Genomic DNA, 72089 nt, shown 5'->3' on the forward strand with positions numbered 1-72089 from the left:
CCTTCAGAAGATCGATGGGAAGGAGAACCTGGCTGACCCATTCACTAAAGCCATTGCGGTGAAGGAGTTCAACGACTACAAGTCGAAGATGGGTATTAGATACTGCACCGATAGGCTTTAGGCCAAGTGGAAGATTGTTGAGAATAGTGTCCCAAAGCCAATCGTCAGTCTGTTGACGGTTGTGCTCCTTTTGTATTAGTACATGAATTATAAATAAATAAAAGTTATTTTGATATTTTTTTATCATAAATATTTCATCTTCTAATGAACTCCTGTGTTGTGGTGAAGTCCTTAGGACTATTTAGACTCGACAAAGGAGGATTTGTCGCTTAGTCCTTAAACATGTTCGCGACCAAATGATACGTTGTTACCAAGGATGACAATGTTTATCGAGCATAGGTTGTTGTGTGCCATATGGGTTGGTTGTCCTCATAACCAAAGAGTGTGGAGATACTGGTATGGCATACAGGTGAGATATAATGGTACATCTGCACTGAACGTGACCAACTCCGGAGCTATTTCTGCTGTCAAGATTTGCTCCGATGGGATATGGGTATAAATGTCCCTCCGACCTGAGACCGCTACGGTGACTTGCAAGCAACTCACTGCACTTAGGCATTGGACTACCTGAATTTCTAATTCAATGACGGAAGGCTGCTGGGTGTAGTCAAGTACTTGACTTGTCGGTGCATGTGTCAAGATGGGATTGACCACTCCAGTTTAGGAGCTGTGTACAGTCGTGTTTCAATTTAGCAAAACCTTAGCCAGGGTAGTCCTAGTGAGGAGTCACAGGACTAATTGAGTTGAGCACGATTCGGATGATATCATCAGGGTTGATAGTTTAACCCTGAGTCGTCCTAAACACAGGGGTCAAAAGGGATGAATTATACGGTAACCATATTTATGTAGGTTCTGAATGTTGCGATTGCGATTATTCGACCTATCCGATCGTCGGATACCATTGCTAGATGGTCACTTCGATTAGTACAGGAATTGGTTCCTATGCTACCGGCTTAGGTTCGAACATGCGGGGTCACACACATTAGTGGTTCCTTTCTGATCAGATGGTTGATTATGAGTCTTATGTGTCTGGAACTCTATGATTGAGAGTTAGGATTCTCTGATCATGAGTTCCACATATTTTGGGTACCGGGATCAAAATTTTGAATTTTAAATTTTGAATTTGAAATTTGAACTCTTTGATCAGGGTTTCATATCGATGGTCTCTGATGCCTGATTGTCCATCGAATTTGGACTCAATATTTATGAGAGGTTTAATTAGTGATTTGATCGCTAATTAACTCAATTTGATTGAGTAATTATTTTTGGATCAAGTCCAATTGAATTGGATTCAGTTTGGATTGACCCGATTAGGTTAAATGTTGACCTAATCGCTAAGGTGGTTTAGTCCCTGATTTGATCAGGGGTTAGGTTTAGTTAATTCCTGATTTGATTAAGATTTTATTGAGCCTAATTAAGTCTAATTAAGTTGGATTTAATTTATTCTAATTGTGCTTAACTTATTTAGATTAGATTGGCTCAATTAGGTTCAAACCACCTTGACTTTTCTCCCTGCGCCACCTCACTTCTTCTGTGCATATTTAAATTCATGAGAAGCAACTTCTCGTGAATTTTCTCCACGCAGAAGCCATCCCATGCCCACCCTTTGCACCAAATATCTGGATAAAAATAAGTTGGTTGGCCATTCAAATTCAAAAAAAAGTTTGAATTTGAATGAGAAAAGTTTGTGCGTAAGGTGAAGGTCCAAAACCTTCCGAGAGAAAAAGAAAGAAAATTGAGCGCAGGGTTTCTAGTGTGTACCCTAGGGTTTCTACCTAGGGTTTGGGAAGTGAGATTGGTGTGCCACGAGTGTCGTGAGTCCACCAAATTTTAGGGAGAGATCCATCAGCCTCTCAAGCAACCGTGCAAATGATCCAAAGCATCCGAGGAGTCGGCACACATTGATCGAAGGAGTTCGATCAACATCTACCATCAAAAGGGTGAAATCATGAACTAGCATTCGTGAGGAGCTGATCAGATGGGAGCTTCGTGTGAATGATCCGCAGAGGTCAGACATTTCTGTGGCTATGACGTAACGATCAGAGCTCCCCGACGGTGATCAGATTGCGGTGATCAACTACCCACAAAAGGTGATGTGTTCTGAATACAGTACTGTAAAAGGTTTACTGATTCAAATTTGAATTTCAAATTTAAATGCATGCTGTTGTATCATATTTAGATCCTAGTGTAGGGTTAATTAGTATTAATTAATGAGATTAATTAATAATTCTGCTGTAAAATAATAATTTTAAAAAAGTTTTAAAATTATCATTTTGCCCCTGCACTAAATTTTCGCTACACATAAGGGATCCAAGTAGCTCCTCCAGAGGTAGAGTGTTTAAATCTTTGGCTTCTTGAATTGCAATGACCTTTGCCTCTCATAATCTTGGTAAAGACCTAAGCACTTTTCTCACAAGATCACTGTTAGAATAATATTTATCAAGATTTTTCAAACAGTTTATGATATCAATGAAATGGGTGAACATTTGAGTTATTGACTCTTCAGATTCTATTTTAAATAGTTCATAGTTGTGCACAAGCATATTGATTTTAGACTCTTTTACTTGGTTTATGCCTTCATATGTAACTTTTAACCTATCTCAATTTTTTTTAGCTAAATTGTAAGTAGAAATATGATTGAATTCATTTGCATCTAAAGTATAATATAAGATATTCATGACTTTAGCATTGAGCTGAGTTATTTTCTTATCAAATTCATCCCATTCACCTTCCGACTTAGGGAGAGACACACCATCAATCAATTTAGTGGGTGTGTGATATCTATTTACTATGATACTCTACATATCATAGTCAAGTGCTTAAATAAAAATTTTTATCCGAGCTTTCTAATAAGTGTAGTTTGATCCATTGAAAAGTAGAGGTCGGTTTGTGGATCGTCCCTCAACTAGAGATGTGCCAAATTGGGCTGCCATTGATCTTTGACTCTTAATGGTTAAATTAAGTAAGGGCTAGAGCACCGAGCTCTGATACCACTTATTATCCAGATATGGAGCCCAAGATGGGGGGTAAATTAGATTTTTTTAAAATTTTTATGATTAGTGCACTCAAGTAATATGCTATACTTGTTAAGTGGAGTGAATTGATTAGCTATGAAAATGAAATCAATCATAAATGATAGGTAAGCAAGTATAAAGTATAAAGAATAAGTAATGAGATGCAAGCACAACAAACACAAGAGATTTATAATAGTTCGGTGCCAACCTTGCACCTACATCAACTCTCCAAGTCTCTACTTAGAAATTCAATCCACTAAAAAGATTTCAAGAATATAACATGTCGGACAACTCCGACTCTTGCTATTCAAGCAAGAACATTTATTTTTCAGATACAAGCCAATCCTCAATACTTCGATTTCAGATTCAGATCAATCTATCCGAGTTTTGAAACCCATCAAAACTCAAAATCTAAAATATAATAGTAAGAAAAATAGTGTACACAAATTTCAGCACAACGGCCCCTTAAATGAGCACAATAAATACAATAGAAATATAATACTTAAGGAGAAGAAGCCTTTGCTAAACACCCTCAATAGATTGGCACACTTGAATATAGTTGGAGAGTGGTTGGTGAGCTGATTGAATACTTCTTCCCTCTCTTTTAAGAATTTTTTGAATTTTCATGGATGTGAGCTTTGAATGCTTGAAAACTTATTAATTTTTTACCTTAAGAGAGTATATATAACCTCTATTTAGACTTGAGAGTGTCTTAGTATCAGTTAAGAGCTGTTGGATAGTATTTAATGCACATTAAATACATCAAAAATAGATTGAAAACTAGCCGTTACGCATGCTCGCCAGAATGGGACATCTCATGGGATGCCTCACTGGCAATGGGATGTCTCATGGGATGCCTCATTTGGTCAGACAAAAAACTAGCTCTCTATTTTAGTCTCAAGGTCTCAGGGGTCATCCCACATGGGTCGTTCCACTCGTGCCACATGCCAAAACAATATGTGCCGGCTACCCAATGAAAGAGGATGACCCAGATGGATCATCCCATTTTATTTCAACCTAATTTTTTATATATTTAATATTCAAAACTTACCAGAACACTATCAAATACTCTTAAGTGAATTTAAATTAATTCGATACTTCTAAAAGACTTTAAAAATTTCTCCAACTTACGAAAACTTCAACTTTGACACACTTGATGGAGCTTTTCAAATTCAATATTTTGAACTATCTGAAATATCATAAAAATATTTTTCAAAGATAAGAAACTCATTAGTAGTCTCCTCAAATAGTTTGTGATCATCAAAATCAATTCTTAGAGCAATAAAATTCAAGCTAATTGATCTTCCTCATCCCTCGTTTGCTCGGCCACTTCACCTTTAGGTCAGCCTCTCTCTCTTTGATAATGAGTGAGTCTAGCTTTTTTTGCTGACACTTGGAGTTCGGGTGACAGCCCTTGGAGTTTGGGTCTTGAGGTATTAAGTTTGGGAGACAATACTGAGAGTAGTCCTCCTATGATGTGGAGCTCGGGCGATAACGTCAGGGGCGTAGATCTCAAACTCGATGCCGCATGCTCTTCAGGTAGATTCGAGGTTTCAGACTTCGGTCCATATAGGGTTGACTCTGTCCTCACCTCTAAGGACTTAGAAATCTTTAGATTGAAATATCAGATTCCTACCGAGTTTAGGTTAGAGATGGCCCTCTCGGGTGAAAGAATAGCTCTTTCTCCTTCGGGCCAAGTTGGCATGTACGAGGAAGTTTTAAATGCTGGAGTTTGACTACCTCTCCACTACCTCATAGTGGAAGTTCTTAATTATATAAGACAAGTTTCTGTAATATTGCATCGAACTCATGGCATCAAATCATAGGTTTCATTTCCTATTGCATCTTTCTCGGAGTCGAGCCGACCACCCGTCTCTTTTAGGCTGATTTCATTTTCAAGGAGCATCCCATAGAGAATGGATGGTGGTATATTTCTCTTCGGTAGGGACGTCGTCTCTTCCAAGCTCCCACCTCAGTACATAACTGGAAGGAGCATTTTTTCTTTATCTCGATCGAGCATCCCTGGGACTTCAATATGTCATGGGGTAGACTACATAGGTCGGCAGTCAGAGCTCCAGTCTTAATTGAAGCCGAGGAGAAGGCCTTAAAGCAGATCTTCAGTCAGACCCCCCCTCTGTTAGCCAAATTTCTCACCAAGGATAATTTGTTCAGGGCCAGATTAACTCTAGCCGATCCAAAAAGTGAGTTGCTTTTGGTACACTTTATTTATTTTGATGATGTCTTTATTTCAACTAACCTTGTATCCCGTGCAAAAATAGATCTCGGAGATTTTGAGGCTCTGAATCGAGTCTTGAAGAGGAAGAAGGCAAGCACAGGCCTAGCTCCAAAGCGTGGCCGCACTGAGGCCGTTCTTGCCCAGCCTGCTACTGTCGGAGGTTCTTCAAAGCCAAGCGAAACCCCGAGGAGGGCATTGGCAGCCTTCGCGAGAGAGGTCATGCCTCTCCAATCTGCTGCTCCAGGGGAAACCTACCCCCCGGGCCTCTGCATCCTTATCGCAAAGGAATTCAGGCAAGGCCAAAAATTTTTATTAAAATATCTTCACATCCAATCAGATCCTCTGGGTGGGTCCTCTGCTCCAGTCGGAGCTTCCTCAGGGGCTGGAATTCAGGATACTAGGTCGATGATCAACAACTTTCGAGTTGCCCGGTCTATGATCCAATCAATCCTCCTTCTGGCCGATGTCGAATCCTTCAATACTGAAAGAGGTGCCTTTCGTATGCATGACACATATAACTCTCTAATTTGGGTAAGCGACGATCTTCTTCAAGTTGCTCGATGATAACGGATTCTAGTATTTAATATTAATTTTTTTTCTTAGCTCGCACATCACATGGATTAGTACATCGAAGCGATGCACGAAGCTCAATGAATTTCAAAGGAAGTCAAGGAGAAGGCCGGCTAGGCTAGCAAGAGGGCGGACGATGCCCATCTTGCTAAGCTTAAGGCCAAGGAAATGGTCAAGTCACTGGAGGAGGAGGTTAGGCGATAGGAGTTTGAGCTTTCGAAAACTTGGGCAGACTTTGATGCTTGGCTTGCAGCCAAGAAAAAGAAGCATGAGGATGAGCTGAAGGCTGCCAAGGCCATCGCGGTCGAAGCCTTCAAATCCTCAGAGGAGTTCCATGACATCAAGGTGGACTTCGGTGCAGCCACGTTCGAGAAGGAGATAGCCGTAATCAAGGAGAAGATCAAAAAGATGGCCTTGGATTTCAATCTTAGCCTGCTGGAGTCAGACAATGAGGAAGAGGTCGGTGAGGGCGAAGATGAAGAGCTATGGGTTGAAAATCTTTTTAGCCCAGAGCGGGAAGATAGGACAGTCGAGAAAATGGTCTCAGCCTCACCTGCTGTTATTGTTCTCCCTAATCGAGCCGATGTTGAGGATCTGTCTGCCTGTCAGACTTGAAATTCTTTTGCTTTCATAGTTTTTTATCTTATCTTAGTCATGTCCGAGCACATTCGATTGGTTTTCTTTTGTAACCTCGATTGTGATCGAGGTATTTTGTAACAAACCAATCTTTACCTGTGAAAACTTTTCTTAATGAGAATGTCTTCTTTACTTGATCAGTTGCCAAGCTCGTTCTTCATCAAATTTCTTGAGATTATGCTTGTTAATCGTAGGCCATTCTTTTAATAATGAACGATAAAACTCAATAAGTAACAATTAATGTAGTTCGTCATGATAAGAATATGAAGTGTCATAAGGATTCATTCTGTTCCTTAGCCATAGATGAGGATCATTTGTGCGATCTGATGAAGTTCCTTGGCCGTAGCTGAGGATCAAGCATTTGGAGAGTCGGTTGGAGAGTTCATTCTGTTCCTCCACCATAGTCGAGGATCACATGTTTGGAGATCGTCATAGGGACACATTTCGTTCTTTGATCATAGTTGAGGACCGTATGTTTGACAATTTGATGGAGAACATATTTCACTCCTCGGCCATAGTCGAAGATCGCATGTTTTGAAGATTGTCATGGAGACATGTTCCATTCTTCGGTCATAGTCGAGGATCATCTGTTTGGCAATTTAATGGAGAACATATTTCGCTCTTCGATCGTAGTCGAGAATAGCATATTTTGAAGATCATCATGGAGACACGTTCTGTTCCTCAATCGTAGCCAAAGACTACGTGTTTGGCAATTTGATGAAGAACATGTTCTGCTCCTCGATCGTAGTCAAGGATCGCATATTTTAGAGATCGTCATAGAGATACATTCCATTCCTCGGTCGTAGCCGAGGACCGCATATTTGGTAATTTGATGGAAAACATGTTTCGCTCCTCGACCGTAGCTGAAGATCGCATGTTTTGGAGATCATCATGGAGACACATTCCATTCTTCGATCATAATCGAGGACCGCATATTTGGTAATTTGATGGAGAACACATTTCGCTTCTCGACCGTAGCCAAGGATCACATATTTTGGAGATCATTATGGAGACACATTTCATTCCTCGATCGTAGTCGAGGATAGTATGTTTGGTCATCGATATCTACATGAGATGTAAAAACACAGCCCATATCCCATCTGTGGATGAGGTACATATTTCTTGATAAAGTATGTAGTTTAATACCATGAAAAGAAATAATTTATTGTTCAATTCAATAATAATGAAAATTACAGTTTAGGAGTGATAAATACATAAGTTGTCAACATTCCAGATCCTGGAGATCGGTGTTCCATCCAGCCAACTAAGTTGATAAACTCCTGGTCAGACTATCTCGGTGATACGATAATGGCCTTCCTAATGCGACGTAAGCTTTGATCGTTCTGTTGGATGAGAGACCATAGCTTCACGAAGAACTAGTTGTTCTACTAAGAAAGACTTTTCTTTAACGCAAGAGTTATAATACCGAGCTACTCTTTGTTAATAATTAGCCACCCACATCCATGCTCATTCTTGGGTCTCCTCTAGCAAGTCCAAATTCGCTCTCATACCAAAGGAGTTGCTGTCTGCCTCAAATTCTTCCACACGCAATGTTGGCAGGCCGATCTCTAATGGTATAATAGCTTCAGTGCTGAAGGCTAACATGAAGAATGTTTCTCCCGTTGAAAGTTGCGGAGTTGTTCGATATGCCTAGAGCACATGGTATAGCTCTTCGATCTACAATTCTTTTGCTTGACCAAGCCGATCTTTCAACCCTTGTAGTAAGATTCTGTTTGTCACTTCGGCTTCACCATTGCTCTGAGGATGAGCTACAGAGATCAGTCGGTGGTTGATGCCCAATCCATTGCAGAATCTTTTGAACTTCGGATTGTCAAACTGTCATTCGTTGTCAGTGATAATTGCTCTTAGCAATCCGAAACGATAGATGATTGACTTTCACACAAAATCACAAACCTTTGCTGAGGTGATAGTTACCAATGGTTTTACCTCTATCCACTGGGTAAAATAGTCGATCGTGCTAAGCAAAAAATTTTTTGCACCTCCACCATCAGGAATGGCCCAAGGATATCCATTCCCTACCGTGCGAAGGGCCATGGGGTTGTGATTGACGCCAAAGGTGTTGAAGGTCTGTGCTGAATGTTTGAAGTCCTTTGGCACTGGTCACACTTGTTTACTAGGTCGACGGCATCCTTCTACATGATTGGCCAAAAATACCCTTATCATAGCACCTTATGAGCAAGAGCCTTGCCCCCCAGGTGATTGCCGTAAATTTTCTCGTGAACTTCCCATAGAGCATACTCTACTTTCAAAGGGCAGAGACAATGGAGCAAGGGCGGAGACAATGGAGCAAGGGCAGTAAGAGACCTTTTATATAACCTTCCATCATAGACAAAGTACTGAGTGGCAAGATATTTCAACTTCTTTGCTTCATCCCGATCCGTAGGCAATGTTTGATGCTGCAAATAGAGTAATGGGATCAATCTAGCTCAGCTTAGGGTCCGTTTGCATTACTTCAGGCTCTTCAATACTCGACTTCTCCAAAGTTTTCAGGTATGAGGTTCTTTTTAGGTCGATTGCATCCACTGTTGCTAATTTTGAAAGTAGGTCGGCTCTCATGTTTTTCACCCTCGATATCTGTAGGATGTTCATTGTAGTAAAGTTGGAGGTAAGATCTTTGACTTTCTGTATATACTTTATTATATTCAGTTTCGAGCTTCATATTCTTCTTGCACTTGGCTAACAATAAGTTGGGAATTACTATGAATCCTGAGGTGCTTCACTCCTAGATCTTTTATCATTTTCAATCCGATTACCAGCGCTTCATATTCAGCTTCATTGTTAGAGATGAAAAATTCAAAATGCAAGGCATATTCTATGACCACCCCATCTGGGCTGGTTAGGATCAGCCCAGCTCCCAAACCCATGGTTTTCGAGGAACCATCTACATGGAGAATCCAACACTCATTGATTGTTGATCTAGCTTCCTTAGTATTCTTTTCCTCATCCGAGATAGTACATTCTAAGATAAAATCAGTCAATGCCTGAGCTTTAATGGATGGTCGAGGTAGATACTTGATATCGAATTCATCCAACTCAATGGCCCATTTGGCTAATCGCCCTAAGGTTTTCGATCGATAAAACATTGATCTGATGGGCTGATCAGTGAGGACGGCTATAATGTGAGCTTGGAAGTATGATCGTAATTTCTTAGATGAGATCACGAAAGCATAGACCACTTTTTCAAGCTTCGTGTATCTAGTCTCGACATTATGAAACACTCAGCTGATATAGTAGATCGACTTTTGCACCTTCACTTCTTGACGAACGAGGATGGAACTGATTGTGGAAGGGGAAATGAAAAGATACAAGTATAATACTTCTCTAGGTTCAAGCTTACTAAGGAAAGGAGGTGAGCCAAGGTACTTTTTTAGATCATCAAATGCAGTCTAATATTCTCTATCCATTGGAAGTTCTTTACTTGCTTAAGGACTTTAAAGAAAGGAAGGCTTCTCTCGATCGATCTTGATAGGAACCTATTCAGGGCTGTGATCTTCTCCGTCAGACACTGCATCTCTTTAATTATCCTTAGTGGCTTCATTTTTTGAAGAGCTTGAATCTTTTTTGGATTCACCTCGATTCTCTGTTGTGACACTATAAAGCTGAGGAATTTACCGGACGATGACCCTAAATGTGCATTTGGCTGAGCTTCATTCGAAATCATCATAAGGCTACGAAGGATTCTTCAAGGTCGGTAATATGATGCTCGATGGCTCAACTTTTGACCAGCATATCATCGACATATACTTCTATATTTCGATCGATTTGCTTCTTAAAGATCTTATTGATGAGCTGCTGGTAAGTTGTCCGAACATTCTTAAGGCCAAATGGCATGACCCTGTAGCAAACAAGGCCTTGGTCAGTGATAAAAGGAGTTTTTTCCTCATCCTCAGGAGCCATCCGAATTTGGTTATATCCGATAAAGACATCCATAAATGATAGAAGTTGATGTCCCAAGTTGCATCCACCAGCTGGTGAATATGAGGTAGAGGATAACAATCCTTCGGATACGCTTTATTGTGACTGGTATAGTCAATGCAAGCACGTCATTTTCCATTGGACTTTGGGATGACGATGACGTTGGCCAGCCATTCTGGATAATATACTTCTCATATGAATCTAGCTTTCAAAAGTTTATCCATCTCTTCTCGAATAGCTTTCTGTCTGTCAGGAGCAAAATGATGCTTTTTCTATCTAATCAGACAATGCTTTGAGTCCATGTTAAGTGAATGTACCATAACCTTTGGGTCTACACCAAGCAAATCTGAAGTCGACCAAGCAAATATGTCAACATTAGCTTGCAGGAAAGAAATAAGGTGCTAACGATCTTCTTCACATAAATTTAGCTGACCTACCCACTTTATCTAGATCTTCACCAATAGGTACTGCTATCAAGTCTTCCACAGGTTGTCTCCTTTGCTCAGATTTTTCGTCTCGTACATCTAGCTCATTCACTGACGATCTACAGGTGTGGCTCTTCGTAGGGTCATCATATAATATTCCTTTGTAAGTCATTGGTTTTCTCGGAGCTCGTCAACTCCTTTTGGGGTAGAAATTTTATCACCAAATGATAGATCGACACTATAGCTCTAAGTGCATTGAGCCTAGGATGATCTAGTATAGCATTGTACATGGATAGGCTTTTTACAACAAAATAGGTTATTTGTACAACTGCTTATTTTGGAGCTCGCTCGATAATGGTGGCCAGAGAGATTGTTCCTTCTACTAGGATCGTATTATCCGAGAACCCAATTTGAGGAATAATCTTCTTCATCAACAACTCAGAATCTAGATTCATACGAACAAAAGCATCGTAAAACAAGATATCAACTGAACTTCCATTATCGACTAAGATTCGATGTACATCAAAATTGATAATATTTAAAGAAACAACAATAGGATCATCATGGGGACATTTTATTCCATTAAGATCGTCATTCAAGAAAGTGACTTCATTGCCAACCTTTTATTTTTTTGCCTTATTATTTTTAGCTCAACTTGGACTTGAAGCACATTGGTTGAGATGCCTCCCAGAGATCATATGGATATCCCCTGCAACTGGTTGGTCTCTGCGGGGATTCTCCTGTCGGGGAGGTTCTTCACGAGAATTTCTTGGGATCTGACGTTCATCAACATACGGACGCAAACGGGGGACCTAGGTCAGTTATTCCGAGGGGGTTCGAAACGACGAAGCTTAAGTTCTGGCGTTGGTGCTGTATTCGTCGGGAATCTTTCTTCTTCTCAAAGTCAGAATTCTGGTGTGAAGTTCGACCAAGATTCTTCCCTTACTGATCTCAAGCTTCATCAACTTGAGCATAATTCTCGGCTCACTCCAATATTTCAGAAAAATTTTTGGATAGTTCAGATTGAGGAATAAAGAAGATCATTCTGCTGGAGCCCGACTTTAAAAGCAGTCATAGCTACAGATTGATCCAAGTTCCATACTTTCAAGGTCGCAGCATTAAACTCGCTTATATAATTCTATAGAGATTCTTCTCCCTCTATTTGATGCTGACAAGAAAGTTGAATTTCATCACTGTCGTTGACTGCTGACGAAGTGTGCAGCAAAAGGTCAACTGAATTGATGGAAAGAATTCACAGAGCCCGACTGCAGATTGAAATACCAGTGACCAGCTGCTTTCCGTAGAGTAGATGGGAAAGCTTGATAGAGAGTTGCATTGCTAGCCTTTTGGAGAAGCATCAAGGTTCAAAAATTTTTCAGATGATCAATCGGATTGGTTGTTCCATCATAGGGCTTCATTTGAGGCATTTTGAATTAGGGGGAAGAGGTTCATCCATTATCCTCTGAGTGAAGGGTGGATCAACGTTGAACCCTAAGTCATCCTCTGGATGCTTTGGAGCTTGGAGTGCATCTAGCTGCTGTTGCATCTCCTGAGCTTCTTTTTCATCTCGTCATCCCAAGTTCGTCGACACAAAGGGGAAGCATGACCCGATGTTGAATTTCTTCTAGAAATATGAGTGGGGGATCTCCTAGTGCGGCGATGCAATGGACTTGGTGGTTGGTTGTGGCGACTAGCTTCTACCCTTGGACTATGTGGAAGACAGTTCACTGACCTTCTTCTGGCGAGTTGTGGATCTTCTACGATAGGGGGTAGCTCTTTATTTTGTTGCATCCCCCTCACCGCAGCTGAAAGTGCCTCCACCTGTTGGACAAGGCTATTGTATTGATCTTAGGAGATAGCTGGTGCTAGTGCTGCGGGGTGCTGCCAATGCGGCTGGTGCCGTTGGGGGATTCATCGGTGGTGGCGGTGGTGAAGTATTGGTTGGTCGGACATTGTTGGCCCGTCGACCATTTGTGCGCTATGAGACATTCGATGCTCCTCTATATGTTCTTATGGTAATTTAACAATCGATGATAAACTTTCTCTCCTCTTGAAATTGGACCTCAGGACTAGTCTTGAAGTAAGAACTCAAGACTAGTCGAAGAGGACCCTTCCTTTAGCGCCAAATATTGCTGTCGATCTTTCCATATGAGATCGGATGTCGAGGTGAATCCACCGCTGGGCTTTGTATGAGCACCTATAAAATAAGTCCACATTGAGAGAGGTGACTCCAGTATGGACCCTCCCACACTCAAGTCAGGAGATGAAAAATGATGAGAGGAGAGAGTTAGAAGTCGATTGATTGCGTACCTTTGGAGAGTCTTGGAGCCTTTATTTATAGGAGAGAAATTGAAGACTTATCCATCTCGGAGTCCTGACAGATCCCAAAATTATCGCAGAGATAGATTCGGAGAAAGACTTTCCTTTTACTGGAGATTGGACCACAAAAGAAGTTTTTTCTTATCTGAACTTTCTCAATTTGGAAGATCATTCTGCATAGCTCGATTATAGCCGATCAAATTGGTCGTAATAGATACCTATAGGTTGTCCGAGACGACCTATTGATCGTCAAGAGCAAGATCCCATCCTGTGAAGTTGATATCTATCTCCGACAGCTCAGATATGACTAGGTCGATGATAGTGAGATTGTTGGGATCAAGACCGAGGTACAGATATACAACAGAAATAATCCAACAAGAGTTGATATTTCAAAAAAAAATAAAATAAGATTTAATAAGATAACATAGAGTCTTAAGAAAATAAAAAACTAACATTTCTCTCTTGAGATCAATGTGAGAGGGAGAGGGAGATCCTCGGGATAAAGAGATGGTAGCGAGTGGTGGTGGAGATGGCCGTGTGCTCATAAAAAAGTTAAAAACCAAATAGGAAGAATGATGAATGTGACAGAGTAATCTCTGCTATCCAAAAAAGTTAAAAACTAATAGAGAGAAGGGTGAATGTGATCTCTACTATCAAAAGATTTCAAGAAGACAGATATTAAGGGATAGAGTCTATTTTCTTGTAAAGAAAATAACTTCTTGCAAATGTGATATTCCTCTTACAGAACCGCATCTGTTAAAAAGAGAACGTGAAATTCCGCTTGCAGAATCGTGTCTATTGAAAGTGGAAGAGATTAACTTTGAGTAAACAACTTTAAGGAATTCTCAATGCCATCAAAAATTGCTTTTGAATTGTAGCTAGACACCCAAATTTTATTTTTAAATTCAAAATTATTTTAATGAGTACAAATATACTCCCAAACATACATATAGAAATATGCACATAGAGTAAGATAGTTTGTAATCAGGTTGACAATAAATCGGGCAGAACAATCCCCCCGTACACAATTTTTCTTTGAATAATAAATTTGGGGGAACCACCTACTTCTATCGAAAAAAGAGATAGAGAGAGGGATAGGAGGAAGAGGAAACACGCAGAAAAGTTGCCAGGGGAGTTGGAGAGAGAGGGAGGGGGATGGAATTATGGTGACATAAGATGAAACAAGCTCCGATACCAAGTTGACACAAGATAGAAAATGGAGAGAGAAAAGATAAGAAAAGAGAAGAGAGGAGGAAGGAAGAAGGATATGGAGAGAGAGGGTAATTTAATATTATGTATTATCAAATATTATTAATACAAACTGCATTCTCAATTGCACAACAATGAGTTTGTATAAATAATATAAAATTTTAATAAGTAATTATATTTAATTAAAATATTAGAGTTTTCAAAAATTTTAATTTAAAATAATTTTTTTTTATTTATAAATAAAATATTTTATTTTTTGATGAGATTATCGGGGAGGAATCGAAGAGAGAGGAAAGAGGGTGGCATCACGAAAGATTCGGAAGAGGGAGGGTGCAGGTGAATGATTTAGGGGTGGAAAGGGAGGAGGGTAAATTGGATTTTTTTTTGATGAAAAAGGAGTTTAAGAGAGAAGGAGGGATGGGATTATAGTGACATAAGACAAAACAAGCTTCGATACCAATATAGGACGGAGAAAGTATAGAAGAGAGGAGAAAAAGAATACGGAGAGAGGAGGCCAATTCCATATTATGTATTCTCAAATCTCAATAATACACACTTCTCAATTGCATAACCATGATTTGTATAAATAATATAAAATTTTAATAAGCATCTATATTTAAATAAAATATTAGGGTTCTCAAAAATTTTAATTGAAAATAATTTTTTTATCCGTAAATAAAATAATTTTTTTTTTGAATGAAATAAATTTTTTCAATGAGGTCCTTGGGGGAGGAATCGGAGACGGAGGAGGGTGGCATTGCGGCAGATCCGGAAGAGGGGGCGGGGGGCGGGCCGGCCGAACGATTCGGGGGTGGGGAGTGAGGAGGGCGAACCTTGGGGGTATAACCCCAGACGATGAACAACTATGATTAATCACGTTTTTTTGAAAAAAGAAAGGAAAATCCACCGTAGCAATCCCCAGAAAAAGAAGACGGCGAGGGCGAAGAAGACGTAGAATGCCACCATCCACGGAGAATCTTTCTGGTGGCCGGCGACCGGGCCCCGGTCGTCGGCGAGGAGTTGGTGCGGCCGTTGGAGAAGGAGATGAGTGGGTCCCGAGGAAAGAGTCGTTGTCGAAGGTGGCGATCTGGCCCGTGAGTGGGATGACGCCGGAGAGGAAGCGGTTGAAGGAGACGTTGAACTTGCTGAGGTCGTTGAGGCGGTTGAGGGTCGCTGGAAACTCGCCGGAGAAGTTGTTGCAGGAGAGATCCAGGTTCTTTAGGCACTGGATGTCGCCGAGCTCCGGTGGGATCGGGCCGGAGAAGCTGTTGTTGGAGACGTTGAGGACGACGAGCGGGAGCCGTGCGATCTCCGGCGGGAGGCGGCCGGAGAGACGATTGATGTTGAGATGGACTAAACTAAGATTCCTCATCTGGCCGATCTCCGGCGGGACCTCGCCGGAAAGCTGGTTGCCGGAGAGCTGGAGGTAGCCGGCGATCGTCAGCGTCTGGAACCGCGACGTGGAATTGAAGCACACGGGGAAAATCTCATTCCCTTTGAGAAGCTGATCCCATAAAATCAGGCAGTTCTTTCTGGTCATGAGAGTGTAGGCGAAGCTGAAGGGCGGGTAGGTCGCCGGAATCCACCGCTTCATGGCGAGGCAGTCGCCGGAGGCGGCGGTGAGGCCGTCGCGGCGATTGGTCTCGAATGTTGGGTCTGGATCGCTCCCAATTGTCGATATCTTCGCTGGAATTTTCCCGGAGAGATGGTTGTTGGCAAGGTTCAGCCACAGCAAGCTGCTGCAGTTCCCGATCTCTGGTGGAATTTCTCCGGTGAGATCATTATTGGCTAGCATGAGCCAGAGGAGTGACTTTGAATTCCCGATCGTCTGAGGGATCGAGCCGGTGAGTTTATTGAAGGAAAGATCAAGTGCTTGGAGTCCGGCCATGTTGCCGAATTCCAGCGGAATGCTTCCATTGAAGTTATTGTGGGCAAGAATCAAGTATTTGAGGCTTTGCATGTCGGTGATCTGGACTGGGAGCTTTCCGGTGAAGTTGTTGTAGCTGAGGTCTAATCTTGCAAGGTATGGCAGCTTGAGGATGCCGGAGGACTGGATGCCACTGGTGTACTGATTACTGCGTAGGACTAAGAATTTCAATTTTGCGAATCGCCCGAATATTTGTTGGATTTCGCCGCGAAACTGTTGTTGCTGACATCAAGGAACGTCAAGTTGGAGCAATTCAGCAGCTTGTCTGGGATGTCCCGATCAAATTTGTTGCCGCCCAGTATGAGTGTGTCAAGTTTTGAGAGTGATCCGATTCCGGAGGGTACCCTGCCACTGAAGCAACTCCCCCAGAGGCTCAGATAAGTTAGGTTCGAGCAGTTGGCAATCGAATCGGGAAAGGCTCCTTTGAAATAATTGTCTGCAAGGTCGATGATTTCGAGTGCACAGTCCGAACTGAAGCTCTCTGCAACGATTTGGCCGGTGAAACAGTTGTCTGATGCCAGGAATTCCCTAAGCTTGGAGAAGCCGAGCCAGAGTTCTCCCGAGAAGCGGTTTGAGCTCAGGTCGAGGTACTGGAGCTTGGGGCATTGGTCGAAGCAGCCGGTGATCTCTCCGGTGAAGTTGTTTGCTGAAATGTTGAGGGTGACTAGGCTCTTGCATATTGCCGGGAAGTTGGATCGGATTTCTCCAGCGAACCGATTGATGCCAAGGTCGAGCGTTTCCAAATTGCTCAGTCCGGTCAGGTTGAATTCTCCGTCGAGGATGTTGTGGGAGAGGTTGAGGTACTGGAGGTTGACGCATTTGTTGAGGTCATTCGGGATGCGACCACTGATGGTGTTGTCTGAGAGGTCGAGGTATGCGAGCTCAGTGAGGAGGGAGAAGTTGGAGAAGATGTCGCCGGAGATGTTGGAAGCTGATAGGTCAACATGGGTGACACGCCCGTCGGCATTGCAGCGAATGCCGAGCCAGTTACGGGGGGAGGTTTCAGACTCGTTCCATTGAGCATAGCTACCTCTGTATATGAGGTCATTGTTTTGAAGGAAGTGCTTGAGCTGAAGGAGGATTTTCTTGTCGTTGTGTGGAGAGTCTTGAGCAGTTATCACCTGACCTGCAGTAGAGTAGAACGAAAGCTCCAACAACTAAGCTCTTGCAAACAATGAATAGGAAGATGGTGAAGCAGAGGGATATCTGCCTACCCAAGGATTTAGAAAGTTTAGATGTTTCAGAAGACTGACAAATGTTGTTCTTTAAAGCCAGAACCATTTTGAAAACCAAGAAGGATTAAGGAAGGATAGACCGAAATTTACTTTGGGGCTGACCTAGGTCTTCTAAAGATAATTAAAGTACAGAGAAGAAGGATTTGCGTCCAGGAAACTCTGAGAAGGCTGTGGTTAAAGCATGATATATAAAGAATCAGAGAAGGTTGTAAAAAAGAAATGGGAGAAAAAGGAAGAAAACAGAAAAAAAGGAAAGCAAAGAGACATCAGGTTGTGAACAGAGAAAGATTAGAAATATAGAATATTAGGCTTGTAAACTAGGTTGCAAGCAACATTATTTCCTTAGAAAGAATTTTTATAGTAGAATTTTAATGCTAGGTTGGGTAAATAACATAAAAATTATGTTGAAAAAGGAATCAATGTCGTCTCAGGAAGCTCCGACAAAACTTTTTCATATGAAACTTGATGCATGAGCAACTTGGAAAGCTCCCTTCGTGGACAAAACTTGATTTATCCCTTCATCGACTAAACTTGATTTATTAGGAGGAGAGAGGAGGAGGAGAAGGTAATTGTCTGATTGATACCTGTAATAAGAACTAAGGAGAGGAGGAGGAGAAATTGACACGACAGGCCCGCTTCCTCCGGCATGTCCCAACTGCTATCATCGAAGAGAATAACAGGAAAGGAGGACTAAGCTTGCAAATACAAAACTATGATCTCCTCCTGACTAATGGTGCTTCTCCTTTACATCTCTCCTCCGTTCCTCTCTTTCTTCTATATTCTTTTGTAAAGCCTCCTGCAGAGGGTGACACAAAAGCAAGCATAGAATATTGGTATTAGGGAAGAAAGGATGCTGGTTGTTCTTCTGCTCTCGGCATTCTTATTGTTTCTCTTGAAATGTCAGCATAACATGAATATGACATAGTAAAAATAACAACAAAAATTATTATGTTAGTAACCAATAATATTTTCTTTTTCTTGTTATAGATCCCTTGGTAGGCAGTACATGTATGGCTGGACTTATTGACTGATTTTTCTCTTGGAAAACTGATTCACTACATATTAGCGAAAGCACAGGGAAGAACGTGTTCCTTACTAGCTTACGAACTTACTAGAGTGATGCCTCGAAAGTTCATATCAAACTAGTCCTCAATAGCTTCCTTATAGTTTTGCCATACTTACCCATACATTTCTTACAAATATTCAGATCTTCTGACACCCTGCCTATCTTTGTCGGAAAACTCTTGGTCCCCCTAATGATCTAATATTGCTTTGTTTAGCAATATTCCATAATGGTATCTATGATATACATCTGTTCTCCCTTTTTATTCCCTCACTCAACCCCATCCAATTCAACTGATCGACTTGAAGAAGGTGATAGAACAATAATAACATGTAGCTCAATCTACCAAACTTTCCAATGTCAAAGTGCTTGAAGGAGAATAATGACATTTGTGTTGGGTTATAGTATAATAAGACTAGTTTAGAAAGGCTTACTTGCAAAAGATCGATGGTTAATGGAATATCTGGTAGGGACCAATGAACATAAGGTCTTCTCTCATGTAGTGCAGGATATAATTTTTCTTTTTTTTTTCTTCCTATGTTGCCAACGTTATAAAAGTCATGGGTCAAATAGGGGGCCATGGAAAAAAACACCCCTCCGTGGGTCCCCTGCTATGCCTCTTCCCTTTAATTGGCTAAGAGTGTCAAACATCTTGTCCGAGTCGTCCCCGTGTTTTGACCGTCCTCTTTCAAGAAGCTACACGCTGTTGGGTGTAAGCAAACCCCATCCTCATTCCATGACAAACTGCTGATTTGAAACGCTAGGATTGGATCTTTTGTTCATTTCATGGTCCGTGGAGTTCACGTATGCTTGTTCCTTTCGCGTGATGTGAAGCACCAAGGTTTTTCCACATAGTTCATTTGACTGACCAGAAAATTTGGATTCTCAAGAGGGCAGAGAATTTCCATGTAGCTTTTAATTGCTTGTTGACAGGTTCTCATTTTTCCGCCTGGCGAATAGCTCACCGATGTCTTAGATGTGATGGATCTAGCATTGCTATGTCAATGCATGAACCCATGCTTGCTTGAGAGGGATCACAAACATGAAATTTTAATTAGTGGTGTTGAGTGCGTCTTAATTAAGTTCACAAGTTCTAGAAGGTCGAATCCCCATTAGTTCTAGGATGTCGATTAGGATACCAGTTTAAATCTGTAATAACCCAGATATATAAAAAAAAAAAAGAAAGAAACGAAGAAGACTCCTGTTGGGAGTCTTCTTCCACCTGAGTCACCGGAGGAGAAGTTGGAATCCGAGGGGGATTCGACCTCTCCTCCACTCTATAAGACCCCCTCTCCCCCTCCTAAACAACCCATAGTGATCACCGGTCTCTCTCTCTCCTTTCTCCTTGTTTTCTCCGGTTGAAGTCAAGGCCTCCCGTACTTGTGCTCGCCGGAAATTGGAGCTGACGACATTGCCGGAGCTCGAGGTAAGCCCCTCCCCTTCTTCCTCTCCCTCTTCCCTTCCTCTCCTGGCCCAAGACCTCACCGCTGGCCATCGATTTTGCTGGAAATAAATTCCAAAAAAGATCTCCTGTTTTTCGAAAAAAAAAAAAAAAAAGAGAGCCGCCGGCCGAACCCCATCGCCGACCGGCTTCGCACGGTCGGCCGTCGTTGCCGGATCTCCGGCCAAGCCGTCGGAGCCCGAGCCACCAAGGGGGGGACCTAACGGTCCTCCCCTGTTTCAGCCAAGGGAGGCCGCGGGAAGAAAAGAAGAAGGAAGAAGAAGAAGAAAAGAAAAGAAAAAGGAAAGAGAAAAAAAAAAAGGAAAAAAAAAGGAAAAAGAGAAAGAAAAAATAAAAATAAAAATAAAATAAAATAAAATAAAAAGAAGAAAAAGAGAGAAAAATTTTTTCTCTCTCCTCTCTCTACCTTCTCTCTCTACATTTTCTCTCTCTAGACTTTTCTCTCTCTTTACGGATTTTGTCTTTCTAGGATCTTTTCTTCCTCTCTGATTGCATCATGAACCCTAGGATAAAATTGAGATGAAAATAAGATGACCTGAGACTGCTCCGAAATTCGTGCGATAGATCTGATCCCAGTCTGATTCTATTCGAAATTGTAACACTTGATTCATATTGAGTCACCCTGATAGGACCTCTGATGATCTCGATCATGAGTGCCTCATCGAAAGGATACGAAGATTTCTCTCTCCATTTTCTCTCTCTAGAATTTTCTCTCTCTTCATGAATTTTCTCTCTCTAGAAGTCTTATGGATCAGTGGAGGATCCAGATACATAGACAAGTCTTAATTTTGGTTAATCCTAAGAGAGGTCCTCGATCTGTGTTATTAGGATCGATTATCGATAATTTTCTCCATATACGATCTTTATATTTGATCAGGGTTACGAAAAGATGATTGTCTGCAAATGATGTCGAGTGGAATATTTTGTTAAAAAAATTCATAAATCAAAGAAGAACATTGATTTTTGTGCTTGGATCAGTCACCGGTAAATTTAAGAATCCCTGTACATGATCACTATTATATATATGCTATTTTACTGTTGGTCTTGCATCATTAGTTTTGCATCGTTGGATTTGAGATCGATGAATTTATTATACCTGAGATACTGTTATTTGATTTTGAGCATGAGTATGTTATGTCAATATATATGTATCAGAGATTGATGGCATGATTATATGGATATGACATACCTGAATTGATCATAATGCAAGACAGAATTGATTTGATGAAATCAACACAAAATGATTAAATGAAAAGAAAGAGATGTATGGTATGGACTAGCCTTGTCATATGGAACAGCCGTCAGGAGCTTATGCCTGGGACAGCCCCCACTGGCTTACAGGTGGATCAGCCGGTCAGAAGCTCATGCCTGGGACAGCCCGCAGGAGCTTATGCCTGGGACAGCCTCTCACGGGCTTTGGTACGTGGGACAGCCGGCCAGGAGCTCATCCTGGGACAGTCTTGAAAGACTTTTTAAGTGGATTCGATCCGGATGATGACTGAGGTATAGAATTGGATAGTCCAGAACCAGAAAGAAAATGTTAAAAATCATGTGATTATGAAAGGGGAAATGAAAGATAGGACATGAAATAATTGTTGAATAAAAGAAGTTTCACCTGTTAACATATGATGATGCATCTATTTTAACAAGACAGAAAATTTATGAATGTTTGCATTATTCTGGACATTGAACATGAGATTTTATATTTTATTGCTTATCCTTATTTTCAGACTATATTACTATATCAGTGTGATATGAGAATTCTTACTGGGCTGTAAAGCTCACACCCCTTCATCTTTCTTTTTCTTCTCAGAGTTACAGGATGACTTAGATTGGCTATGGCTTGGATTTACGGGTGAGCAGAAGGATAAATAGAGTGTCATAGTATCTGATCAGAGAATTGAAGAAATTTAAATTGTAATTATGCAAGGTTTTATGAATTATATTTGAAATTAATTGTTATGGATGTTAAGATTGTAATATTTATTTTGGCCTTGCATATTCTTTAGGGCTTGCTCTAAGGAGTGTGCGGCCATCACGTATCCGACCCGGGTGTTGGGTTCGGGGCGTGACAAAATCTATATCGATTTAGGATACTAGTTATTTATTGGCCTAAGCTAATTATGGTAGAAATATCGGTTCGAATCTAAATCAATTTACTCTATGATATACCAATTTGAGTCTAAATCAATGTACTCTATTATATATATCCTTAGAGTTGAAGGGAGTAATTAAGTGTCCTAGAGAGATTGGCTGCATTGAGGGCTTGAGTTGATAAGGCAATCTTGTACTCTATAATTTTTTTTTTTTACAATAAAGTTTTTACATTGTTTCTGTCCATGAATGTAAGTCAACTAATAGATTGAACCACATCAGAATTATATGCTCTTGTTCTTCTCATATTCTTCTCTCTTTTTCCTTTTTATTTTATTATTCTTCCTGTCTGTTGCAACAAGTAGATTTTTACATCAGTTATTAATAAAGAAACAAATGATTAGAATATGCTGCATTAATTGGTAGATATACGAGATTGCTGGCATAAAAGAAATAAAAAGAGATGCCATGGTCGATGGATGTGTCGCCAGTAATTGGTTGTCATGGCACGTCATTGCATTTTAGAGGGTTTAATACTTGTTCTACAAGTTATTCATGTGGATCAACTTACATGAAGTTGGTCACATAAATAATGAAGCTAATTAACTTATTCTCTCCCATGTTTTGGTAAATCTGGAAAAGCTGATAGTCTCCCAACAGCCAAAAAAAAAAAAAAAACCTTCTCTCTCATAACAGGCAAAGCTGATCATACCAATAGAACTTCCATCATGAAGGGATATCTATATATGCCAGCTGCACTTGTCGTGCGAGGGGCCTAGCAGTGGGGTTGATTATTGTTGAACATTGAGAAGACAAGCTACACACATGTACACATGCACGCGCGCACGTAGAAAGGATGCATGCATGCATGCGCATGCACACATATGTACCATCATTAGCTTTGGCGCCTTCAATTGCATAAGAATCTTTAATTATATTCATGAAAGCTTAAGATGTGTTATGAATAGATCTGTACGTTTGCTGTTTGCTTGCAAGGAAAGATCACTTCTCTTGGTAATGGAGAGCATTGACTTCTTGGCTGTCTCATTAGCATTTGAAACACCTAGCAGAAGACTTGGAGGATGTTGATCATGCCTAAGTTGCCTTTAAGTGATCTCCTGGAAAAAAAATTTTGACACAGGTGCGGCTAAGCAAGGCTAGTGTTTGTTTTGCTTTTCCACTATCTTCTTTTTTGAGTTTGGTGGTACAATAGGCATCTAACCCTGAGGTTGGCTTCTTGATGCTTTGTTACAAGCTATAAGCCTAACCTCTTTTTTGTTGTTTTATATCTTTTCCTTGCTCCATTTGCTAGCAAGCATTGGGATTCTCCTTTCTTCTGATCCTTTATGTCCATTCCATTTACTTGTGAGTGGTGGCTACGATTACATTTTTCTTTTATCTTTTTAATATGACAGTCATATAAACCAGCTATGCTCCATGACAAAATGTTGGGCTGTTAGAAAACAATATGCACGTTTAGTGTGTGACCAAAATCAGATTGCTAAAATTGATCACTAGTAATATATAAAAAGATAAAATAAGAAATAATTTTTTTTTTTTTTTTTTTGTAACAGCATAGAGATAGCAGTAGTTATAGACAACATGAGAGAATAACAATCTAGATAATTTGGATATGTACAACATAGACCGTCATGTAAAACATAGACCATATAATGCACCAATACCAATGACCACGTAATTTGATATATGTAGAAAGAACGAGGGCAAAGATAGAATGAAAATCACATGGGTAAAGAAAAACTTGATATATATATATGTCACGCCCTAAATTCGAAATATAGCATAGTCATGCTATCGAGGGATAGGATCCATGATAATATAAAGCCAATCAATCATAATCAGCTAAAATTCATCAAAAATAAATTATAATAAAAGATTCAATTTCATTATTCATCAAGTAAATAAAATAAAATTGGCAGAGCATCTAAATCTAAAATTAAATATCAAACCTACATCTCAAAATTTATCAATTGTTCATTATAAGTCCATAATCATCCCATAAGTTAAAATTCAGCTGCAAAATCTCCAAGCCTGCTAACGTAGACCCTCAAGCTTGGATCATCCTTCATTCCTAATCTTATTTGTCTGGACAAAAAAAAAAAAAAGATATGAGCTACACCAGTTCAGCAAGTAAACCTTACACTATCTTACCGGATCAAGCATAAGTTTATACATGCATCAATAAATCACTTAAAGAAGATGATCATTGGAATATAAAACTTTCATAATAGTATATCATAAATAAATGATACTCTTGCATATGCATAAATCATGTAATTTTTATAAACATGATTTCTAATGTCATTTTACTATCAACCATAAATTTATAAATCATGTTAACTTTATCGATAAAGTCATAAATCATTTGTCCTTTTGTCATATCACGCTATTTAATAATTCTTTCAAACTACATGCTAAGGTCACTATTATACCCGTGATAGGGTCACAATCATGTACCAACTACTACTATCTATTGGCAGGATCGTATACCAACTACTATTATCTATTAGCAGAATCGTATGTCAATTACTATTATCCACGGCAGGGTCATATACTAATTACTATTACCCACTGACATGATCATACATAGCTATCTAAGAGATTTTTTTTATGTTTCTTAAAATAAATATTTTTAAATAATATTTCATCAAGTTATATTTTCTTAGATCATACATAAATAAGATACTAGATAATTTCATAAAATTTATGATTCAAAAATAATTTTTGATAGTAAAACAATCGTGAAATCATTCTTTTCATAACAAGACATATATTTCATAAATATGAAGTTCATATTTCATAAAAAATTATTCATATTAAAATATTCATAAATAACTATTTTATCATGAATTTCATAATGCATATACTTGATCTTTATATTATGAAAATACAGAATAATTTTTCTCATAATAAAATACTCGATAATTTCAAAAGTAAGTAAAAAGTATCGGGATTACTTACCTTTTTCGTCCTAGCCCTTCAAACTTTGATAGATGAATTTATCAAACTTATTTAACATATTAAAAATATCAATAATTTTAATTTATTAATTCAATCATAAAGAAAAAAGACCGTAGATCGGGTGGTTAATTCGACAAGCACCCCAGATGCTGAGATAATTTAAGATCTTCTAAATGAGGATTAAATTTAGGTGACTCAACCAAGAAATTTTGAGGAATGAATTGGAATCAAGGCCAAAATCAATCATATAATTAATCAATAGGGATTTCAAGAGTATTCGACATGATTAGGATGGGGTCCGACATCTTGCACGAATATTAAAGTAGTTTTGGATTTCTTTGGGTACATCATCTCAAGTTCGTACGAGGGTCCGTGAATCAGATGGAGAGAGAATAGAGGGTGAAAAATCCAAAGAGAGAAGAAGAGAGAGAAAATCTTTTTTCTCTCTTTTTTTTTCCTTTTTTTTCCTTTTTTTTTTCTTTTCTTCTTCTTCTTTCTTTTCTTTTCTTCTTTCTTTTCTTAGCCGAATAGAGGAGGGACATGAGGGGGGGCCTGGTGCTCCAAAGAGGTGTGGCAGCACGACCGGAGGTTCGACAATGAGCGGTGGGGTGCGGTCGATAGTGGCCAGCAGTGGGTGGCCAGCGGCGAGGGTCGAACGGCGGCCAAATCAAGGGGAAAAAAATCAAAAATTGAGAACTTCTTTATGGTGGATTTTTGGTGAAGTCGGCGGCCGACGGTGAGGTATGGGGCCATGGGGAGAAAGATAAGAGGGAGAGGAAAAAAAATCGGAGCTTACCTTGAGCTCCGGTAGCATCTCCGACCCCGATTTCCAACAGGCACAAGTACGGACTGTCGCAGCTTCACCAGGAGAAAAAGAAGAGAAAGAAGCTCGATGTTTGCTAGTGGAGAGCCTTAGGAGGGAGAAGGATAAATATAAAGAATCTCTTAAGATTTTGGTAGCCCTAGGAGTCCTACTCCATGGTGGTTTGGTGGAGAAGAAGACTCCCTTTAGGAGTCTTCAGCTTTTCTTTTCCTAGCTTGGGTAGCTTTGAAATTCGAGATATCACAATATATATATATATATATATATATATATATATATATATATATATATATATATATATATAGAAAGAAGATAGAAAAGGACTTGATATTGCTATATCATTTAAAAAGTGTAGCTCTAAATAGAGCAAAATAGAGGAAAAGAATTCACGTAGCTAACCCTAAATAGTTTGGGATTGAGTTAAGTACAGTTGTGAGTTGGCTCCACTAACCCCTAAGAATTTTGAGCTATCATTAGTTTTCTATGACATTTAACCAAAATCAGAATGCATGCAGACTACTTTTAGAGATATGCATTTTTTTTGTTTTTTTTATTGAAAGATAGGCATATAACTTGAGCTTGTGATATGAATGTCAAGCTCACTAACCACCTCTTTAGATGCTTGGAGATTGTATCAGTCAGAAGAAGCAATTGAAAGAGATTAAAACTGCTGATGATCAACACAAAACATTTTGCCTTTAAGGATAGCTTAACTATTTTTCATGGTGAATAATGTTATTTTTGAAAATCAAAGATTACTCGTGTAAGCAGGGAAGCCAATCTTTATAGCTGCTCCATTTCCAACGCAATTTCAGAACAGAAATACAATAGAAAAGATCTTCTTGTTGATAATAAGATGTAGATTAACTTCATCAGCAACAATTGTTCTTATTTCAAAATGCTATTCAACTTAGGCCCTTCATGGACCCAAAAGATTTTATCAACATTTAATGATTAACATATTTAATTAATATTTAACAATTAATTTATATTTGGGAATTGAAGGCACATAAGGGTAGAGTTGCAAAGACCAGTCATTGTGCTGTAACAGTAATTTGAACATTTATGTAAAAAGGAGATGCTCCAGGATTGAACGATGTCCCCAAAAAAACTTTCACATTATAATACATCAAATTTTGAAATTGCCCACTGGCTGAGCTGCCAATGCCGCTTGTGATACAACAGGTGTCGTAGTTGTGAGTCAAAGGGAGTGTGGCTTATGTATAGAATGGGACATTCTCTCCCAAATAAGGTGCCTTATGAAATGATAAAATTGTGAGACCCAAAACAATATTTTAATATGCCAAAGGCCTAAGTGAATAATTTCTCATGCAACAGGAAGTACAGAAACCAATCCATTTGATCCAAACGAGCTATCTGAGCTCTTGACTGCAATATTGGTACTAAAAAAAGGCCATGCCTCCTGACCATGCACATAGAATCTCTCTTAACTACAAGGGCTACTATTGTGGAAGTATGGCACCTTAATCCCACATCAATTGTGAGTCAAGGGGGAGTGTGGCTCTTGTATGAATTGAGATATTTTCTCTCCAGTGAGGTGCCTTTTAAAAGAACAAAATTATAAGATTTGAGATAACATCTTAACATGCCAGAAATCGAAGCGGACAATTCTTCACATAAGAGGGAGTACAGAGACCAACCCATCCAAACCATCCGAACCCTTAACCGCAACAATAGGCATGGAACCAATCTTGCTATCAATTTGATTTTGGATGGATGGACCAAGATTGGCTCTCCTCTCTTAATCAATGAAGATGGTGCTTGCAGCGGTGGGAAAAATTTAGGCAATTCACTTGGTTAATATATAATTTATTTTCTGGGAGAGACCATGAATAGAAGCTCGACAGAGTATGATTCCAGCTTTGGCATTATCTTATACCACATCCTATAGAAGAAGATAATGCAAATAATTTTTTTGGGGCGAAAAGAGTAATAAATTAAAAAAGAAAAGTAAGAGTTTGTTTGGTTGGTGGGAGTTGGACTTTGAATGGGAATGGAGTGACTTCTACTCTAGCTATTTAGTTTGAGGAGTCTCGTTCCTATTTTAACTCTAGAAAGAAATAAGTATACTCCAATCCTCCAAAACTCAATTCAAATTTCCTATAGTATTCAAATCTCATTACAATGTCAGTCATGAATCAAATATGTCGGAGGATATCATTATTTTGATTTCCATTCCAATCCATCTCGATTTCAATTTTGATTTTAATTACGAACCAAACACATTCTAAAATCACACAGTATGCATATTATGATTTGTTTACTAGATGGCTATACAAAGGATTAAATACTAAGACATCAAAGGAGATCTGCATTGTGCTTTTTTTTTTTTTTATTTCAGGTACTTTCTGAAGGAGTGCTGGTCAAGAATTAGGACCTGCTCCAGATGCTTAAAAAAAAATGCTCTAATTGGCCTTGGTTAGATCAATGTGGGTGCCTTTTGCTGCCTAATCTAACAGGTATTTGTCCCAACCCTATGGTTAACAAGAAAATCCAGTCAATTGTAGGGAGCCGGCAAAGTCCATGCAGAGAAGACTTCAACTTTGTAAGTTGGTTTGCATGGAATACATGTCTGTAAGAACAGCAAGGAAAAGAGATTTTGTTTCAAAACTAAAATAATAGTTATTTTAAAGGACAAAAATTATATGGCTACCTTACTAAGCTATAGAAAGTGTAAGATGGCTGCCATGTAAGTATGTTTGTTGTTAATTTAGTCATAGGCACAGCCACTCATCTACAGCTCATTTTTGTTTTCCTCCAAAAGACATTTATCTTTGATTGCATATTGTAGTGTGTAATCATGGGCCCATGGAATGTACCTAAAGTAGGGGTGGCAATTAGGTCAAGTAGGACCAGATAAGAGTTAAGTTAGATATAGAATAGGTCAAAAATTTGTCAACCTCAACCCAATGTACTTATGAAATAGGTGAAAATGTTAGGTCCAAACCTACCTATTATATCAAATAGATAACCTAACCCAATCTACAATATGGACTAATTCTAGTTAAATGGGTTAAATGAGTTAAGCTTTGCCACCCCGAATATAAAGGTGGTTTTGTAACGACAAAAGATGTCATCCGAAAAGGCTAACTGAAATATATTATTTGAATTACTGGTCCTATATAAGTGTCTAAGATCTTTTCAATGAATAACCGATGTGGGACTAAATATATACTCGCACGGATCCTTACATACTTTTCTCATTTAAGCCTGACATTCTTGCTGGCTAAGGATTCAAATCTATGTATCTATTCATAAACATCACAATCGGTTCGTGGTCAGCCCCAATGAACATATATTACAGTATCCCCTAGTCGATATAGGCTATAGGCTAAGTCGACTCCAATACCATTTGTAATGATCTAAGATCTCATCCAAAAAAGCTATTTGGAAGGTGTTATTTAGGTTTCTTAGCTCTATATAAATATCCAAGATCTTTCCAATGAATAACAGATATGAGAATAAATACACGCCTACACAGATCCTCACATATGTAATGACCCAAGACCTCACCCAAAAAGATGAGCTGGAAAGTATTATTTGGATACTTAAACAGAGCCAAGTAATCCAAATAATATCTTTCGACTAGCTTTTTTGGATGAGGTCCTGGGTTGTTTCAAGTTTAGCATTACCATAGAGAGAGGGAAGCCTATATTGATAATTTTAAGGTGAACTTTACAGATTTGGTATATATGGCCAAGATAAGCATGCCCAAATCAGCAACATGTTCTTCAAAGTTTTAGAACTATAAGTTTTTAGATGAACTCCTTGACAAATTTTAGCAAAAGAAACGTCTTTATCTTTGATTACTCATAATGTCCCCTACTTCTTTCTTTTGATGATCAATTGTTTTGCATACTTGCTTTTTCCTCCAGTCATAATGCATTGAATAAAACATCCAAATATGGATAGTTCTTGTCATGCCCCCGATCCGAGATTGTGAGCCGGAGGTTGTGGCAACTGCCGCATACTCATAAGAAACTCTTTCCATAAGCATGCAAGGCATCTCGTCATGATATCATAAAGCAGCAGTAGAATAATTAGTTAATAATTTAAATCTAAAATTTAACAATCTAAATTTTAACTTTAATATTTTAATAAATTCAATAATATTCAATAGATCTTACATCAGTTATACCTTAAATAACAATCCTGTAAAAACATAACAATAAATCTATGCTATTGTCTCTCATTTCTAGCTCACTCCCAAAATAGTATCCATATTTATAATTCAGAATCTGAATCTGAAAAATAAGAGAGAGAGATAATGAGCTAGACAGTCCAATAAGCAATGATCATTTTAAGTAGATTTCATCAAGCAATAAAATAAAAAAAATAATTATTTATAAAAAATAAGCATATAGAGTTTATCAATTCGAAATCAATTTTAATTATGTAATATAATTCATGATAAATTTATTTTTTTTTTAAATTTGAGTTTCTTTTAAGATTTTAATTTCTTTTATTCTTAAGTTCTTTTAATCAACCATGACCTATGATCATATTTTTTCTGTGGTAGGATCACAACACTGCGATCATCTTACAGTGGACTGTGAATCATCTGACAGCAAAGTCCTTCAGAATCGCTGGTCTCACTGGTGGTTTATCGCTGGTCTCGCTGGCGGTTTGTCGTCGATCTCACTGGTGACATAAATCTTCAGGATAAATCAATTGCTAAGATATTTATCTCAATTGGCAAGATTCTTTACATAGTCAGGTTGCCAGTTTATATCATTCTTATATCAAAATTCTTCATAAATCATATCTCTTATTCTAGTTTGATAAGAAAATGCATAATCATATGGTATCGAAATCAATTAATATAATACATAATGAAATCAATATGGTCAATCATGCTTCATCATAATATTTTAAAATAAGATATTTTTTATAACAAAATATTATTCATCCAATTCATGCATCATTTCACAAATCATATCAAAAAAATATATTATAATTAGATGATAAATCTAAAAAAAATGAAGCATTATGTACCTCATATGCATTTCAATAAATCTACATAATTTTATAAATATCTTTTCAAAATCTTTAGTTCATAGATCATATCATAATATTCGATTATTAGGTGTCCACAATCCTAATACATGATCAAGTTCAATAATCAGAAAGAATACGAATACCATATTTAACAGTTTAGATTGGTCCGATCATCTAATTTCTTTCGATTAAGATCCAATTAGGATATAAGTAGTTTAGAGAATGATTATTTAGATCAAATCAGATTCGAAGTGCTGGGACTGAAAATCTTTCATTGAGTTCATAAATCAAGTGGAGAGAGAAAATCAAAGGAGAGAATTCATAAGGTACAATTTGAATTGATCAAATGACAGTTCAATATCTCAATTGATCCAATCAAGATGATCTAATCAAATTATTGTTAAACTAGTATATAGATGATTTAAAATAAAATCATGGATGATCAAATCTAAAGGCTCATGGTCTGATCAAGGTGCTGGTATGCTATCCGACGACCATAGATCAGAATTTTTTTGCTAGAATCATTCAAACTCATCATCACTCTTCTCATAATTTTAAAAAATCTTAGGAGAGAGAAATAATCTAGAGAGAAAAAAATTTTAGAAGAAAAAACTAGAGAGAGAAAATAGAGAGAGAAGAGGGAGTGAAAAAGAGGAAAGAGAGGAGAAAGGGAGGAGAGAGGAGAAAGAAAAGCTCTCTTTTCTTCCTTTTCTTTTTTTTTTTTTCTCTATCTTCCTCCTTCTTCCATTTGGGCGGTGAAACAGGGGATATTTTGACTCTCCTTCTCCCATGCCAACTCCAAGGGAGTCTTGTTGAGGAAGATGGCTAGAGGTGCGGCCCACAGTGGCGAGGTCATATATCTTTGATCCAACAACCAACAGTGATGGACGATGTCAGAATCAAATTAACATGGGAGGAAAAACAGGGCACTTTGACATCCGATTTTTTTTAAAAAAAATTGGTAGTTAAATCACAAAAATCTCAATCTAAAATTCAAGAAGAAATCAAGGAGAAGATTTCTTAAGGGACTTACCTCATTTATGATGGACTTTGGTGGTGATTTTCGATGAGCACGATAAAAGTTTTCCAAGAGAAGAAGAAGACAAATACGAGTCTTCCGACGACGGGAGATGATCGGAGCTGTAGGGGTTCGAAGGGAGACTTGTCCTCCTTTTATGGAGTGCCGAGGGAGGAGTCCGAGTCCTCCTCAACTTTCGATTTCCATTTAGAGATCATGCCGAAGAGACTCCCAATGGGAGTCCAGCATCCTTCCTACCGACACGTGCTGGCCATTTTTTTTTTTGATTCTTCTTTTTTTTCCACTGCTTTAAAATTTATGCAATGAGTTTAATCCAGATTGGGGTATTACATTCTTTCCCTCTAAAAAATTTCATCCTCGAAATTTTTTTCTTGCTCAAGTCCACAAAATTTCTGACTTAGGATTTATAGTTCTAATCTAATTCTCAAACTCTTCAATATTTTGATTTTTGAAGCAATTTCATCATTAAGTCATTTCATAAGAAAAAGTCAATACCTTAAAAGTTGATCTAAATCAAAATCATTCATTTTTTGTAATCGAATCAGTGTCTCTATTCTAATAAATAAGGATATCAATTTTTGTTATCTAAACATCAACTAGTCTTAATTAATCGATTCATCACAAGATTAAATTACAAACAACTCCAATCCACCTCTCATAGAACAATCTTCAATATCAATAGATAATCTCAATTTTTTTTCAATCAGGTAGAGAAATAATATTGATCAAAAGAGTTCAAACTTCATATTTTGGAGAAAAAAATCTATACCAAAATATTTCTTATTCAAGATTGCGAACTGATGGCCCACTATTTAGATCTATCCATTAAAACTTATCTCAACACAAAATAGGAGAACATACTAATATGAATTATATAGTGATATCCAAATCAGTCAAAAATCAAAAGTATTTTTTTCTCAACCATGCTTTCATAAGTTAGAGATTCACCATTCTAATCTCATCCACAAAATTTTTGATATTTTAATTTTTAATGTAATTTCAACATTAAATCATCTCATAAAGAGAAAGTCAATATTACAAACGTAAATCAGAATCAACTATTATTCCAGATAATTCAAAGTTAATATCTTAATTCTAAACAAGAACATCAAATTTCTTACCAAAAATATCTACAACTCATGATTTAATCAATCTATCACAAGATCATGAATAACTTTACTCTCGATAGATGAACGTTTGAGGATAAAAAAAAATTAAAATCAAAATCTAAGATCGATAATTAATCTCAATTTCTTTCTAATAGATAGAGAAGTATAAATTTTAATTCTAAAAGAAAAAAAATCTATTGTTGAATATTTCAATCCAAGATCAAGGACCAATGGTCCAATTATTTAAGACTCAGGATGCTAAAAAATTAGCTCAATATATGATAGGAGAACTTGCCAGTGAAAATTACACCAAGACATCCAACTTAGTCAACAATTTAAGCCATTTTCATTTTCTTGACAATAAGGTCATCCCATAAGAAAAAAATCAAATTGAGTATTTTGTCATAAAACTTTTCAAAATAAGAAAACATAATTTCATCTTATAAATGATTCAAGCCACCACACTTCCACTGCGAACTCTGATCTTGACCATCAATTTTTTTAGATACATTAATGACTTTCAATCAAACACTACTATATAATAAAAATATTCAAAATTTAAATTTTAGGTAACTCAAGAGAACTTTTTAATTTTATCCCATATATGCATCAAACAACTCCATCCAAATTAACCCTTGAGTCAATCGACACAATCAAAACCATCATATAAGTAGTTATTGTAATTCAATATAAATATGCAAGGCATCTCGTCATAATATCATAAAGCAGCAGCAGAATAATTAGTTAGTAATTTAAATCCAAAACTTAACAATCTAAATTTTAACTTTAATATTTTAATAAATTCAATAGATCTTACATCAGTTATACATCAAATAATAATCTTATAAAAACATAACAATAAATCTACATTGTTGTCTCTCACTTCTAGCTCACTCTCAAAATAGTACCCATATTTGTAATTTAAAATCTGAATCTAAAAAATAAAAGAGAGAAGTAATGAGCTAGACAGTCTAGTAAGTAATGATCACTTTAAGCAGATTTCATCAAGTAATAAAATAAAAAAAATAATTATTTATAAAAAATAAGCATATAGAGTTTATCAATTCGAACTCAATTTCAATTATGCAATATAGTTTATGATAAATTTAATTTTTTTTTTAAATTTGAGTTTCTTTAAAGATTTCAATTTCTTTCATTCTTAAGTTCTTTTCATCAACCATGAGCTATGATCATATTTTTTCTGTGACAGGATCATAACATCGTGTATCATTTTGTAGTGGACTGCAAATCATTTAGCAGCAAAGTCCTTCAAAACCACTGGTCTCGCTAGTAGATTATCGCTGGTCTCGTTGGCGACATAAATCCTTAGGATAAATCAATTGTCAATGTATTTGCTCCTATTGGCAGTATCCTTGATATAGTCAGGTTGTTAGTTCATATCATTTTTATATCAAAATTCTTCATAAATTATATTTTTTATTCTAATTTGATAAGAAAATATATAATCATGTGGTATCAAAATCAATTAATATAATGCATAACGAAATCAATATGTTCAATCATGCTTCATCATAATATTTTAAAATAAGATATTTTTCATAACAAAATATCATTTATTTAATTCATGCATCATTTCATAAATTATATCAAAAAAATATATTATAATTTGATGATAAATTTAAAAAAAAATGAAGCATTACTTATCTCATACGCATTCCAATAAATCCACATAATTTTAAAAATATTTTTTCAAAATCTTCAGTTTATAGATCATATCACTATATCCAATTATCAGGTGTCTACAATCCCTCTACAAGACTAAGTCCAATAATCAAAAAGAATACGAATATCATATTCAATGGTTTAGATTGGTTCGATCATCTATTTTTTTCGATTAAGATCTAATTAGGATATAAGTAGTTCAAAGAATGATTATTTAGGTCAAATCAAATTCGAAGTGATAGGATTGAAAATCTTTCATTGAGTTCATAAATCAAGTGGAGAGAGAAAATCAGAAGAGAGAGAATTTATAAGGTATAATTTGAATTGATCAAGTGACAGTCCAACATCTCGATTGATCCAATCAAGATGATCTAATCAAGTCATTATTAAACTAGTATATAGATGATTTAAAATAAAATCATGGATGATCAAATCTAAGGGCTCATGGTTTGGTTAAGGTGCTAGCATGCTGTCCGATGATCACGGATCAAGATACTTTCATTAGAATCATTCAAACTCATCATCATTCTTTTCATAATTCTAGAAAATCCTAAAAGAGAGAAATAATCCAGAGAGAAAAAATTTTAGAGAAAAAAATAGAGAGAGAAAATAGAGAGAGAAGATAAGAAAGAAAAAGAGGAAAGAGAGGAGAAAGGGAGGAGAGAGGAGAGAGAAAAGCTCTCTTTTCTTCCTTTTCTTTTCTTTTCTTTTCTTCTTTTTTTTCTCTGTCTTCCTTCTTCTTCTTCTTCTTCTATTTGGGCAGTGAAACAGGGGATATTTTAACTCCCCTTCTCCCATGCCAACTCCAAGAGAGTCTTGCCAAGGAAGATGGCTGAAAGTGCGGCCCATAGCAGCGAAGTCATAGATCTTCAGTCTGATGAACAACGGTGATGGATGACGTCAGAATCAAATCAAACACAGGAGAAAAAATAGGGTACTTTGAGATTCGATTTTTTCAACAAAAATCGATAGCTAAATCACAAAAATCTCAGTCTAAAATTCAAGAAGAAATCAAGAAGAAGATTTCTCAAGGGACTTACCTCATTTTCGATGGACTTTAGTGGTGATTTCCAGCAAGCAAGATGAAAGTTTTTCAAGAGAAGAAGAAAGCGAACACGAGTCTTCCGACGATAGGAGACGGTCGGAGCTGCAGAGGTCCGAAGGGAGGCTCATCATCCTTTTATAGAGTGCCAGGGGAGGAGTCTGAATCCTCTTCGGCTTTCAATTTTTATCTAGAGATCGCACCGAAGAGACTCCCAATGGGAGTCCAACATCCTTCCCACCTAGTACGTGCACAGCACGTGCTGGCCTTTTTTTTTTTTATTCTCTTTTTTTTCACTGCTTTAAAATTTGTGCAATGGGTTTAATTCGGATTGGGATATTATAATTCTACTACTACCAGCTTAGTTGCCTGCAAAGTGAAGCAGACTTGGATATATTTAGCAAAGTCTGATCTGAGACTATCTTTTCCAAGAGAAATAAAAAACGTGGTGACACAAACAGACCTTTTGTACATGAATACCTGCAACTCATGAGTGCTAAGTGAACATAATCAGTAACATTTAAACATCAAGTGTATAAGAATTATGATTTGAAAAGTGATACTACAACATTTTGCTTAATGAATTATGCCATCATGTGATCCTCTATCCTAAGCCTTGTGATTTAAATCGATTTCATAAAATTGTGATTCTTTTCTGAAAGATTTTTCTCCTTTTCATACTTTTTAATTTGGTATAGTTGGATCATGAGTTTCGTTGTGGTCAATGGCTTATGGCTCAGATATGTCGATCTCCACTCCCGCATACGTGAGATATTATCCACTTCGGCCTCTGGCTGCTATAGCACTAGGCTCCATGATTTTATCCTTCAAAAGCTGCTTCAAAGAAGAGAGAATATTCAATTTCATATAAGCCAAAGTCATTCTTAACTCACAACTAATATGGAACTAATGATGCTCTTCTCCTACATCACAATATAGTCCTTCAGTCAAGAGAGACTCTGATTAAAGTTGTGAGAGATGCACCATAATTCGCCAAGGCACATTGACTCTACGGAGGGCGCTAATGTTGCAATCAAGGACTTGTGACTTGGGTGGATTGGTCTTCACTCCCACGCATGTAAGATATTATCCACTTCAGTCTCTGACCACTGCGGCATGGGGTCTCACGGTATTATCCTTAAAAAGATGCCTTATAGGAGAAAGAAGATCCATCCAATATAAATCTTTTTAACTCACAATTAATATAGAATAATAATGCTCTTCTTTCTATACCATAATAATTTCATTATATATCTTTTCGTACAAACTGTCCTGATGCATCAAAACATAGGAGTTGACAAAACTCAGCTGGAAAAGGATAAAGAAGAACATAAGCGTCATCCAAAAATCTGGTTGATTAGCCACCAATTAGCAACTCTGTTTACCTTCCGATACATATATTGGAGCACAACCTCCCGGAAACTCTCTTATCCTAAATCTTCAGTGATAAAAGCAGTTCTCCATGGACACTAGTTTCGATTGTTGAAAATATGGATCAGTGCCTGATTGTCACTCTTCGGCATGCCAAATATCACATCCATTCTTATGGCAATTCCAGCTCCAGCCATGAAATCCCCTGCAACAAAGGGACCATTAATAGTAAACTTGGAGCAATATATGAGGAGGTACCAGAGTCCATGTTTCACCCCCTTTTTTTTTTGTGTGTTAAAGTGAAGATTTCACTTCAACTCCTCTTAATTTTAGGAATACTCTTGGACCATAGCCCAAAATTGCCAAGCCAATATAAGTTTCCTTTATCAACCACCACTGAAAGATCAACCTTCAGGGATTTGGCTTCTGTGAAGGCGTTTTGGTATTCATCATCATGCAATTAGGAACATTGGTCCCGCCTTTCAACTCTTGATTATTGCCATCTGCAGGTCTATTTGGAAGGAGCAAAATAACACATCTAACTGATCTAAGATGGGGACTATGCATGAAGTTTTCAATAACATAAAAGATGGTAAGAATATCATGTAAGTCACCATGTTGATCTTTATTACCTAGGGAAAAATATGGCGCAGCAATTAAGCAACAAAGGGTTTTCAAACAAGGATCAACTGATAAACCACTTACTAGTAAATGTTGCATGTGGGATCTTCCTGTTCTTTGAAAGCTTAGGGACAATCGCAAATTTTTTATTTTCATCAGCAAGAATTGTCTTTTTTTTTGGCGGGGGTTTGAATTGTATCAAATATGTTTATTAGGAAGTCATTTGGTATTCCTTATTTGATCGTATCAGAAAGGAACTTTGGGATTGTTAAATCACAGACCGAAAGTGCTCCGGGACCAGACGGTTGGGTCGGAAGAGCAAGCTTGCTTTTGCTTCTACTCTTATTTACAAAAGCCCTAGAAGAAAAACGAACTACATTGAACAAATTGCAGATGTGTATGACAAAACTTCCAAATTGCTCGTAAAATCTTTGAAGCTTTTGGAAGCAAAAATTTATTGCTTTCAAAAAAGAATGAAAATAAATACAAGAGATAGAAAAAGTATTATGCAAATATTACCTTTAACATCAATTTCCATACGATATTTTATTAAATATATATAAAAACAAAAATACAAAATAATAACATTTCCCAGATAGGCTCTAGATATCTATAAAATCACTAGCCTACCTTAGATATTAGGGTTAGCAACCAGTGAACCATTAGCCTCTCGCAACTTGTTTAAGAATTAGAAGTATAAATTAGACATTACTTGTTGTAATCCTTTACATAACCCTTGTCTTGCAACATTTTGTGACAAAGTGAATTCTCAGCTAGACAAAAATGAGAAAATAAATTGCCATTCTTGAGCCCCAAATGACTTGCAACATGTAGGCATGGTGAAGTCAAAATATCTAATATCATGGTTTTATCTTATGCCATCTCCTTCATGTAGGGTAGTGTTAGCTTAGGTATCACAAGGGTTGGCAAAAGGTCTGATCCTAGATTAGGTGAAGTCAGCATATCAGTCCCCATGCAACAAACCCCAATGTTCAGTTGACCTCATATATAGCCAATTTAGCTCAACTAACTTGTAGCCGGCTCTACGTGGTCTAGCCACAAACTAACTTGGCTCTCAACGACTCATTTCCGACATGAAGGGAACAACTTATACTAAAAGAGACCCAATTCTGCATACCAAAGAAAGAGACCAAATATCAAAAATCTTAACACCTTACATTACAATTTGGTATAGATGAAACTCTATCCTCCTGACTCGCGTTGGCAAAAAGATCTAAGCTTTACCACATCCACTAAAAATCCAAGTCATAAAATGGGACTTGAATTTAACACAATCCAAATTGCTCTAAGTTGGCTACTTTGTCGAGTCATGATGGTTTGGCATCACCAAACCTCATATATTTAGCTAATTAGCAAAGCAAAAAATTAGCAAATCATGGAGTCTTCACCAAATAATGGTTGAAAAATCAATTGTTCACTTGTTTGGTGGTTGCATGACATTGATTTTTCATATCCCACACCCAAACTCTTGTATTCTAAGCATACAATTCGCGTAATACTTAATCGAGCAATGAAATAGGTTGTCCTCAGTTATTTTGTGGCAAAATGGATGGTGCAATTGACATAACTGGTGATGTTCATTGAATAACAAGATGCCATCAAAGCACCAAATCAGCACAAAGAATTAGCAGCCAAGTGATTGACTAAGCAAAGCTCCATCGAATTTTTCATGTTTTATTACATTCCTGAATTTCTCAAGCAAAAACACATAGCATCACACCCCTAATTCTTTTCATAATTAAGCCTCATATTTAATAATTTTCCAAGCAATAATATGGAAATTTAAAACAAAAATTGCTTAGCATATGCAAGCTATAGATTATCATCCAAAAGCAAAATCTTCATTTATCATTCACAAAGAATGAATTTTGAATGGGAAAGAAACAACTGTATCTATACATTCAAAAATTTGTTCACTGTACCGTATCAAAACATTCCACTACCATTTGGGCAAGAGAAATTAGCCGCCGCCGCCGCCGCCGCCGCCACCACCATTGCTGTTGATACAAAGCAGCATAGCCAGCACCTCCCTCATGTCTGGCCTCGCTTGCGGCACCTCTGCCGTGCACCTCATCCCCACCATCAATAACTTACACATTTCCGCCAGCCCCTCCACCTCCTCCTCCTCCACCACCCTCCCCTCCACCATTGCCTTCATCATCGCCGGCACCATCGCCCTTCTCAACCCTCTCCATCCCTCCCCTGCCACCCTCCTCACCCACTCCACCAAACACTCCTCCCCTCCATCCACCGCCCTCCTCCCCGTTGCCAGCTCCATCGCCAGCACCCCAAAACTATACACATCCCCCCTCGTCGTTGCCCGCCACGTGTGCACGTATTCCGGCGCCACGTACCCCACCGTCCCTGCCACCACCGTGCTCACATGGCTCTCTCCGAGCCCCACCACCCTTGCCAACCCGAAATCCGTCACCCTTGCTCGCCCAGCCTGGTCCAGCAAGATATTACTCGCCTTCACGTCCCGGTGAACCACCGCCGGCCGGCACTCATGGTGCAGGAAAACCAGTGCTCGGGCCACCCCAATCGCTATCTCCAACCGCCTGGCCCACCCGAACCGGGTCCAGTCCGAGATCGCCTCCTCTAAACTCCCCCCTTTCATAAACTCGTAGACCAGGAGCTTCGTTGAACCAACCAGGCACCAACCATACAAAGCCACCAGGTTCGGGTGGGGCCAGCCGGACCCGGTCCGACCGGCCAACACCTCCATCTCCGCCCGGAACTCCCTCTCTCCACCACCCTCTCCTCCTCTTCGCAGCTTCTTGACCGCCACGTGTCTCCCATCTGGGAGTACCCCCCGGTAAACCACCCCGTATCCCCCTCTCCCGATTATCATATCCTCGGAGAAGTTCCCCGTCGCCGTTACGATGTCTTCAAAGGTAAACGACGTCTTATCCAAACGGAAGACTTTAATTCCATCCGACGACGGTGTGGATGGGAGGTCGGACGTCGACATCGACGACGAGGATTCCGCCACGTCGCTTCTCCGCTTGACGCCGTCTAAGAGGATGTCATCCGGGTAGGGAATGGTGTCGACGATCGGTGAGCGGATTCCGAGGCATAGGATGAAGGAGACAACGGCGCTGAAGAGCAAGAAGAAGACGGTGAGGGCGAGGAAGACGTAGAATGCCACCATCCTCCAAGAAACTTTCTGGTGGCTGGCGACCGGGCCCCCGGTCGTCGGCGAGGAGTTGGTGCGGCCGTTGGAGAAGGAGATGAGTGGGTCCCCGAGGAAAGAGTCGTTGTCGAAGGTGGCGATCTGGCCCGTGAGTGGGATGACGCCGGAGAGGAAGCGGTTGAAGGAGACGTTGAACTTGCTGAGGTCGGTGAGGCGGTTGAGGGTCGCTGGAAACTCGCCGGAGAAGTTGTTGCAGGAGAGATCCAGGTTCTGTAGGCACTGGATGTCGCCGAGCTCCGGTGGGATCGGGCCGGAGAAGCTGTTGTTGGAGACGTTGAGGACGACGAGCGGGAGCCGTGCGATCTCCGGCGGGAGGCGGCCGGAGAGACGATTGATGTTGAGATGGACTAAACTAAGATTCCTCATCCGGCCGATCTCCGGCGGGACCTCGCCGGAAAGCTGGTTGCCGGAGAGCTGGAGGTAGCCGGAGATCGTCAGCGTCTGGAACCGCGACGTGGAATTGAAGCACACGGGGAAAATCCCATTCCCTTTGAGAAGCTGATCCCATAAAATCAGGCAGTTCTTTCTGGTCATGAGGGTGTAGGCGAAGCTGAAGGGCGGGTAGGTCGCCGGAATCCACCGCTTCATGGCGAGGCAGTCGCCGGAGGCGGCGGTGAGGCCGTCGCGGCGATTGGTCTCGAATGTTGGGTCTGGATCGCTCCCAATTGTCGATATGTTCGCCGGAATTTTCCCGGAGAGATGGTTGTTGGCAAGGTTCAGCCACAGCAAGCTGCTGCAGTTCCCGATCTCCGGTGGAATTTCTCCGGTGAGATCATTATTGGCTAGCATGAGCCAGAGGAGTGACTTTGAATTCCCGATCGTCTGAGGGATCGAGCCGGCGAGTTTATTGAAGGAAAGATCAAGTGCTTGGAGTCTGGTCATGTTGCCGAATTCTGGAGGAATGCTTCCATTGAAGTTATTGTGGGCAAGAATCAAGTATTTGAGGCTTCGCATGTGGGTTATCTGGACTGGGAGCTTTCCGGTGAAGTTGTTGTAGCTGAGGTCTAATCTTGCAAGGTATGGAAGCTTGAGGATGCCGGAGGACTGGATGCCACTGGTGTACTGATTACTGTGTAGGACTAAGAATTTCAATTTTGCGAATCGCCCGAATATTTGTTGGATTTCGCCGCGGAAACTGTTGTTGCTGACATCAAGGAACGTCAAGTTGGAGCAATTCAGCAGCTTGTCTGGGATGTCTCGATCAAATTTGTTGCCGCCCAGTATGAGTGTGTCAAGTTTTGAGAGTGATCCGATTCCGGAGGGTACCCTGCCACTGAAGCAACTCCCCCAGAGGCTCAGATAAGTTAGGTTCGAGCAGTTGGCAATCGAATCGGGGAAGGCTCCTTTGAAATAATTGTCTGAAAGGTCGATGATTTCGAGCGCACAGTCCGAACTGAAGCTCTCTGCAACGATTTGGCCGGTGAAACAGTTGTCTGATGCCAGGAATTCCCTAAGCTTGGAGAAGCCGTGCCAGAGTTCTCCCGAGAAGCGGTTTGAGCTCAGGTCGAGGTACTGGAGCTTGGGGCATTGGTCGAAGCAGCCGGTGATCTCTCCGGTGAAGTTGTTTGCTGAAATGTTGAGGGTGACTAGGCTCTTGCATATTGCCGGGAAGTTGGATCGGATTTCTCCAGCGAACCGATTGATGCCAAGGTCGAGCGTTTCCAAATTGCTCAGTCCGGTCAGGTTGAATTCTCCGTCGAGGATGTTGTGGGAGAGGTTGAGGTACTGGAGGTTGACGCATTTGTTGAGGTCATTCGGGATGAGCCCGCTGAGGGTGTTGTCTGAGAGGTTGAGGTATGTGAGCTCGGGGAGGAGCGAGAAGTTGGAGAAGATGTCGCCGGAGATGTTGGAAGCTGATAGGTCAATATAGGTGACACGCCCGTCGGCATTGCAGCGAATGCCGAGCCAGTTACAGGGGGAGGTTTCAGACTCGTTCCATTGAGCATAGTTACCTCTGTATATGAGGTTATTGTTTTGAAGGAAGTGCTTGAGCTGAAGGAGGATTTTCTTGTCGTTGTGTGGAGAGTCTTGAGCAGTTATCACCTGACCTGCAGTAGAGTAGAACGAAACCTCCAACAACTAAGCTCTTGCAAACAATGAATAGGAAGATGGTGAAGCAGAGGGATATCTGCATACCCAAGGATTTAGAAAGTTAAGATGTTTCAGAAGACTAACAAATGTTGTTCTTCAAAACCAGAACCATTTTGAAACCCAAGAAGGATTAAGGAAGGATAGCCTGAAAACTACTTTGGGGCTAACCTTGGTCTTCTAAAGATAATTAAAACACAGAAAAGAAGGATTTGCATACAGGAAACTCTGAGAAGGCTGCGGTTAAAGCGTGAAGTATTAGGAAATTGAACTCAAAAGGAGATGGATTAGAGAAGGTTGCAAAAAATAAATGGATGAGGTCTGGGATTCTTTAATGTTCAGAGCTCCAAAGTTATATCTTGGAAACAGAGGGAACAAAGCAAGAAACCAGAGAGGTTACAGGTTGTGAAGAGAGAAAGATCAGAACGACAGAAAATTAGGCGTGTAAACCATGTTACGGGCAAAATTACTTCCCTAGAAAAGAGTTTTATGTTAGAATTTTGATGCTATGTTGGCTCAATAACATATAAATTTTGTCGAAAAAGGAATCAATATCGATCCACGAAGCTCTGAAAGAAACTTCTGCACATGAAATTTTAAGGCCAAAGAATTGGAAAAGCGCAATACAGCATCGACGGCAACAACGAAAATATATACGCTAAAGAAACCAAATCCAAGGAATCAATCAAGAGGAGGAGAAGAAGAAGGTAAATGTCTGATTGATACCTGCAATAAGAATTAAGGAGAGGATAAGGAGAAAATGACACGACAGGCCCGCTTCCTCTTCCGACATGTCCCAGCTACTCTCATCGAAGAGAAGAAAAGAACAGAACTAAGGTTGCAAATAAACAACTAAGATATTCTTCTGACAAGTATCGCTTCTCCTTTAGATCTATCCTCTCTTTCTTCTATATTCTTTTGCAAAGCCTCCTTGAGAGCATGGCACATAACCAAGCATAGAATATTGGTATTAGGGAAGAAAGAATGCTGGTCGCTCTTTTCCTCTTACCATTCTATTGTCTCTTGAAATGTCAGCATAACATGAATCTGGTCTAGTAAAAATAATAACAAAGATTATTATGTCAGCAATCGACAATATTTTTCTTTTTATTTTATCTTATATATCTCTTAGTAGGCGTACATATATGGTTGGAGTTATTTGATTTGGTTTTATCTCTGTAATGGTCTACTTTGACTCAATAATCCTTCTTTCCTTGGTACGAAGAGGAAGGCCGCCCTTGTTGACTGCGTCCAAATTTGAGGTTTGTTTGGGTCCTGAGGAAGAAAATTTGGGGGAGAAGAGCATGCGTGGGGTTAGGCTTGCCTCCATGGTGGTCAGGGTAAGCTTCTAGACTTAACATAAACCGGTGGTAAATTAAATAGAAAGTTGGGGAGGTGAGGGCTAGGGATGGCATTAGATAGAATGAGGGTTGGAATTATTGATTTTAATGATATATAATATTTATGTTGATTTTTTCCTTTTTCGTGGAAGCCGTCGTCATCTTCTTCTTCTTGTGAAGTGATTTCTATGAACTTACACATGTGATGTAGTAGTTAGCACGTGAAATAGACTCTGTTTAATAGACTCATATATATATATATATATATATATATATATATATATATATATATATATATATATATTCATCTAAAATAAATATAAAAAACAGCCAAGCTTGATGAATGACCAATAATATTTTATCGACCAATAATTTAATTAATCACTTGTGTCTTGATGCTCAGAAGGCTCATTTTCACTGCTGTCATTTTAACAACTCTAGCAATCATCATGATGTGCAGATGAAGTTTGGGCTAATATGATAATATTAGGACATTCTGCATATTAATTTTTCAAAAAAAATTAAATATTACTATATGAATTTTAAAGTTTCCTTTTACTTTGATGTCCTCAATACATCAGGGGTGCTGCAAAAGTTAAAAACAAAAATCATGGTTGTAGCTGCCATTATTTGACAACAATATCTTGGTTTGAATAGCAATTATTATTAACAATATATGCTTCTAGTTGTACGAATTTGACTACGAACAGCAAACCTCCACTATATAAATTTTCAAAGACTGTAGCCGTTATTATTAATTTGGAGATAACCAATTTGTATATACTTCCAGTTAGAAGCCAATAGCATTTTCTCTTGGAAAATTGATTCACCCCAAATTAGTAAAAGCACGAGGGAGAACTTGTTCCTTATTACCCTAAAAACTTACTAGAGGGATGCCTTGAAAGGTCATATCTTTGGTTGGAAAACTTTTCTTCCCCCCCTAAAGATCTAGTATAGATTGCTTTGTGGATCAATATTCCACAATGTTATCTATGGTATACAACCCTTCTCCCTTTTTTTATTTTCTCCCTCTCCCCCATCCAAGTCAAATGACAATTTAAAGAGGGAGACAGAAAGTAATAACTCATATATTCCGTCTACCAAACTTTCCAATCTCCAAGTGCGTGAAGGAGAAGTATGACATTCGTATTGGGTTTTAATAGAATAAGACTACTTTAGAAAGGCTTATTTGCAAAAGGTGGTCAATGGAATTGATCATGGTAGGGACCATTGAACATGAGGTTTTCTCTCGTGTGGGTCGTTTTCTTAATGCGGCATTCAACAAGGGATCATCATCGAAACCTGCATCAAGAAAAGGACACCATCCAACACTTCCAGGAAAGCATCCACCACGTCATTTCCTCCCATGGTACCAAAGTTATTCAAGTCGTGGGGCCAAGTACGGGGGACAAGAGAAATTAGCACCGGTCGGCTCCAAAACCATCCCAAGCAAGAGTTGGGGTTGTATCTTTCGCAAGGAAGGCTAGTTGATCCAATTTTAACAATCCCAATCATTGGATCGTATCTTGCATAAATTTTAAAGCACTTGATCTTTTTTTTTTTCTATTTGTTTGCACCGATCTTGAAGTGATATTATACAATCTAGTGATTGACGTTGCGGAAGAATGGGTCATTCTTTTGTGCGAAAGATACAACGCCTGAACCCCCCTCCAAGCAAACACTCCCTCTTCCCTTCAATTGGCTAAGAGTGTCAAACATGCTGTCCCCTCGTTGTGACTGTCCTTTTAGAAATCTACATGCTCTAAATTAGTTGCAAGCAAACCCCTTCCTCACTCCATGAACCATTGCTGATTTGAGACGCTTGGATTGGATATTTTGTTCATTTCATGGTCCATGGAGCTGCACGTGTGGTTGTTCCTATCACGTGACTTGTAGGGTTTTTTCCATATGGTTTATTTGACTGACCACAAAAGTTGCCTTCTCATGAAGAAGGTAGAGTCAATTTCCATGTAGCTTTGCGTGTTGACAGGTTCTTGTTTGTGATGCATTGAGCATTGCTACGTCAATGCATGAATCCACGCTTGCAGGTGGCCGGGCGTCGGCGCAGAAGTGCTCGTCAGGAGAGATTATACCCTACATTATATTTACCATGTAACTGCTGTACATATAAATAATCATAATCATCCATTTTTATAGTAGTGTATTAAGATGGATGCTTGATGAATGGAATCTAAAAAATATAAATGGTTGTGATTGGTTGTATGCAGGGGCACGTGTTGCATATAGTGTGGAATGCATAATTTCTGGCTGTGATGGTCAAAGTTGAGTTTGCTTTTTGAAAGTTTGGGACTCAGGGATAAGAGAGGAGAAGATTTTTATTGGATTTCATATTGGTTATTGGTGGGAGACGTCAGATTCATGGAATTTTATTTAGTGGTCCTTTTACGTCAGTTATGAATATGAAAAGAATAGATTAAGATATCTTGGATTGGTAGACATATGAGCCCACTGAAACTAAAGAAAAAGAAGCAAAAGGAGATGCCATTTCAGTGGTTTATAGATGTGTTACATGTGTGGCCATATTAGATGCAAGTAATTGGTTGTTTGCGCATCACTGCATCTTAGAGAAGTTTATACTTGTTCTGATTAAAAATTTTCAAAGTAGATCAACTTACATCGAGTTCGTTGCATAAAAGGAATCCAACTTAATTATGCTCTCTGATGTTTTGGTAAATCTGGGAAAGCTGATAATCTCCAACCTCTTTAATAACAGGCGAAGCTGATCATATGAATAGAACATTAGAAGGTACAATAATGCCAGCTACATTTGATGTGCATGGGGCCTAGCAGTGGGGTTGGCTGTTGAACATCTATGAAAAAAAAAAAGAGAGAGAGAAAAAAGATGCACACACACGGACACATGAACGCACGCACGTGCATGTGTGTGCATGCACATGCGCACCCTCACGTAAACTGCAAACTTTCACTAGCTTTAGCGCCTTCAAATGCATGAGAAATTTCAACTATATTCATGAAATCTTACAATGTGTTATATACAGATCTGTGTTTGTATCGATGTTTGCCTTCGATTTAGGATTAATTAGTTCTCTTGGTAATTTGACTTCTTGGCTGGCTCATTAGTTGAAACACCTAATAGAATTGGAGGATGTTGATCATGCCTAAGTTACTTTTAGTTGATCTCCTTGACAAAATTTTGACAGGGGTGCAATTAAGCAAGGTTACCATTTGTTTTGCATTTTCTATATTTTTTTAAGTTTGGTGACACAATGGACATCTAACTTGAGGTTGGCTTGATATGCTTTGATACAAGCTATAACGCTATAGCTTTCTTCTCCTTCTTCTTCCGTCGTCATGGTTGTCGTCTCATATCTTTTCCTTGCTCCTTTGCTAGCAAGCATTAGGATTCTCCTTCTTTTCGATCCTTTATGTCCACTCCATTTACTTAATGAGTGGTGGCTAACCATCACCTTTTTCTCATATAAGAGAGGCATACGACCAATTATGCTTTATGACAGAATGTTAAGTAGTTATAAAGTAACATGTAGATAAGATTAGTGCAAACCAAATGCGAATGCTAAGATAAATCTCCAGGAAAAGATAGAATGAGAAATGAAATTATTTATAGTAGTGGTAGCACCAATTGAGAATAAATTGAGAAAATGATAACATGAATAGTTTGAACATATACAACATAGACTATAAGATGCTCCAATACCAATGAGTGAGTTGATATATATACAAAAAAAAAAATAATAATAAAGATAGATTGAAAATTATATAGAATAAAATAGTAAGGAAGAACTTGATATTGTTACGTCATTTAAAAAATATAACCTTAAACAGAAAGCAAAAGATAGGAAAAGAATTCATGTTGCGGACCCCAACTAGCTAGTTTAGAATTAATACTTAGTTGAGTTGAGTTGAGTACGTATGGATAAGAGCTAGTTCCACTAACCTCTTAAAATTATAGCTATTATTAGTTGCGTTTGCCATTTGACCAACATCAGAATGCGGCTACTTTTAGAGATATGCTTGATTTTTTTTTTTTTTTTGATTAAAAGATAGGCATGCACTTTAAGCTTATGTGATGTGCATCTCAAGTTTGTTGGCAACTAGAGGTGGCAATCGGATCAAGCCAATCATAAAAAGTCAGATCAAATATGGACTAGGTCATAAAATATTAAATTTAAATATGATCTATTAATTAAATGGGTCAGAATCTATAATTCAAATATATCACGTTCAACAAATAGGTAACCCGGCCCAATCTATTTAACAAATGGATAATCTGTTAATCCACTTTGACCCGATCTAACCCATTTAATTGATATGTTTTTCTCATCTCTTGTCGATTCTATAGGTGATCTAGTGCTATCTGATGAAGCTGAACCGTCAAAAGAATAGAAGCTGGGTTGGAACCGATCGAGGATGCTGGAGATGAGGAGTCGATCAAGGTTGCTTTGATGGCTTTTATAATGGTGGCAAGACAGACGAGGAGGACGATGGGGTCATCACAAAAGGGGTGCTGGAAAATGATGGCGTCCTTGCCGCAAAGAGAGTATCACCTTGAGGAGGAAGAGGCAGAGGCAAGGTGGCAGGCGAGGAAGTTGGTGGTGGCAATGCAGATGGAGTGTGGGGGTATTCGGGAGGGAGTTGTGGAGGGTGGCAAGGGAGGTGGAGGAGGCCTTGGAGTTGGCAGAGATGGCCCATAAGGAGGAGGAGGATGTAGTGGTGCAACGGTGGCTATCAAAACTAGTGACACGAAAGCTAGAGAAGGATTAGAATGACGGCTTGGGTTCGAAGGCCACTACCTCATTGTTGTGTCACCGCCAACAACATTCAAGGTGGAGGAGAGGATGGCCAAGGAGGCTACAAGAGAAGGGTGAATGCAGTGCAAGCAAGAGGAGAGGAAGGGAAAGTGGGTGGGATCGCAGGGATTCAAAATAGGAGTACCACGAGTGGATGAATTTAAACTTTCATCATAAATTCACAATTCACTATGGGAATTAGGAATTCGGGATTCATTTCGGCCATCAATCCATTTAAACGGATCAATTTAATCTGATCTGATCTAACCCAAATATTAAATAAGTTAAATAGATTAGACTTTTGAAATCTGAATCCAATCCAAATATTAAATAAATTAAATGGATTAATCTGTTTATGATCCAAACTTATTTAGCCAAAACCCAAACCTCCTTATGGTAGGTCAAATAGGGGGTGGGTCATATTTTGCCATCCATACTTGCAACCTTTTTAGATGCCTAGAAATCTTATCAATCAAAAGAAGCAATTGAAAGAAATTAAAATTGCTGATGATCAACCCAAACAATTTTATTTTTAAAGATAGCTTAACTATATTTCATGGTGGGAATGTTCAATTCGGACATAAAGGTAAGTCATTCCCCATCACATTGGGTGAGTATGTCACTCCAGCACCATCAAAGTATCAGAGATCAGTGCCACTTTCAACACCCGGACCCAGACCGCCAGAAAGGATCCTCTATGCGATATTTTCCCCCAGTATTTACTCAGATTCAAACCTGGGTCACTTGTATGAAAGCAAAGGTCTGTTCCACCAAGGTTACCACCGCGATGGTGAATTATACTATTTTTGAGAACCAAATATTAATTGTGTAAGAGAGAAAGCCAATCCCCATGTGCCGCTCCACTTCCAAAAAAAAAATTTCAGAACAAAGCCACTACAGAAAAAATCTTCTTGGTTGATAATAAGTAGATCAGAATTATCAGCAAGCAGGAATGGCAATTATTCCTATTTACAAATGCTATCCAACTTAATTAGGTCCTGCATGGACCCCAAAAGATTTCATCAACATTAAACAATTAACTTATCTAGCTAATATTTATAATAATTAATTTAAATCCAATGATTAACTTCATTTAATTACATTAAATGATTAACTTATTTAATTAATCATTTAATAACTAGTTAACATTTAAAAATTTCGGTTGCTATATATTTTGGAATTGAAGGCACTGGAGTTGCAAAGAGCTGTCTTTGTAATATAACAATAATTGGAATATTCATGTAAAAAGGAGATTCTCCAAGATGGAATGATGGCCCAAAGCCTTTCATATTATAATAGGGCATAAACTTGTGAGAGTCTCCACCAGCTGATGGATTTGGCAAAGCCACTTGTGATACAATAAGCATGGATCTAATTTTACCAATATAATTTTGATTTTTGGATAGATGGATTAGAAAAAATTGGCTCTCTCTCTCTCTCTCAATACTTGTAATGGTGGAAAAAATTATAGACCACCTCACTTGGTTAAGAATTTATTTTCTAGGAAATGACCATATATAGATTGAAGCTCATCAATGTATGACGTCGGCTTTGGCATAGTCTTATACCACATACTATAGAAGAAGATAATGCCAACATTTCTCCATGAAAAAAAAAAGGATAATACGCACAATTTTGTAGTGGGCGAAGAGAATAAGAAATAAAAAAAAAAGTAGTGAGATCAAAAGGTAGCACATTGTGATTTGCTTACTTGATAGCTAGACAAAGGATTGAATACTAAGAGTCTAAGACATCAATCAGAGAAGATCTTCTGCATTGCTTCTTTTTTTTTTTTCCTTAATTTCAGGTACTCTCCAAAGAAGTGCTGGTCAAGGATTAGGGCCTGCTATAGATGCTTTCTTAGGAAAAAAAAAAAAAAAGTAGAAAAACAGCGGCTCTAATTGACGTTGGATTACATTAATGTGGGTGCCTTTTGCCACCTAACCTAATAGGTATTTGCCCTACTCCTATGCTTATCAAGAGAATAGAGTCAATTGTAGGAAGCCAGCATAAGTCCATGCTGGCGTAGAAGACTTCGATATTTTTGAGTTGGTTTGTCATGGAACACATGTCCTTAAGAAAAGCAACAATAAGATATTTTGTTCCAAAATTAAAATAATAGTAATTTTGAAAGTCAAAAATTATATGCGTAGCATATTATAAGCTACCTATAGGAGCTAGTTGCCATGTAAGCAATATGCTTATTACTAATTTAGTCATTGAAGCAACCGCTCATCTATATCTCACTTTTGGTTTTCTCCAACAGATATTTATCTCCGATTGCACATTGTTTCTTTGATTGTGCACTGGCCATCGTAAGCACAGGGACAACCATGGCATGTACCTAAATTAGGGTGGCAATCAAGTCGGCTCCAACCAAATATAGACCAGGTCATATATAGGATAGGTCATAAATTTATTAACTTGAACCTAACTTATTTATTAAATTTGTCAAAAAATTTAATTTGAGCCTACCTATTTTACCAAATAGGTAACCTAACCTAACCTACAATGAATTGAATCAGGTTAAATAGATTAAATAAGTTAAACATCACTACCCCGGACCTAAAGGTGGTTTAGCATTGGTGTAGAGGTGTAGAAAAGCCAATGTTGATAATTTTGGGGTCAATTTGCTGCAATTGGTATACGTGGCTCAGATAAGTATGCCCAAATCAGCAGCATATTTTTTCAAGTTTCAGAACTAAAGTTTTTAGATAAACTGCTGACAATTCTTGCAAAAAAAATGTCTCTATCTTTTTTTTTTTGGTAAGAAAAACGGGAGTTGGAGAGGGGCGACCCGACGTATCTATCTTCCTTGGACGTGACCATAGGGCCCCAACTCTCACTAAAAAATATTCGATTTCGGGCCGAGTTTAGATAAATAGGCGGCCTCCTCCCCACCATATGGATGAATACAATGGGTAAATACGTCATCCCAGTACCATCAAGAGCCAACGAACCGGATACTATTTTCAGACATCGTGTTCGGGCCACTAAGATGCGCTCTATTCACAGTCATTCGCACCCTGATATTTAATCCTAGTCCGATATCCATCGAGACTCGAATCCAGATTACTTCATTGGAAACAAAGATCCATTCTGCTGGGATGCCACCTCAGTGGCAAATGTCTCTATCTTTCATTACTCATAATTTTCCCTGCTTTCCTTTGATGATTTTGTGTATTTGCTTTTTTCCTTAGTCTCTATAACATTATAGAATAAAACATCCAAGCATGAACAATTACGCTAATACCAATTTATTTGCTTGTGAAGTAAAGCTTATTTGGACATATTTAGTGAAGTTTGATTTAAGACCATCTTTTCTTTAGAGAATATGACAATCTTCAACTATCTTTTCTACCAGACTGATCCAAAGTTACTTGTCTAGCATGAAAATAATTTTTTTTTGAATAAATTAAACCAACCTCTTTCAAGATTTGAAGTAATTATAGATTTTTGCCAAACATTCTGAAAATATATATTTCACTACTTAATTTTTGCTATATGCATGACACAATCCTCTACTATTATCTTTCTATTAAACAAGCTAATGATCTTACTAATGTCATCACCATCTAACCATTTTGAATTTTAAAATATATTATATTTATATTTATAATTTTTTTTTTATTTTCTATTATTTGATTTTTTTTTTCCAAGCTTCAAATTTTTATATCCGATCGTATTTTTTTTAAATATTGAACTTGTGATGATAATTAGAACTTGGCCAAAGGAGCACGCTTATTAAAATTTAAGATATTTGTCTATCATTTACTAGATTTGGGCTTGGAAGCCTAATCATGTTACATAGCTATTCATGGTAATGCATGGCCCATTTCAAAGCCTAAATCTAATAAATTATATATGAATATATTGGATTTGAAGCAGCATATTTCTGTAGCTGAGTTCTAATCATCATCACGAGTTTGATATTGGAAAATAATTTGCCCAAGCATAAAATTTTAAGTTTAAAAAAAATCAAATAGTAAAAAGAATAATGAAAATAAAAGATCAATGTAAGACTCAAATTAGGGAGTGATGAGATCCATTAGCTTATTTAAAAGAAAGATAGCAGTGGGAATTATTTGTATATTTTTGAAATGTTGGTTGGATATGTGTAATTATCTCAAACCTCAAGAGGGTTTAGAATAATCTATTCTCTTTTTTAAAAAATAAAAGGGAGAACTAACCCAACTTTATTGTAAAAAGATAAAAGAAAACATGGTTACACGAACCGGCTCTCTAAACCACATATTTGTTTAAATATCTGCAACTCAAGAGCGCCAAGCGAACATGTGTGTTATGACTATTGTGTGATCCCAACATATAAAAGTTCCCATTTTAGAACATGGTCTTATGCATGGTATTACTGTAGGAATTTCTACATGTATGCTCAATTAGCCATTAATATCGCATTGTGAAAAAAAAAAAAAAAAAAAATCCTAATCAGCAATTAGCCGAATCATGTTTAAGAAATTTACTACTCGGATGTTTATAAACTCAAACACATGATAACATATTTTGAAGGCAAAAAGCATAGCAAATCAAAACAACTGCATGCAAATTTATGTATGGACCATCAACTGCTTGGTCTTATTCCTCCAGTGGAGCCTCTTGATACCCACCAAAATAAAGTATGGTGAAAATTGTGCCATGCATGTCAGCTTTGACCAAGAATTTGATTAACTGGACACCTTTAGACTCCCTTTGGAAAGGGAATAAGTGGAAGATTCTCTCTCCCAAAGGCCTCAAAAGGTCATAGAATAGCTTTATTCGCCGAATAATTATATTCTGTTGGAATGGCAGAATAGAATGGAATACAATTATTCTATGAATTAGGAAAAGATTCTCTCTCAGTTATAATGTTGCCTCCATCCATGTTTTAAATACACAACGGTAGGAAGGTAATTTTGTCATTGTGATAAAATTCGAGTAATCATGAACACCGATGCACTGGCTTATTCTTCAACTTATCCCTCCATTAACATATCGGAAAATAATTTATTTTACAAAATAGACTATCAAATGCAGACCAAGAAAAAAAACAATTTCACTGGACCGGGTTGGAAAATCTTGCTTTCGTTTCCTACCTTCCAACCCTCGTCTAAGTATTTCCCAATTGAAGGATTAAAGGATTTTTTTTTTTTGGTAAAAGGATTAAGATCTTTGAAGACTCGGTTGAGTCTTCCATAGAAAACCCGTGTTTACATGTGGAATAACACTGCTATGCGACCATTCCAGAGCAGTGCAAGTATGCCTAACAACAAAGAAATTGGAAGAAGGAAGCAAAAGAACAAGGATAACGTTAGCATCACGCCCAAATATTGGACTAGAATATGTGATATCATGCGGTGATGTAACTCTCACGGCTCAAGGCATCGACAAAGTCCGTGACGGATAAAACCAGGTGGAAATATTATAGATATTATGAATTGAATATCCTATACAACCTGGACGTAGAATATCTTATGACGACTATTAAATAGGGTGTTATAGATATGTTCAAGGTGACAATGTGAGACCCACTATTTTAGCTGGTTAGAAGTGTGACTTGTCCGCACCTGACCTCTCCAATATATGCAGCCTTGGAGATGTGACTTTGTTCTTTATTATTTTTGATAGCATTGATTGTTTACACATCTCCTAAATAATTCAAGGATATGTAACGACTATCCTCTCTTTCAAAGATGCGGCATCTTGGCAATTAAGGTTAATACAATATGTGAACAACCAGTCTTCACCATATAGCATTCCTTCATCTGCTACATAGTTGTTTGGTGAGACCTACAAATCAAATAGGAAGAAATTATTAAGGCAAGCAGCAGTACTATAACAGTGTACGTAGTAGTGAACAATGCCTTGAAAACTACAGCATGCAACATGCTCATGAAAGTTGCATGTTCATGTTTTTGAAAATCAAAAAGAGAAGAATTTAATATTCTATGTACCATGGTCACATGTGTTGAGATTAAGAGTGAATATGTGTCAAGATACTCATAAGTTATTCAAGCTCAGCTCAACCTAGCTATAATCAAGCTTGAGTAAAACTTGAGTAGGTAGCTTGAATAATTTTTCAAGTCAAACTCAAATAATAAGATATTCAGCTCAAAAGCTCACAAATCTATTCGAGTTTATTATATTTTTAATAATATTATTTATTTATATATATATATATATATTATTATTATTATAAAGTTAAAGTTTGAATTCAAGCTTCAACTTGAGCTTGAGGGTAGCTCGAGATATGTATTCAAGTCGAATCAAGTTAACCTCAAATATTGTTATTTTTTTATTTAATTAAACTCAAGCTTGGGATATTAAAGTTCGATCGTTATTGAGTCGAATTTTGAGCTCGAGTATTTTGAATTGAGTAGAGCTCGTGCTTCGAGCTATTCGTCTTGACTTGATTGCACCTCTAATTGTGATTCATTGGCAAGTCCTAATTTTATGAGAATTTTTATTAGTCATTGTTCCCGATAATTTTAGAATTTTGGTCTATGTTAAGTTAGCTCAAGTCTTAAACTCGATATATATGAGTTTATCTTTTAGCAGGGGATGGTGATGTTTTTATCTTGTAGTGGAAAAGAAAGTGATTGATTAAGAGGGGCATAGAGCTATATCAAGAGAGAGTTTTAGTAAAATGTCTTTCAAGCTTCTCCATGTGAGAGAAACCGTACTAATTGTTTCGACTTTTATTTTTTTAAATCAATTTATTTTTTTCTCTCAAATTTTTTCAGTAAGTATTGTTGTTTAATTTAACTGATGTTTATCTTAGATTTGGATCGGTATGTTTGATCTACATCGAGTCGCATGCCATTCCACGCACTTATAATGTCTTCGGGAACATATTTAGCCTTATTGATGTTAAAGACAGAACTCAAACTAGGTTTAACCTTGTATTAGTTGGCACCCTCATTTGATATATGTTGTTTCCCATTTGGCATAATATGATGGGGGAATAGTAATCAAGAAATGGGTTTTACGCACCATAGGAAGTGGACAACTCACTCGCTATGGATGGTATCACCCATTGCGTGCCAGGCTCAGGAGCTCATGTCTGGCTTTCTTGCACATATTGGCCTGTCCTTCAGTGTTGGATCAGGCGTGTACTCATGACACTTGGATACTAAGTCAAGGCATTGCAAAATGAATTAAGTGCACAATATAGGACATCCAACTGACACCTTCCATGCAACTACGCTAGATGAAGGCAAGGCATTAAGATGCATACAACATGACATTTGTACAATGTGTGCCAATGGGCTGAACAAAGCGTGACAATTCTGAATTAAGATCCATTACCCTAATCAAAGTAATAGCACCTTAACTCATGACAACCTTTTTTTAATAGAACATATTTTATGTATCCAATTTTTTTGCTGTCTACTGAGGTGTATTATTATTTTAGTGGAAAAAGATTTGGACAATGATGATGGTGCAGTGTTTGTTATAGCATCCAACTGACAAATTTGGATCCTAGGGAACCGACAATCAAAAAAGATGAGAACAAACAACAATTAAAAACAAAGCGATCCAAAGAGTTATATTATCAGAATACAGCAAAGGATGATTTGATATAAGACATGTATAAGTTGCATTGATATAAGACATGCAGAAGTAGTCGGCGATTTTGAGAACTGCATCAAAGAGCTCTCCAGACAAATGCTTTAGATGATTCCAAGCTATGTCTCCAGTCTTTGGTTGACATGATTACAAGGATTCCTTCATGTGCCGTTTTCCTCTTTCTGATTGAGAGAAATTCCTTCCATGTGCTTGTTTTGTCTCTGAAACATGATGACGATTAAGAGGAAGAGCCAGTAGAATATTCACATCTTTCTATCATCCTCGGTATGATAAACTTATTTTTCTCTGGATTGATGTAGGTGATAATATAGTGATTGTTGGAGAATTCCCTCAAAAATAGTAAACAACTGCTATTCTGTCAAAAATGTTGATGGTTGGAAAAAGATTGACATGTTCAGAAAAGAAAGCTGAGGAAATTATTCAATGTTTAGGATTTTGGATCAGTATAACAGATTTCCAACAAAAAAGAAAAATCTCTACAATTGGAAGGATCCATTTTACCTTTTCTTTTGGTTATGGGACATTTTCTAATGCTAAATTATTTCAATGAGACTCAAATTATTTTCTCAAGACTTGCATTAGTTCAGCTGGGTTGTTTACCACGCTTCTTCCACTATACTATGTGATGTCATGAATTGGTTGATAGGCCTTACATCTGTTATAACAAAAGATAGATAGACAAGGTGTGAACTTAGCTCTTAAGTTGGCTGGTTGATTCAAATGATCAACTTATCTCACGCTTCGAACTACTTAAAAGCCCTTCAAATTCGGCTTCACAAAATTTATTTCCCTTGAGGGATGGCCTCTTCATCAGCTTTATCTCTGATATCAGTCCATCCAGACAACTGGTAGCATCTGTAGTCCAAGAGGCGGCATCAGGTCTTAATCCTTGTATTCGGGCTATCAATTATATTACTAAGATCTTCTTTCTTGGACCACTTCACAAAACTGCTCTGAAGTTGAACTTTCCTTACAATCCATACCTCTAGATGGATTGTGGTCTTCATGTTGTGGAATTGTTCGCTTGTTTTTTGTAAGCAAGATACTTCTAATCCATTTATAGAGCACTCCATGTCATGCATTTTTCAAGCAAAACTTCTTGAATTCCTTGAGACGACCACGACATAATACTGTTGCTCTAAGATGAATCTCGTGTAATTTAAAATGGCACCTAGCATATTCAATTGGATAAGAAGGGTTCCAAATCAATTTTCTAAGCAACTAAAGACTTTTCGGTCCATAACAACAATTAACATACTAACAAAATTTTGTCTGCTTTTTTTCTCAAAAGAAATATGCTTGTCTCCCATTACATCACTGTGATAACTTAAAATCCATCTCAGAAATCCCAAATAAACCGAACAAGAAAGTTATCATGTTGACATTTTAATTATACATCATGTCTAAAGCAAGAAATCAACAAAAAACTGAAAACAAAACAAAAAGAAAGGTGCTCATATTACAGTTTCTTTAGCATATGCTTTTGAAGATGCTTCAACAGATACCATACCGTATAGTACAACATACTTATAGACAGAAGAACCAACTTGCAGGTTGGCTGGCAAATTTTGCATGCTGACACCAAGCTAATCAGTATTAGACTGCATTATCCTTTTGATGTTATGCAGTTGACATATATGGATCACATAGCAACTCCTGTGAGTGCTATACTAACAGTTGCAATAAACTTTTCTAAAGCATATGATTCTGATGACTCATGATTTATTTGTTATCTTTTTTGAGGGGATGATTTCTTTGTTATCAAGCCTCGATTTTGTGTCATTCATAACGCATGTTTCAATAGATGCACCAAATTCAGGATAAAAATTTTGTACTTCTAGAATGGAATAATAGATGGCTCAAGGATACAATCAATCAACATTACTAAGAGCTTCTTTGGGCCATGGCCTTGAAGTGGTGCAGGGAAGGACCAACCAGTCATGTCAACATTTTCAGACCTTATTTCTGCTCCAGAAGTTCTGAGGCCTTTAAGATGAGGTTGAAATGCATAAAAACTTCAACACTTGTCTTGTACTCCCCGTTAGATTCCTATTAGTCTATAACCAAACTTTATGAACTACACTCCTACTTAGTGATATAGACCTTTACTTTTCATCTTTTTCCTTATTTTTGAAGCAAAAGTGATATTTATCTAGAGAGAACCCAAGAACACAGAAAATCACCATATTGTCACAAAGGAGAAAACATGAAACACTAACCTAACAGCCAGAATCCCAAATATATGAGTGTATTCAACATCATCATCTCAACAATGGCAATTTATTAGAACTCTTGGCATAGACTAGAGGTATGCCTGAAGTCTAAGATGTCTGAAGATCACTATCTTAACTTTTGTTTACCAATAATGTGTAAGATTTTGAGAAGAAATGGTTTCCGCAGATTGGAGAAATAACATTTACAAGCATAACCACTATAAGCAAATTAAACAGTGGAATCAAATTACCAAAAGTTATCAACCTCATTGTCTCAGATAGTTGAGCATTCCCCAAAAAATTGAAAAATTTAAAAAAATAAAAGAGATTAATACTAAGAATATCAGTTTGCCACTGATCAAGTTCGTACTTTGTCACCGAATGCTAGCACTAAAAAGAACAAATTTGAATAACCCAGGTCCTCTGCTTTAAGAGGATTGACCGGATGATGGGACATACAGGACAAACTCAGGCCCCAAAAATTAAACAAATTCGTGATCACTAAAATTTCATATTAAGGAGCTTACCAAGAGGTATATGATTCGAATTTTTCATAATAGACATAGAGGTACCTCTTTTTGCATGGTGAGATACCCCGTTAAGCCCTGACTGACCCAGTGGTAACTGAGATGCTGTAGGCTCGCACATCATGTTATTCATGTCTTTCCTAGTGGATTGCTCCAGAAGCGCTTCTGAAGCAGATCTTCTCTGCTGCTGTTTCACTCTCCATTTCCTTAACCGGTCTTCAACTGCTGCTTTAGCTTTCTCAGCCAGCTCAGATCTTCTTATTGCCTCCTCTAAACTGAATCTCAAATCATTGATTATTGCATTGGAAGCCTCAAGCTCTTCTTTTAAGATGTCAACCTCGCATTTATTTTCATATCCAAGCAATTGTGATTCATCTTTCAGTGGTGAAGATACTTTCTCAGCCTTCTGGGTCAGGGCCTCACAATCTTCTGTTGAGATTGTTATACCAGAATAAAATCCATTTGAGCATGTAACAGAGTCCCTTCCTTGACTAACTTTAGATGCATCATGATTCACCACCATTTCAGCTTCAGCATCCTTCAGTTCTAGTTTTAATCTTTCTGTCTCATTCTTGGCTGCCTTTGCTTCTAGCGCTAGTTGCTCCACAGCAAGATATAAGCCAGCTTGAGCACTCCTAGCCCTTGCTTCACCTGCCTCAGCAGCAGCAACATTAGACCTGCTTTTATGAAGTTCAGATTTCAGATTTGCAATTTCTACCTGAAGTTCCAAATCTCTTCTGCAACTTTTTGACAAATCATCTTTCAGGTTCTGCATATCACTCTTAAGAATCTCAACCTGGCAATCCAGATTATTAACATTGTCTCTTGCACTCTGAAGCTCCTCTTCCATTCGTTTCATTTCATCTTCCATGAACATAATGTAGTCTGTGTTCTCAGAGTTTTCTCTGTCTATCAGTTCCATCTCTGATCTAAACTGGCTTAAGTCCTTCATTGCATCTGAAGGAACTAATTCCTTTGCTTGCCTTAGTTCCAATTCCAAATACTCAGTCAGTATTATTTTTTCCAAAAGTTCATTCTCCAAATCTTCCATCATATCCAACTGTCTCTTCATTACTTCAACTTGCTCATGAGACAGAACTACTGCTTCTGTAACAACCTCCAACTCTGCTTCCATCTGTGAATAGAAAGCAGACCTCTCTTTCTCTGCTTCAACAGCTGACAGGTTAGACAAAAGAATCACTTGATTGAGCTCTGAGATGTGCACCAAAAGCTCCTTACTCTTCTCTTTCTCTAGAAGTACATCTATCTTCATCAATTCAACCTGTTTCAGTGCAGCAACCTTCAATTCCTCAGCAGCAGTGAGTTCAGCTTCCATGAGAAGTAGTTCTTCTTTCAAAGCTTTCAGCTCATCCAAAATGTGAATGTATTGTTTCTGGTATTCACTAGACTCCAGACATTGTCCTGCAATCACTTTAATTACAGATTCAAGTTTAGCTATGTGACCATGAGCTTCTTGGCATTCTTCGATGGATGTCTCTCTCTCAGCTTCAGAGCACTTAAGCTAAGTTGACAGTTGTTCAATTGTTTTAGGATAGCTATCAAGCTGGAGAGTAGCCCGCATGTTGGCAGTCTCTTTTATTTCTAGCTGCACTTTACAATTTGCTAACTCCTCCATTGAGAGTTCTAATTCCTTCCCCTTCAACACTTCCTATCAATTAGAGAAAAGGAAAAAGAAATTGAATAAAAACCAGAGCTCATAAGGAACTTCAACCATTTTAGTTGATCTTTTGATTTTAAAAATAGATATCTGAAACATCGTAACATGTTGCAGGTCGAAATGCAATTATTCTGATCAATTATTTGCTCAAACAAAGATAGAGCAGCCTGTACAGATTCAAATGTCTTTGTGTCTATCGCTGCCATTCCTTGTTGCTGTAAGGGGTACCTGTTTGGATTTAAGCTAGTGTCCTATAACAAATGACGCTTATTCCAATTACAACAATCTTCCAAGCATAAAATTAACCTGAAAAAATGGAGGTGTGATGCAGATGAATGTTTCTCTCATGCATACATATGATCAATTAATTGAGGAAGAAGTAAAACAAATATTGAACAGATGGATTACATTCAATCTTGGCACACTACCATAAGCAACCTTAATATGAAGAACAAACAGTGAATAGTATTATTCAGGTTCTGTTTTTCCTTAAAAATGAATAGTCTTATTGACTCAGATTCCTTAAAAAAGTGCCCTCCTCTTATACCTTAAAGTAACGTAGCTGGATGTAGGGCCACAGTTCAAGTTAGCAGCGAAGAGTAGATCTAAGTTATTTCTTACCCTCAGAGGTTGGAAAATATATATTTTTTTTAATTTTTAGCAAAGACCAACAAAACAGTATTTATTAAAAAATACAAGTTTGCATTCACAGAAATATAATGAAGTTCTTATGAATAAAAGATCATATAAACCTTAATTTGTCTTCTCCCCTCGATGTAGCATGGTCACCCCACACAACTCATACAAAAGCTTCATCTATTTCTAAAAGATGCAACAATGAATCCTTCAGATTTGAATTCAAATGCATGCTAGAGTCTTGTTGAAGCAATTCTTATATAACTTTCACCAACTTGATCACATTACTAGAGTCAAAACAAGAAATAATAACTTTGCAAATAGTCAGCGCTATTTGAATGTCTCATCTTACTAAAATATGTCTATAGAAAGCCTAAAATGAACAAGAGTTTTACCAAAATGCTTTCTTGGTTGCTTTTTAACTATCCTCCCCTATCTTTCACATAACCTGTCTTATTTTATCAAACCTTAAAGTATTTTAAGAACATCAAATAGAAGTAGAATAAAATCTTCACTCCTAGTTTCTCCATGGCCAAAGATTCACAAGGAAAAGGGATAAAAAGATTATCCATGGTTTCTGTAACAATCCAGGACCTCACTCGAAAAAACTGGTGAGAAAGTATTATTTAGGTTCTTTAGTCCTATATAAGCACCCAATATCTTCCCAACGAATAACTGATATTGGACTAAAAATACATCCGCGGGGTCCTCACATACACCTCCATTTAAGCCATGACATCCTCATCAGGCTTAGGGTCCAAATCCATAAATCCATACATCCATTCATACACATCATGATTGGCCCATAGTTAGCCCAATGAACCAATACTGTAGAACCCCTAGTCCACATACGTTATGGGTTAAATCGGTTCTAATATCATTTATAACAACCCAAAGCCTCACCCAAAAAAACTAGCCAAAAAATATTATTTAAATTCCTTATTCCTGTATAAGTATCCAAAATCAGCCAGTGGTCAATCCTAATGAATCTGTGCCGTAGCATTCTCTAATCCATGTAAGCTATAGGCTAGATCAGCTCGATATCATTTGTAACAATGCAGGACCTCATTCAAAAAGAATCAATTAGAATGCATTATTTAAATTCCTTGACCCTACATAACTACCTAAGATCTTCTCAGCAAATAAACGATGCGAGACTAAAAGCACGTCCATATGGGTCCTCACAGTTTCTTATCATGATATATACTAAAATCAGTTCCTCATCATGATATATACTAAAATCCAATCAATCTGCTGCTTAAACCCAAATTTATGCCAAAAGAAAGAAGGTAGCAACTATATCCAAAGCTTACACCATGTCTAATAACATTAAAATTCACAAGAACTTTCCATAGAAAGAATAGAACTTTCCGATGTTTACGATCCACCAATTTCATTAACATGAACATTAACATAGAAGGAATAGAAAGATTACACAACGTCTAATAACATAACATTCACAGATTAAGAGAGAATGCCCTAATTTCACCCACCAAGGTTAGAACTTTCGGATGTTTTCGATCAATTTGGAGACAAATCTAGTACGAAAAAGAAAAAAGAGGATTTTTTACCCGAAATAATGATCGGCACCACCGACGGATCAAAAGCTAGGAGAAGAATCGGTTGAAACGAATCAAATACCCCATGACTGGAGAATTGGAAAGAAAAATCCAACGTGAAGCTTCGGGAAGTTGTATCATCGTGAGGAACAATGGGGAAGCCAGCGGATTGGGGCATCTTCGAAGGCGTTGGAAGAAATTTTGTTTGATTCGGCTGGAGCGTCGCAATGGGACGGAGCCACCGAAGCAGAGATTGCTTGCTGGGTGTTAGTTGGAACTTGGAAAGGAGTCCTCGTTTCCTCCGTGGCGCCGAAACCAGTCGATTTGGGTGCAGGGTTGGGTCATGCAAGTTTAGGTTGCTATCACAAAATAAATAAATAAATGGTTTATATAGGTTAGGGGTGATTTATTACTCTTAACGGTTAATAACAGCCACCAATATGCAAAAAAATTTAGAGATATGTTTGGATTGTGATAATTTAATATTATAACAATCATTGTTACTATAATTATTATTAGTCACAAATCATAATGTTAGATGATAGTTAATTATGAAGAATAATAATATAATTTTATGTAAATAAATATTTAAAACAGAGATGGAGATGGAGATAAGAGGGGGTGGGCTGGCACCGGTCTTCTCAAATCTTACAAAAAAAATCAATATTATATGTAGGGAAATAGGATTTGGTTCATTCTAGTGGCCCCTCCAAACTTAAATGTGTTATGGGAATACTGCTGAGAATGTGAGATTTGATTAATATGATTAGAAAAATATAATATAAATATTATTAAACTAATAAAAAAAAGTAAGAAATGTGCTATTATCAAAAATTATTAGAGTCTAAAGATGTTATTTTCAAAAACAATCAAAGACTACAAACTTCTCATGTAAGTCCCCATTCTTATTAAAAATTATAAACTTTGGTAATTCATAATTGGTCCCATAATTGTAAGTTAAGGGCCAACAAAATAGCTTGTCAGAAGAGGAAAAACATATTCACAAATAAGGTAAGTTGCTATTTGTCCCTTCATTTTTTTTTTACAATCCTAGGGAAGAGAACCCAAAGGCCATAAGAAATTATAGTCTCGGATCCTCCATCCAGCCCTCATCTTTAAGCTTCAACCCTCCACTAGGATCATAGTCCATGATAATATGTAGAAGACCATTACACTATTCAAATCATGGTTTTATAACATTACAGGTACAAAGGAACCTCTTTCTTCTTTTATTTTTTTTAAATATATATTTTATATTTCCAATAAGATTCTAATTTTTCTTTTCTTTGTAACCCAAATTAAATTTGTGCCTTTTGCTTTGATCTTCCCTTTCCAATCATTAATCAACTTCTTTTCAACTTTCAAGATCCACAACTGAAGGTACTAAACTTCTTTCTCTTTTTTTAATAAATTACGAATTAATTTTTAGTTACTTTTTGTTAGTTTAATTTAACAATTATCATCATATTATGTGTTATTGCAATTAAATCATCAATTTGGTTTATGTGCTATTGTTAGTTGTTACCATCCTAAATTATAATATTTTGTCACTAAAACTTTATCAAAGCGCTTGATTGGTTGTCTATCAATTTTAGGTCAAACTATGGTCAAGATCAAAACAATTGATTCATTTTTCAAAAGAAAGCAAATTGAGGATTCACCAACTAATGCACCTACTTGTGATGCTACTTCAATTTTGGAGCAAAATATTTCTAAGACTCCAAAGAGCAATATCTTATTTTTGGATAAATGCCCTCCTAAATCTCCTAGAATTGAATATGAAAATATAGATATTGCTTCTTTAGTATGTGACCCAGGGCTATGTCCTTCAATTTAGGATTATCCGGTTAATCAGCATGATGAAATTCGTAAAGCATACATTAAAGCTGGACCATATCAACACTTGCTTTCTAATTATCCTTATTCTGGACCTAAAATTCATCATAGAAGATTTCAAGCCTCTTGGTTTAAATCATTTTCTTGGTTAGAGTATTCTCTATCAAAAGATGCTGCATATTGTTTTCCTTGCTACCTCTTCACTAATAGACTAACAGATCGACCAGGAGGAAATGCATTTATGATTGAAGGATTTTGAAAATGGAAGAGAGTTAATAATGGAAAAGATTGTGCTTTCTTGACATATATTGGAAAGGATCCTAATTCACCTCATAACAAAGTAGTGAGATGTTTTGAAGACTTGAAAAATCAGTCACAACATATTGACAAGGTTATTCAAAAGCAAACTTTCCAAGAAATTGCAAACAAGCGCTTGCGTTTAAAAGTTTTTATAGATGTAATTCGGTGGTTAACATTTCAGGCTTGTGCTTTTAGAGGCCGCAATGAAGGCCCAGATTCAAAAAATCAAGACAACTTTTTAGAGATAGTGAAGTTGTTGACATCATATAATGAGCAAGTTGCTAAAGTTGCTTTGAAAAATGCTCCACAAAATGCTAAGCATACATCTCCAGCAATCCAAGAAGAGATTTTACATATCTTTGCTAATAATGTTAGAGTTACAATTTGCAATAAAATTGGAAAGGCAAAATTTTGTTTAATTATGGATGAAGCTCGAGATATTTCGAAAAGGAAACAAATGGCTCTTGTTTTAAAGTTTGTTGATAAAGAAGGTTTTATTGGGGAGCACTTTCTTGATCTTGTGCATGTTAAAGATACCACTGCAGCTACATTTAAGAAAGAAATATTTGATGTCCTTTCGCATCATAATCTTAGCTTCAAAAATTTTCGGGGGCAAGGATATGATAGTGCAAGTAATATGTGTGGCAAGTGGAATAGATTGCAAGCATTAATTCAAAATAATTATCCTTCTATCTATTATGTGCATTGTTTTACTCGTCGCTTGCAATTGGCACCAGTGGCAGCACCTCGAGAAGTGATCCCGATTCACAAATTTTTTACAAATTTAACTTTTATTATCAATATCATTACTGCTTCCTCAAAACCTCATGATGAATTGTAAGCTACTCGGGTTGCTGAAATTGCTCATTTGATTGCTGTTAATGAGATTGATACTGGTAGAGGAGTTAATCAAATTGGTACCTTACAACAAGCAGGGGATACTAGATGGAGCTCTCATTTCAATTCAGTTTGCAGCTTAGTATGGATGTTTGGCCCTACTTGTTCTGTTCTTTCAAATATCATTGATGAAGGCACAACATCCTCACAGCGAGGTGATGCTAATTTTGCATATGATTTGATAATGTCATTTGAATTTGCATTTGTACTGTATTTGATGAAAGAGATCATGGGAACAACTGATGTTCTTTGTCAAGCTCTACAACTCAAATGTCAAGATATTGTGAATGCAGTGCATTTAGTTTCTACTACCAAGTCATTGATCGAAAAGTTGAGAAAACATGGTTGGGAGGCTTTGTTTGGTACAGTGAAGTCATTTTGTAATCGTTATAAGATAGAAGTTCCTGATCTTAATGCCCCATTTACTATGAGCAAAGCTAGATCTCGCCGCAAAAAAAGTCATGTCACAGTGGAGCACTACCATCGGGTTGATATATTCATTGCTACAATTGATTCTCAGCTGCATGAACTAATTAAATAGCAGATTCAGCGAAGAAGTACTAGAATTGCTTATTCTTACCTCTGCCTTGGATCCAAAAAAATAACGACAAGTCGTTTGACATTGGTTCCATATACAAATTAGCTGGAAAATTTTTATCCTTTGAATTTTATAGAGCAAGAAATGATTCATCTAAAATATCAGTTGCAACATTATATTCTTGATGTGCCATGTCATCCAGATATACCGAATTTGTCTATAGTTGCTGACTTATGTTAAAAATTAATGGAAATAGAAAAATCAAAAATCTATCATTTGATTGATAGATTAGTTAGACTTATTTTAACCCTTTCAGTTTCCACAACAACTATTGGACGAGCTTTTTCAGCCATGAACCTAGTGAAAATAAGACTTAGAAACAACATGGAAGATGATTTTCTCACAGACTCATTGGTTGTTCACATAGAAAAATGTTGTGCAAGGTTCCAGCGCATATTCGGTGAGACCCAGGGAGAGATTGGTAGCCGAAGGAGACTCGATGAAACTTTGAGAGAGGATGATAGCCGAAGAGATTTAATGAGACTTAAGCTAGGGTTGGTAGCTGAAGAAAGGCTGATGCATTAACAATAATTATGAGAGTCGACAAGAAAAATCAACTGGTGCCTGATTGGTAAGATTAAATGGGTCTAACCATCCAATCTGCTGGTTGAAGGTGATCTAGCTTGATGCGGATCAACTCAGGTATGAAGCCCCTATGCCTAGTGGATAAAGACTAATAAACCCTATCTCCCAATGGATATTTATCTTTTGAAAAATTGGTTAGGGGCCGCGGTCCTAATATTTGATATCAGAGCGAGGTTGCAGGTTCGAAACCTGATGGTAGCTGAAAGGATTCAGTGAGACTCAAGCTAATTGAGGCTGATGTATCTTGTCTAGTTGGTAAGATTAAATGGGTATAACCACCCAACTTGATGCGGATCAATTCAAGTGTGAAGCCCCACTTCTATGATACAAAAAATTGACATGTTCAATTGAAATAATAGAAGATATTGATAATTTTTTATTATCACTCTTTGATTATTTTTATTAATCTTTGTTAGAAAATTTTAATATGTTTTGATTATTTAGTTTGAAAAATATTATACATAATTTTTTTTTAGTGTAGTTTGGCCCCTGGTTTAAATGTCAAATGGTAACTACCATTTTTCTTACGAACGAGCCATTACAAATCAATAGGATCAAAAATATAATAAATATAATAATATGTACATTATTTTTATCAATATAGATAATTAAGGTCCCTCCAAAATTACTAGAATTGGCTAATATAAAAAATTCCTAGTTTAATACCATGAGATATATGTTAAGCCCTGCAATAAGACTCAAACCAGATTGGATATGGATAGATTACTGGTATATCTACATCTATATTTATTTCATTTTATAAATACAGATACAAATACGAATGTTAGTCAAACATAAAATTTCATATGCACATATGTTTTAAACAAATATTGATACAAATCAAATACCGAAGCCATGGAAATAAATATAGAAATAATTTGGGTAATTATGCTCTAAAGTAAATTACAAACCACCAACCCCCCTCCCTCTGTAGTTTATATTTATTATACTTATATCCAGTTAAATTAGTGATGTTAGTGAAACTATTTACCTCATATGAAAAGTTGAAATTATCCTTGAGTTGAGAGGAGGATACATGTGTTTTATTATATTTTTGGATGGTTGTTACATCACTTAAGGTTAATTTTGATTATTTCTAAATTTTTTCTGATGTGATATTTGGATCCTATTTAAAGTTAATGGTTTGGCTAATACTCTATTAAATGAATTAAAGTATTGGATAACAATAAATCAACCTCAAGAGGATAAGTGTAGATTTTTCAAACCATTCAGTGTAAGTATAATTTATCCCTAGTCTTAAAAGATATTTATAATTTGTTCTAAACTTCATGACTATAAAATCAAATATATTATTAAATGAATGATAAATCAAGTTAATGGCATGTTAGTGTGGTCATTTATTTTTTTTTAAAGATTATGAGCTGTATAAAATTAAAAGAGTTATAAATAGAATCGGATATTTTAGACATGGATCGAATAGTTGTCATCCATATTCATATCTAATTTTTCCTTGACCGGTACAGATACTAGTCAAATACTCGAATCTGGATAAATATTATCCAATCCATTTTCACTCCTATCCTTCAATTTGAATATGTATTAGATAATAAATTATTATTTAAATATATTTTATATATTAATTTTTTTTTTCAATGCTTTTGTTGAATTGAGTGCTAAAGGTTTGAAACAGACCTTAATAGTCATAAAAAAATATTTACAATAAAATTTAACATCACTAATAAATAATAGATTAATAGTGATAGAAATATTTTCATCGCTATTAATTTAATTAAAAATTTTTATGAAAATCAAATTTTTAAAAATTTTTAGCGATGAAAATTATTTCATCGCTAATAAGCACATTTGCGACGAAAATTTTTTATCACTATTAATTTAATTAAAAATATTTATAAAAATTAAATTTATAAAAATATTAACGATGAAAATTTTTCATCGCAAATGCCCTTATTAGCGATGAAAATATTTTCGTCGCTATTAATTTAATATAAAATTTTAATATTTTTAAATTTATTAAAAATTTTATTTACGACCAATTTTTCATCATAGTAAAATATTTTTGGCGATCAATATTTCGTCAGAAATAATTCTATCACTAATAATTTATAAATATTTTTTTTAAAAAATAATTTAGGAATATATATTTTTAACTTATATTTATAATATTTTTTATAAATTAAAAAATTAAAAATAAAAATAAAAAATTTACACAATAAACTTATAAATAAATTTTATTATGTTATTATATTAAATTAAAATTATAAAATATTTGAAATAAAAATAAAAAACTATATAAAGAAGCCATCAAGTGTCAACATCTACAGAAGGAGAACGAGCTGGGGAAGAGAAGCACTCGGAAGAGCTCGGACCGGCCTGCTGCTGCCTCATCAGCTGTATCGTTCGCTCCATCTACGCCATCCGCTCTATCATCTGGATTTGGAGCCGCTGATGCTCGTTGACGTGTGCAGCCAACTCATGAGCTCGCTGTCAATCCTCAATAACTTGTCTCTGCACCTCCATCAGTCGAGCATTGCAGACAGCATGGATGTCAGCCTTAGACGAGCGTGAGGATGAGGGAACAGTGATCCCATATCCTAAATTCCTAATATAACGGGATCTCGTATCAAGCAGTTGATCACAGATCTCGTCATCTGGGGGTGCGATCGAGCCCTCAGAGGTAACCTGGGATCTCATGTCTGTCATACGATCCTGAAAATTAAAGTTATAGCTATTTTAATTTTATATAAAAATTAGACTGCGAATGAAAAAAATAATTGAAAAAACTTACAAAGAGCTCCTGGCTCCCCATCATCCATTCTTCTGACCGTCGCTGGTGGGTCCACTGGTAGATATCGATCCTACCAGGAAGCTCGCCACTCTCAGTATCTCTCTGCAATTTGAGAATAATTAATTAAAAAAAATTTAAATAGCTAAAAAATTATATACTAATTAAAAATTACTTACCATCTGCTCCATGTGACGAGCGAACGATCTCAAACCTCCATAATGCGGTACGGTCTGTCTTGTTTGATTCGCAGCGTTCTGAACACATCTTCTCTGTACAGTTACCAGTTAAATTAATAGAAAATAAATTTAATTTAAAAAAATATGATTCAATAATTAAACTCAAAAAAAATTTTGGATGTCTCCAATGCTCTAGAGCGAGGTTCTTCGATGGACCTCGCCCTCGCCTCACTATCGATGGAGACTGACCTGAAATAACAATAAATAAATCATTAATATGATAGCTATCCAAATAAAAAAAATTAAATTTTATTATATAAAAATAATAATAATACCATTCGGACCCGTTTCACTCGAATCCGCCTCACTGGGACCTACCAGTGCAGGACCTTCTGATGACAGAACTGGTGTGGTAGTAGAAATCGATGAAGGCGCCTCAGCCTCCAAGGTAGACAGCAAACACAAACGTTGTCGTCTGTCTCCTAGTGCCATACTTGTAATTTTTGATATATAAATAAATATAATATTAAATAATAATAACAAAAACTATAAGTAGTTGAGCATGTAATAAATATAAAATAAATTTATGCAATAAATATAAAATAAACTATAAGCAGTTGAGCATATAAAATAATATTAACGTAAAATAATAATACGAAACCTAATCCCAAGGACTCGATGATTTTTTATTTTTTTCTAAAATACTTTTTATCTAAATTTTATTTTATAATTTTTATTTTTTAAATAATTTTTTTTATTTAAAAATATTTTTTTTAAATAATTTTTTTTCTAAACGAGCTTCGGACTCGGCCTCCCATGGCCCCTACTCCCATGATGCCAGTGCCGTCACACACCCCGTACCGCCCAGACTTGGCCCCCGTGAACCCCTCTCCCACGGCGCCGGTGCTGGTGCCGTCACACACCCCGCACCGCCCGAACTTGGGCTCCCACGCCCCCACTCGCACGATGCTGGCACTGTCACAGACCCTGCACCATCCGGATCAGATCCTGATCTGGATCCCAATCCGAATCAAGGTCTCGACCCAGATCCCAACCTCAATCCAAGTCGTATCGTGATTCAGATTTTATTTTTATTAATCAAATAATAAAATATTTAATTAATATTTTATTTTTTTATTTATTTTTCTTTTTTTTTCCCCTCCTTTCTCTCTTCTCTTCTTCTCTCCCCACCGTGCAAACCCCTCCCCACCACCGCCGCCTCCCCGGCCCCGTCTCCCCTGATTGTTGGCCGCCCCCTCCCCGGCCCCGTCTCCGTCGGTGATAGCCTCCCCGGCCCCATCCCGCATGCCTATGCCCCAAACCCCCCACCGATCGACCCCCTCCCCGGCCCCGTCTCCGTCATCGCCGGCCGCCCCCTTTCCGGCCCCAGGCCCCCTTCGGCCCCATCCCGCCCTGCCCCATTTGG

At 37.5% G+C, this 72089-nt stretch overlaps 3 protein-coding genes and 1 pseudogene across 4 annotated transcripts; 1 reads left to right on the forward strand and 3 right to left on the reverse strand.

The window, feature by feature from the left end:
* Positions 1–15136: 15136 nt before the first annotated feature.
* On the reverse strand, positions 15137–18429 carry LOC140853473 (probable LRR receptor-like serine/threonine-protein kinase At1g74360). The gene is given in 5 exon segments (XM_073248194.1): positions 15137–15400; positions 15403–15462; positions 15465–16547; positions 16550–17458; positions 18152–18429. Coding segments are annotated over 5 exon segments (2238 nt in total). The 5' UTR covers positions 18216–18429; the 3' UTR covers positions 15137–15278.
* Positions 18430–37166: 18737 nt separating this feature from the next.
* Positions 37167–44198, reverse strand: LOC105056018 (probable LRR receptor-like serine/threonine-protein kinase At1g74360). Of its 2 annotated transcripts, XM_073248003.1 has the most exons (3): positions 43904–44198; positions 39819–43137; positions 37167–37459 (listed from the first exon to the last, which is right to left on the reverse strand). In XM_073248003.1, exons 1-2 carry the CDS (start codon positions 43968–43970, stop codon positions 39857–39859), a joined length of 3348 nt encoding a protein of 1115 aa, XP_073104104.1. In that variant the 5' UTR covers positions 43971–44198; the 3' UTR covers positions 37167–37459; positions 39819–39856. The 2 variants fall into 2 exon arrangements, with proteins under 2 accessions (XP_073104104.1, XP_073104103.1); XM_073248002.1 differs by lacking the exon at positions 37167–37459 and having other exon boundaries at positions 39716–43137.
* A 15207-nt stretch (positions 44199–59405) lies between these two features.
* Positions 59406–63502, reverse strand: LOC105056017 (uncharacterized; annotated as a pseudogene).
* Positions 63503–63589: 87 nt separating this feature from the next.
* Positions 63590–67078, forward strand: LOC105036570 (uncharacterized). Its single transcript, XM_073247258.1, has 3 exons — positions 63590–63770; positions 65700–66272; positions 66483–67078. The coding sequence occupies exons 1-3, from the start codon at positions 63590–63592 to the stop codon at positions 67076–67078; spliced, it is 1350 nt and encodes a 449-aa protein (XP_073103359.1).
* Positions 67079–72089: the final 5011 nt, after the last annotated feature.

The sequence above is a fragment of the Elaeis guineensis genome, chromosome 13, assembly GCF_000442705.2.
Source record: "Elaeis guineensis isolate ETL-2024a chromosome 13, EG11, whole genome shotgun sequence".
NCBI classification, from domain to species: Eukaryota; Viridiplantae; Streptophyta; class Magnoliopsida; order Arecales; family Arecaceae; genus Elaeis; species Elaeis guineensis.

Coding starts and splice junctions, on each gene's coding strand:
- LOC105056018 (XM_073248003.1), bottom strand. CDS start 43,970: ATGTCGGAAGAGGAAGCGGGCCTGTCGTGTCATTTTCTCCTTATCCTC. Junction 43,138..43,903: donor CTCCTTAATTCTTATTGCAG/GTATCAATCAGA, acceptor ACTCTACTGCAG/GTCAGGTGATAACTGCTCAA.
- LOC105036570 (XM_073247258.1), top strand. CDS start 63,590: ATGACTGGAGAATTGGAAAGAAAAATCCAACGTGAAGCTTCGGGAAGT. Junction 63,771..65,699: donor GCAGAGATTGCTTGCTGGGT/GTTAGTTGGAAC, acceptor GATGTTTTGAAG/ACTTGAAAAATCAGTCACAA. Junction 66,273..66,482: donor GCAAGGATATGATAGTGCAA/GTAATATGTGTG, acceptor ATGAATTGTAAG/CTACTCGGGTTGCTGAAATT.